Raw genomic sequence first — 72,089 nt, 5'->3', positions numbered from 1 at the left:
CAAATCTAGAATAAAAATCCCTAGTGTCTTCATCTTGTTTCTGTTTGCAGGCCGAAATAGCATCCCAATCTTCCTTTTTAGTAGTCAATAATCTCGGCAAAACCTGTATTAATAGCTCGGGTAGTTCTTTAGCTTTTTCCCCAAGACCAACACCTGGGCCTCGAAGTTTATCCTCGTCTTCTAATTCTGTCCAGCTGATCTTTTTCTCTCCCACCTCCCAATCTTTTTCTTTAAGCTTTTCATAAATGCCTGCTGGTAACAGTACTTTCAATAATTTAATCATATCAGCGTATGTGTACTCCCCCATGCGGAGCATGTCTTTTAATTCACGGTGGAACCCCCCTGGATCTTTATCATGACAGGGCAGTAATTTTTTCATTTCCAATAATTCCATTTTCGTCAAGGGTGTGTAAACATATACTCGTTGTAGCTCACCCCCTGTAGTTTTAACGGGATGAGCCTCTCGTAGGGGATTCTGTCTGTCTATGTGAAAAGTCTTTCTTTCTCGATGCGGGGCAGGAATCAAGTGCGGGGTCAGAAAAGTCAAGTACTTATGTCGTTGATCTAAAATGACATTAATTAATTCGGTACCTAGGCCTCTCCATCTTGCTAAGAGTAAATCGTCCAATAATTTATACAAGGGACCTGGATCAGAATGCTGACTCTCATACAATGTGATGAGATGTTGAATCATGTAAATACCAGCCAATCGCTGTTCTTCCGGAGGAAGGCTCAAAAATGTTTGCGCTACTATGTCATCCTTATATATGTTAGAATTACAGGCCCATTGAACTGCTGACCGGGCTAGTTCCTGTTCATGCATAGTGCAAAGTTCACTAATCCCTACTCGTTTTTTCAGTGCATGTTCAGTAACTTGGAATAAGTGTTCGAGGGAATATCTTTCAGGTATTGGAGAGAGAGAACATTTATTGTAATCTAGGCCTATGGATCTGTCAAACGGTCTTGCCCTACCTACATAATTCATTTTGTTCATTTCCTCTGTTACTGTATCGTCCTCATCTTTGATTTCGTCGTCCTCTTTCTCGGCTTGTTTCTCGGCTTGTTCTTTCTTGTGTACATCCAGAATTTCTTTACAAATTTTCCTGTACATGCTTTCTATTCTGTTCTGTGTATCATGTTTACAAATAGCTATATTGTCACTCCAAGTCATCATACCTTTAGTCACTTCCTTATCTGGCTGGTCTCGTTCCCTGATCAAACAATTAATCAAAAATTGTAAAAGCATGGCTTGAATCTCCACCTTTCTATTTGTCATGGCCTCATGTATACTTTCCGGTCCCTCCCCCGTTCTAATGAAGTGGTATATTCTGTCTAAATGTTCTTTCATGCCTGGTAAAGTGATCAAATAGTCTGCAACACGTCTTAAACGTATTGAGAATATGAGCATTACGCCCTCACCTGGTACTGGATCATATATACAATCGGAAAGTGATTGCCTAAGAGATGCTGGTGTCATTGGTTTTGGCGTGCGTTGCAGTGCTAATTCTCGTAGTGTTCGTTTTAGTGGTGGTGGGGTGTGCGGTGTGTGTGGTATGTCTCTAGTGGGCCCCCCTCCCGATGCCCCTAGACTTGAGTCGCCTTGGCTTGAGTCGTCTTTCTCTGTCAGGGCTGTTGCTAATGCGAGTTGATCTTGTGCTACGGGTGGTTGGCGAAAAGGATTGGTAGGGATATTGACAGGAGGATTGGTAGGGTTGGGAGGAGGAAGAGGAAAATCTTCGTTTACATACTCCAGAGCAGCGTCGTCTAAATAGGAGGAAAGAAAAATGTCCGCTGCTGTCTGTTTATGGCTATGGAGTTTAGTCGGGATCAGTGGTGGCGGCAAGTTACTAGGTACTTCCGGGGTCACTTTAGGTAGGCCCTCGGCGAGGATGGGATACATGCCTTTTATAAGGGCATTTCTTTGTCTATCAATCTGTTCTGTTTTAACCCGTTCACCTTCTTCCTTTAGCTCTTTTTCTTTGGCTTTTTCTGATGCTTCTCTACTTCTCTCTGCTTTATTTATTTCTTTCTCTGTTCTTCTATGCGTTTCTTTACACCACAACTCTATGGCATCTTTCTGGGATTGTCTAGCTTTCCTTTTCCACAGTGCTTCCTCTACTCTCATGATGCAATCAGCATCCCATGTCCCTGAGACAGGCCATCTATATTTCTCTTCCAGATCCTTCGTGTAATCTACCCATAAATCTAAATACAGTATGGCATCTAGGCCATGCTTCTGGTACATAAAATGCCCAGGAGCGTCCCTAGGTGGGACGGGAACTGCCTCTTCGAGTATCCCTTTCCTGGTCCCTATCTGACGTAATTTCGGAAACAGCAGCATGTTTGAACTAACTGGAACAAAAACACAATAAGCACAATAATAGACTGAGAACAATCATTCATACCACAACATTAAAGAAACAGATACTAACTAGTACATAGAAAAACACAGTCCTACAATAACCTCGTTTACTGTATGCACTGCTAGAACAGTACAGTCATACCGGTCTCATAAAGAGACATGTCTTTACCGCATCCACCTAAATGGACACGTCTTTACCGGATCTGTGTACCCAGACCCGTCTTTACCGGGCTCAAAATAAATGAACCCATCTCTATGCGTTCCCAATAACGGTAATCACCGGGAAGCAGAACTGAAGGCCTCGGAAACTCGACACTGGACTGGACTTCTACGGCATCTTGCTGCACATGCGCCTCGGAACAGGTGGGCCTCGGGATACCTCGGACCTTGCTCTCTCGGCTTGGGCTCTGGTCGGGATGGTCCGCAATCCTCACCGCCTCGTGTGGATGCCTGGTCGCAGTCTCCGTCTCCTCCGTGGGCCTGAGGGAGTTGGCAGGAAATCCCGCTGACGTGTACACTGGAAGTCTGTCACGACTACAGAAGGGGTCAGGGGCTGCGCCTACATCGCCGGCGCGTGGGGGAAAGGGACCGTCCCTATTCGGGCACCAAATTAATGTGGTAAATAAAACATTACCCAGACATAATTTCTATACATTAATAAGAAATAAGGATAACTCATAAAAATGAGAGGCAGAGTCCGTGTCCGAGTCAAAAGGGCTTTAATACAATGACTCGAGTCAGTGGAGAATCGGGTTCCATCACCACTAAGGTTCAGGAAGGGATATCTGACGTTTTATTCACTTAACACATTATATATAGTAGAGCCATACAATTGCAATGAATAGAGAAGGCGGACGCTCCAGGCGGAGCAAGTGAAAGAGAGAGATAAGAACACATGGGCGTGAAGGAAGGTGTGTAAAGAGGCGTACACGTGGGCGTTCACCTGATGAGTCATAGGTGTGTCATAGGTGGGTGGATGCCTAGAGGGGGTCTGCAGGGTCAGCAGGAACCTTTACCCTACATGTGCGCGTAAAACTGGTCATGCCGTGAATTGGACGTGTAACTGGGGAGAGCTGGGGGAGCTGACTTTAGCACTAGTAGAGGAGTCTGGATTCTGGAATGTCAGAACGACCTGCACCTTTGACATATCTGATATCTTGTGTTTGGAGGATGTATTGTCTGAAGTAAAGGTCTCTCGAGCAAAAGCCGTTCATCACTAAATGCTAGTGTGTGCATATATTGCTTTGTGCATTGCGTGAGGGCCATGGGCCTTCTATGGCAACGGGTTCAGTAAATCATGTACATGGAGACAGGAAGGCTAGGCCATGTGCTCTGCAGGCTGAATATGTTTACCCCTTTCACTAGACTGGAATGTGTTTTTCTTTGCAGAGCTGAACAGATAACTTACAGGAAAAATACCTACTTGGCAGGCAGGCCAGGCCGGGCACCTCTCGGCTGGGCAGGAAGTAAGGGAGAGGTCAGGGATGCATACCTAAACTGCAGCTTTCAGAGTCAGAAGAGGCTCGGAGCCTGAATTCAGGGCCTGGCTCGGCTGGGCCACAAAAAGGTGTTCTTCTCGACGTTTAAACGTGTACCATGTAAATGCATTGGCAACGTAGGCCTCAGTGCAGAATTAACGTCTCATTCATGGAAAGCCTAATAACTGGCATGTTAACATTAGACGGAAATGCAGGGACATTATTATTACAGGCACAGGAAGGGAATTACATGATAACATGGACATACATGGAGCGTAGGTACATGGATAGGGTGCGAGTGGGGGACACACTGGCCACATGAAATTTCTATTTCCTCACCATTGCTAATACCCACTTCATTGATCACTGGTTACATCCCAGTGCCATTGTTAATTCCCACTTTATTGATCACCAGTTACCTCCCAGTGCCACTGCTAATGCAACTTTGTTACTCACCAGTTACATCCCAATGCCAATGCCAATTTATTGATCACTGGTTACATCCCATTGCCATTGCCAATACCCACTTTATTGATCAGAGGTTACATTCCAGTGCCATTACTAATGCCACTTTATTGATCACCGGTTACATCACATTGCCATTGATAATACCCACTTTATTGATCACCGGTTATATCCAGTCCCATTGCTAATACCCACTTATTGATCATCAGTTACATCCCGAAGAAGTGTGGCTCACTGGTTAGAGGCGGCAGACCCGAGAGCAGAGGACGGCCCGGGACCAGGGTTCGATTCCCGGCACGGCAGGTTTCTGGACCAGGGTCAGTGGACTCGATAATTCTCTCGCCTCGGTGCCCACTCTGATCAGCGATCACACTCGGCAACTCTGGGCACTAGCTTGCCTCATCTTCACTAACGGCCCCACCAGACCGCCGGGGATGCCTGGTCTCACCCTGGAGATACCCTTTAAGGGACCATCTCTCAGGGAAGCCAGGAAGGGTTTCGCAGCGGTCGAAGCGCCTTGGGACCCTCCGGGTAAGTAGTGCGCTATATAAATGCCTATACAATACAATCCCAGTGCCATTGCTAATGCCACGTCATTGATCACGGTTACATCCCAGTGCCATTGCTAATGCCAATTTATTGACCACCTTTTACGTCTAAGTGCCATTGCTATTACCATCTTTATTGATCACCGGTTACATCCCAGTGCCATTTCTGATACCCACTTTATTGATCACCGGTTACATCCCAATGCCATTGCTAATGCCACTATATTGATCACTGGTTACATCCAAGTGCCATTGCAGATACCCACTTTATTGATCTCCTGTTACATCCAAGAACCATTTCTAATGCCTCTTTATTTATCAGTGGTTACATCCCAGTGCCATTGCTAATACCCACTTTATTGATCACCAGTATCATCCTAGGGCCATTGCTAATGCCACTTTATTGATCACCGGTTACATCCCAATGCCATTCTTAAGGCCAGTTTATTGATCAATGGTTACATCCCGGTGCCATTGCTAATACCCACTTCATTGATCACTGGTTACATCCCTTTGCCATTGCTAATTCCCACTTTTTCGATCACCAGTTACCTCCCAGTGCCACTGCTAATGCCACTTTGTTACTCACCCGTTACTTCTCAATGCCAATGCCAATTTATTGATCACTGGTTACATCCCATTGCCATTTCTGATACCCACTTTATTGATCACCGGTTACATCCCAGTGCCATTGCTAATGCCACCATTTGATCACTGGTTACATCCCAGTGCCAATGCAGATACCCACTTTATTGATCTCCTGTTACATCCAAGAACCATTGCTAATGCCAATTTATTTATCAGTGGTTACATCCCAGTGCCATTGCTAATACCCACTTTATTGATCACCAGTATCATCCTAGGGCCATTGCTAATGCCACTTTATTGATCACTGGTTACATCCCAATGCCATTGTTAAGGCCAGTTTATTGATCACCGGTTACATCCCGGTACCATTGCTAATACCCACTTCATTGATCACTGCTTACATCCCAGTGCCACTGCTAATGCCACTTTGTTACTCACCAGTTACATCCCAATGCCAATGCCAATTTATTGATCACTGGTTACATCCCTTTGCCATTGCCAATACCCACTTTATTGATCAGAGGTTACATCCCAGTGCCATTACTAATGCCACTTTATTGATCACCGCTTACATCACATTGCCATTATAATAACCACTTTATTGATCACCGGTTATATCCAGTCCCATTGCTAATACCCACTTATTGATCATCAGTTACATCCCAGTGCCATTGCTAATGCCACTTCATTGATCACGGTTACATCCCAGTGCCATTACTAATGCCACTTTATTGACCACCTTTTACGTGTCAGTGCCATTGCTATTACCAACTTTATTGATCACCGGTTACATCCCAGTGCCATTTCTGATACCCACTTTATTGATCACCGGTTACATCCCAGTGCCATTGCTAATGCCACTTTATTTATCAGTGGTTACATCCCAGTGCCATTTCTAATACCCACTTTATTGATCACCGGTTAAAACCCAGTGCCATTGCTAATACCCAATTTATTGATCACCAGTATCATCCTAGGGCCGTTGTTGATACCACTTTATTGATCACCTGTTACATCCCAATGCCATTGTTAAGGCCAGTTTATTGATCACCGGTTACATCCCGGTGCCATTGCTAATACTCACTTCATTGATCACCATTACATCCCAGTGCCATTGCTAATGCCAGTTTATTGATCACTTGTTACATCCCAGTGCCAATGCTAATACCCACATTATTATTCAATGGGTAAATCCAGGTGCCATTGCTAATACCCACATTATTATTCAATGGGTACATCCAGGTGCCATTGCTAATACCCACTTTATTTATAACCTGTTACGGCCAAGTGCCATTGCTAATACCCACCTTATTGATCACCGGTTACATCCAAGTGCCATTGCTAATACCCACTTTATTGATCACCGGTTACATCTCAGTGCCATTGCTAATGCCACTATATTGATCACTGGTTACATCCCAGTGCCATTGCAGATGCCCACTTTATTGACCTCCTGTTACATCCCAGTGCCATTGCTAATGCCACTATATTGATCACTGGTTACATCCCAGTGCCATTGCAGATGCCCACTTTATTGATCTCCTGTTACATCCAAGAACCATTGCTAATGCCAGTTTATTTATCAGTGGTTACATCCCAGTGCCATTGATAATACCCACTTTATTGATCACCAGTATCATCCTAGGGCCATTGCTAATGCCACTTTATTGATCACCGGTTACATCCCAATGCCATTGTTAAGGCCAGTTTATTGATCAATGGTTACATCACGGTGCCATTGCTAATACCCACTTCATTGATCACTGGTTACATCCCAGTGCCATTGCTAATTCCCACTTTTTCGAGCACCAGTCACTTCCCAGTGCCACTGCTAATGCCACTTTGTTACTCACCAGTTACATCCCAATGCCAATGCCAATTTATTGATCACTGTTTACATCCCTTTGCCATTGCCAATACCCACTTTATTGATCAGAGGTTACATCCCAGTGCCATTACTAATGCCACTTTATTGATCACCGGTTACATCACATTGCCATTGATAATACCCACTTTATTCATCACCGGTTATATCCAGTCCCATTGCTAATACCCACTTATTGATCATCAGTTACATCCCAGTGCCATTGCTAATGCCACTTCATTGATCACGGTTACATCCCAGTGCCATTACTAATGCAAATTTATTGACCACCTTTTACGTCTTAGTGCCATTGCTATTACCAACTTTATTGATCACCGGTTACATCCCAGTGCCATTTCTGATACCCACTTTATTGATCACCAGTTACATCCCAGTGCCATTGCAAATGCCACTATATTGATCACTGGTTACATCCCAGTGCCATTGCAGATACCCACTTTATTGATCTCCTGTTACATCCAAGAACCATTGCCAATGCCACTTTATTTATCAGTGGTTACATCCCAGTGCCATTGCTAATACCCACTTTATTGATCACCGGTTAAAACCCAGTGCCATTGCTAATACCCAATTTATTGATCACCAGTATCATCCTAGGGCCGTTGCTAATACCACTTTATTGATCACCTGTTACATCCCAATGCCATTGTTAAGGCCAGTTTATTGATCACCGGTTACATCCCGGTGCCATTGCTAATACTCACTTCATTGATCACCATTACATCCCAGTGCCATTGCTAATGCCAGTTTATTAATAGCTTGTTACATCCCAGTGCCATTGCTAATACCCACATTATTCTTCAATGGGTAAATCCAGGTGCCATTGCTAATACCCACTTTATTTCTAACCAGTTACGGCCCAGTGCCATTGTTAATACCCACCTTATTGATCACCGGTTACATCCCAGTGTCATTGCTAATGCCACTTTATTGATCATCGGTTACATCCTAGAGCCTTTGCTACTGCTACTTCATTGATCACCGGTTACAACCCAGTGCCATTGCTAATATCCACTTTATTGATCACTGGTTACATTCCTGTGCCATTGCTAATACCAACTTCGTTGATCACCAGTTACATCCCAGTACCATTGCTAATTCCCACTTTATTGATCACCAGTTACATCCCAGTGCCACTGCAAATGCCACTTTGTTGATCACCGGTAACATCCCAGTACCATTGCTAATTCCCACTTTATTGATCACCAGTTACATCCCAGTGCCACTGCTAATGCCACTTTATAGATCACTGGTTACATCCTATTGCCATTGCCAATACCCACTTTATTGATCACTTGTTACATCCCAGTGTCATTGCTAATGCCACTTTATTGATCATCGGTTACAACCTAGTGGGTTTGCTAGTTCTACTTTATTGATCACTGGTTACATCATTGTGCCATTGCTGATACCCACTTTATTTATGACCGGTTATATCTCAGAGCGATTGTGAATGCTACTTTATTGATCACTGGTTGCTTCCCAGTGCCAGTGCTAATAGCCCCTTTATTGATCACCGGTTACATCCCAGTGCCACAACTAATGCCACTTTGTTGTTCACCGGTTACATCCCAATGACAATGTCAATGCCACTTTATTGATCAACGGTTACATCCCATTACCATTGCCAATACCCACTTCATTGACAACCGGTTACATCCCAGGGCCATTACTAATGCCACATTATTGATCACTGGTTACATCGCATTACCATTGCTAATGTCACTTTATTGATCACCATTTACATCCCAGTGCTATTGCTATTACCCACTTTATTGATCACTGGTTACATCCCAGTGGCATTGCTGATACCCACTTTATTGATCACCGGTTACATCCCAGTGCCATTGCTAATACCACTATATTGATCACAGGTTACATCCCAGTGCCATTGCAGATACCCACTTTATTGATCTCCTGTTACATCCAAGAACAATTGCTATAACCACTTTATTTATCAGTGGTTACATCCCAGTGCCATTGCTAATACCCACTTTATTGATCACCGGTTACAACCCAGTGCCATTGCTAATACCCACTTTATTGATCACCAGTATCATCCTAGGGCCATTGCTAATGCCACTTTATTGATCACCGGTTACATCCCAATGCCATTGTTAAGGCCAGTTTATTGATCAACGGTTACATCACAGTGCCATTGCTAATACCCACTTCATTGATCACTGGTTACATCCCAGTGCCATTGCTAATTCTCACTTTATTGATCACCAGTTACCTTCCAGTGCCACTGCTAATGCCACTTTGTTGATCACCGGTTACATCCCAATGCCAATGCCACTTTATTGATCACTGATTACATTCCATTGCCAATACCCACTTTATTGATCAGAGGTAACATCCCAGTGCCATTACTAATGCCACTTTATTGATCACCGGTTACATCGCATTGCCATTGATATTACCCACGTTATTGATCACCGGTTATATCTAGTCCCATTGCTAATACCCACTTATTGATCACCGGTTACATCCCAGTGCCATTGCTAATGCCACTTCATTGATCACAGTTGCATCCCAGTGCCATTGCTAATGCCACTTTATTGACCGCCTTTTACATCTCAGTGCCATTGCTATTACCCACTTTATTGATCACCGGTTACATCCCAGTGCCATTTCTGATACCCACTTTATTGATCACCGTTTACATCCCAGTGCCATTGCTAATACCACTATATTGATCACTGGTTACATCCCAGTGCCATTGCAAATACCCACTTTAATGATCACCAGTATCATCCTAGGGCCATTGCTAATGCCACTTTATTGATCACCGGTTACATCCCAATGCCATTGTTAAGGCCAGTTGATTGATCAATGGTTACATCCCGGTGCCATTGCTAATACCCACTTCATTGATCACTGGTTACATCCCAGTGCCAATGCTAATTCCCACTTTTTCGATCCCCAGTTACTTTCCAGTGCCACTGCTAATCCCACTTTGTTACTCACCAGTTACATCCCAATGCCAATGCCAATTTATAGATCACTGGTTACATCCCATTGCCATTGCCAATACCCACTTTATTGATCAGAGGTTACATTCCAGTGCCATTACTAATGCCACTTTATTGATCACCGGTTACATCACTTTGCCATTGATAATACCCACTTTATTGATCACCAGTTATATCCAGTTCCATTGCTAATACCCACTTATTGATCATCGGTTACATCCCAGTGCCATTGCTAATGCCACTTCATTGATCACGGTTACATCCCCGTGCCATTGCTAATGCCAATTTATTGAACACCTTTTACGTCTCAGTGCCATTGCTATTACCAACTTTATTGATTACCGGTTACATCCCAGTGCCATTTCTGATACCCACTTTATTGATCACCAGTTACATCCCAGTGCCATTGCAAATGCCACTATATTGATCACTGGTTACATCCCAGTGCCAATGCAGATACCCACTTTATTGATCTCCTGTTACATCCAAGAACCATTGCTAATGGTATTTTATTTATCAGTGGTTACATCCCAGTGCCATTGTTAAGGCCAGTTTATTGATCACCGGTTACATCCCGGTGCCATTGCTAATACTCACTTCATTGATCACCATTACATCCCAGTGCCTTTGCTAATGCCAGTTTATTGATCACTTGTTACATCCCAGTGCCATTGCTAATACCCACATTTTATTCAATGGGTACATCCAGGTGCCATTGCAAGTACCCATATATTATTCAATGGGTACATCCAGGTGCCATGGCTAATACCCACTTTATTTATAACCAGTTACGGCCCAGTGCCATAGCTAATACCCACCTTATTGATCACCGGTTACATCCCAGTGCCATTGCTAATACCCATTTTATTGATCACCGGTTAAATCCCAGTGTCATTGCTAATGTCACTTTATTGATCATCGGTTACATCCTAGAGCCTTTGCTACTGCTACTTCATTGATCACTGTTTACAACCCAGTGCCATTGCTAATATCCACTTTATTGATCACTGGTTACATTCCTGTGCCATTGCTAATACCAACTTCGTTGATCACCAGTTACATCCCAGTGCCATTGCTAATTCCCACTTTATTGATCACCAGTTACATCCCAGTGCCACTGCTAATGTCACTTTGTAGATCACTGGTAACATCCCAATGCCAATGCCACTTTATTGATCACTGGTTACATCCTATTGCCATTGCCAATACCCACTTTATTGATCACCGGTTACATCCCAGTGTCATTGCTAATGCCACTTTATTGATCGCCGGTTACATCCTAGTGCGTTTGCTAGTTCTACTTTATTGATCACTGGTTACATCATTGTGACATTGATGATACCTATTTTATTGATCACCGGTTATATCCCAGTGCGATTGTGAATGCTACTTTATTGATCACTGGTTACTTCCCAGTGCCAGTGCTAATAGCCACTTTATTGATCACCGGTTACATCCCAGTGCCACAACTAATGCCACTTTGTTGTTCACTGGTTACATCCCAATGACAATGTCAATGCCACTTTATTGATCAACGGTTACATCCCCTTACCATTGCCAATACCCACTTTATTGACCACCGGTTACATCCCAGGGCCATTACTAATGCCACATTATTGATCACCGGTTACATCGCATTACCATTGCTAATGCCACTTTATTGGTCAACGGTTACATCCCATTGCCATTGCTAATATCCCCTTTATTGATCACCATTTACATCCCAGTGCTATTGCTATTACCCACTTTATTGATCACTGGTTACATCACAGTGCCATTGCTATGCCACTTTATTGATCACTGGTTACATCCCAGTGCCATTGCTCATTCCCACTTCATTGATCACCGGTAACATCCCAATGCCATTGCTAATTCCCACTTTATTGATCACCGGTTACATCCCAGTGCCATTGGTAATATCCACTTCATTGATTACCGGTTACATCCCAGTGTCATTGCTAATGCCACTTTATTGATTATCGGTTGCATCACAGTGCCCTTTCTAGTGCCATTTTATTGATCAGCGGTGACATCCCAGTGCCATTGCTAGTGCTACTTTATTGATCACTGGTTACATCCCAGTGCCATTGCTAATATCCACTTTATTGATCACTGTTTACATTCCAGTGCCATTGCTAATTCCCACATTATTGATCACCAGTTACATCCCAGTGCCACTGCTAATGCCACTTTGTTGATCACCAGTTACATCCCAATGCCAATGCCACTTTATTGATCACTGGTTACATCCTATTGCCATAGACAATATCCACTTTATCGATCACCGGTTACATCCCAGTGCCATTACTAATGCCACTTTATTGATCACCGGTTACATCACATTGCCATTGATAATACCCACTTTATTGATCACCGATTACATCCCAGTGTTATTGCTAATGCCACTTTATTGATCATCGGTTACATCCTAGTGCCTTTGCTAGTTTTACTTTATTGATCACTGTTTAAATCCCAGTACCATTGCTGATACCCACTTTATGGATCACCGGTTACATCCCACTTCGATTGCTAATGCCACTTTATTTATCACTGGTTACATCCCAGTGCCATTGTTAATGCCACTTTATTTAACAGTGGTTACATCCCAGTGCCATTGCTAATACCCACTTTATTGCTCACCGGTTACATCCAAGAGCGATTGCTAATACCCACTTTATTGATCACCGGTTACATCCCAGTTTCATTGCTAATGCACCTTTATTGATCATCGGTTACATCCTAGTGCCTTTGCTAATACCAAATATATCCCAGGGCCATTGCAGTTACCCACTTTATTGTTAACCAGTTACATTCCAGGACCATTGCTAATACCCACTTTATTGATCACCGGTTACATCCAAAGACACCATCCGCACGATGAACACCATCCACTCCGGATCGTCTACCGACCCATGCCCTCACCAGGTCTTCAACAAGGCCGACTCCGTCATCGTGCCCCAACTCCCGGACATCATCAACTGCTCCTTCAACACCGCCACCTTCCCAGAGAGCTGGAAACATGCCAAAGGCAGCGCACCCAAACCAACGGACCACGCACGCAACCTGTGCTTCATCCTGGACTCCTCCCTGTCGATGACCAGACAAGTCAACGCAGTCTCGTCTTCATGCTTCAACATCCTACGCATGCTCCGAAAGATATTTCGATGGATCCCCCCCTAAACCAGGAAGACGGTCACCCAGGCACTTGTCACCAGCCGACTGGATTACGGAAACACCCTCTACACCGGAACCACAGCCAAACTGCAGAAAAGACTCCAACGCATCCAGAACGCCTCCACACACCTCATCCTGGACATCCCCCACCACAGCCACATCTCCGGACACCTGAAAGACCTGCACTGGCTCCCCGTCAGCAAAAGAATCACGTTCTGCCTCCTCACCCACGCACACAAAGCCCTCTATGACCTAGGCCCCAGGTACCTCAACAACCACCTGACCTTCTACACTCCAACCCGCCAACGACGATCGACCAGCCACGCCCTCACCACTGTTCCACACATCTGAAGAGCAACCATGGGAGGGAGATCCTTCTCCTACCTGGCAGCCAAGACCTGGAATTCCCTCCCCATCCACCTTCGTCTTACCCAAGACCACCTCTCCTTCAGGAAGAAACTCAAGACCTGGCTGTTCAAGCAGTAGCGGACCCCCCCCAAGTGCCTTGAGAACCTCCGGGTGAGTAGCGCGCAATACACATTTATTGATTGATTGATTAATTGATCCCAGTGCGATTGCTAATGCCAGTTTATTGATCACTTGTTACATCCCAGTTTCATTGCTAATACCCACATTATTATTCACTGGTTACATCCCGGTGCCATGGCTAATACCCACCTTATTGATCACCGGTTACAACCCAGTGTCATTGCTAATGCCACTTTTTTTGATCACCGGTTACATCCCAGTGCCCTTGCTAATACCCACCTTATTGATCACCAGTTAGATCCCAGTGTCATTGCTAATGCCACTTTTTTTGATCACCGGTTACATCCCAGTGCCATTGCTAATACCCACTTTATTGATCACTGGTTACATCCCTGTGCCATTGCTAATACCCACTTTATTGATCACCAATTACATCCCTGTGCCATTGCAAATACCCACTTTATAGATCACCGGTTACATCTCAGTACCATTGTTAATGCCAGTTTATTTATCAGTGGTCACATCCCAGTGTCATTGATAATACCCACTTTATTAATCACCGGTAACATCCCAGGGCCATTGGTAATAGCACTTTATTGATCACTGGTTACATCCAAATGCCAATGTTACGGCCAGTTTATTGATCACCGGTTACATCTCACTGCCATTACCAGTGCTACTTTATTGATCACTGGTTACATCCCAGTGCCATCGCTAATATCCACTTTATTGATCACTGTAAGAATTGGGGGTTACCCAAATCTCCAAGGGGGTAGTATGGAACCAAGCGGGCAGGCCAAACTTCGGAGGACATGTAAAGCACTCACGCAGTACCCACAGTCAACACACCAGGCACACCACAAAAGATGCAGGGCACCAGTTTGAGTTGGAAAAAAGATAAGTAGTTTAGTAGTGTTTCCAACCTTCAAGGCAAAAATGCAAAACAGTAGTGTCACAACAGGACGCCAATTGGACACCTGTAAATCAGGGGCAGTCCCGGGGGCGGGCACCGGCATATGCACCGACTCGCACCTCCAACTCCCCTACAAGCTACCCCACTCACAGGGCTCCTTGGTTCTGTGTGGGTCACACGGGGCTTTCCAGGACTCTTTCAGGCCCCTACAGCACCATTGGAACTGCCTGGATCTCCACGGGAGCCCCGCAACCACTCAGCACCTCCACCCGGCTTCCTGCTTCACTCTGGCCTCGTCAATCCCGGGGCCCTCTACCACAGGACGCAGGGCTCCTTTTCAGGGGAGGGGGCAGGCATCGGCAATGTGTCTCGAGGCCCCCCCTTCCCGCAGTGTCACTCGGGCCCCTCCTCCTCTCAGGGGTCCGGGGGGTCATTACGCCTCTGGGTGGCCCAAGCGGGGCTCCCTCGTCCTCACAGGAACCCCGCAGTCTCTCTGCTCCTCCGGCCGCCTCAGGCTGGGAGGGCGGGCTGGCACCGACAGTGTGCCCTGGCCCAGCCTAACTCACCGGCCCCTGTCTCAGAGGTACAGACCGGCGGGGTGGCCTCCCGCTCCGGTCGCTTCTCCTGGGGCTCCCTCCTCTGCATGGGGGCCCGCAACAGCGCTTCACCGGGTCTCCCTCCTATCTCACTGGTACCCGGGGCTTAGACTCGGCTTCTTCCTGCCTTCCCGGCGGCCCGGGCCGGCAGCCAATCCCTGCGCCACGTTGGCGGGGACGGGCCGATGACGCGGCCAGGTGCCCCCTTCTTCACTTCGGCGGCCCTCTCCTGGCACCGGGTGCCGCCGCGTCGATACCCACCACAGCGTGGGAGGCCTCCCTGACAGCGCCGGGCCGCACTGGGGATTTGTGGCGGCAATAAGGGGTAGGCTCCCTTTATTTAAATATTTATATGGCGGACAGCTCGCCAAAAGGAGGGTAGGATCCTCCAGCGCTATTTCTCCTCACAGTCTCCTCAGGAAAGGCACAATTCACAGCGCACTGCTCCTCCCTCTGCTTACAACCTCAGCTCATTCCTCAGACCACGCAGAGGTGGCAGGAATTTAGCACTTCTCCAGCGCTTCACCACACAGCGCTTTGCAGGGCACAGTTCGAGTTTCTAGCGCTTCACAATTATAGCGCTTCCCCAGCTGTACAGTTCAGATCAGCGCTTAACTTCACCCAGCGCTTCTTCCCAATTATAGCGCTTGACAGGCAGTGCCTTAAAAGGGGGTGACAGTTCCTAGGGGCATACTCTTCCCCAGATGGCGCTTTGAAGGGGGCCACAGCTTCACAAGAGGGCAGACAGTCCCACAGAAGTCAGTCATTACCACCTAGGGGCAAAAGGAAGCTGTTGGGTGGGGGCGAGGATGGGGGAGCTTGGAGGCACTAATTTAAATCGGAGTGGGAGGGGTAAAAGGGCAAGGAACCTCCAAACTCATTCAAATAGTAATTGTGTCCTAGACCGGATAGATACCCTGATAGAAGAGTGTGAGGGTACCCTAGAGCTTGAGCCCATGACGCAAGTAACAAGTGACCCACCTCCAAATTGGCCGGCCCATGAAGATAAAACCCATACTTCTACCATCCCGGCAATGTTTCATAAAACACATGCAAGAAAAGCAGATAAAAGCACTAAGGAGAGAGAAATAACCAAAGAGGGTGTAGCCAACATAGATCATACTGTTACCATGGTGCAGTGCACAAATCGATTTCTCCTGTTACTTGATATTGTTAAAAATGGAGCAAAAGATGAAGGTGGGGCTCTAGCAACCCAGTTATCCCTGACCACTCTTGACCTGGGTACGGACAGGGGGCCAAACTCATCTAAGGAAAACCAAGACTTATTTCATCAAGTTATTTTGATGAGGCAATAAATGGGTATAATGAGAGGCCAGATTGTGGATCTAATAGCGCTGATAAAATCATTGATATCTGACCGATTGCAGTCAAAGGACACAAGGTAAGACAAAGATCTAGGACACTTATACACAGCATCTAGGGCCACACCACTGATCACTCCACCTTCCAACCAAATGCAGACTCCCGGGGCTACACTTAGTTTGGGTAGGTCCAAGGATGAGAGTAGAGTGACACCTTTAATGAAGTCTCGACCTATTACGAATCCTACTACGACAAAAGTCATCATGAGCCATAGTAAAAATAACTTTCCAACAGATTATTCAAGGGCACAGGTACATCAGAATGGCATTACCGTATCACATATTATCCAGCTAAGGGCAGTTGTGCAAAACAGGCACTTGGCTTGTTGCTCTATGGAAATGCAACGTTTATGAAAATTGTCATGGTGAATGTCCTAAAACTAGCTGCGAATAATAGACCAGAGAGTGAGGATTCCCTATTAAATAAATAAGTCCACTGAATACGGCATGTGAGAGGATGCCGGTCGGGGATTAGGGATGACATAGTTAGGGCCTTAGGTTGGTAGATTAACTAACACTGATGCCCCGTCACTGGCAGGTGAAAAAGTCCCCTTACTAATGTTTGCGGACAACACCTTGTTCCTTTTTAAAACACCTAGTGGGATTCAGAAAGGCATTTCAATCTTTGAAGAGTATTGTGCTGCATGGGGACTGGAGGTTAATGTCTCTACAACAAAAATGATGACCTTTAATCCACACAGGGCTTTTAAGTAAGGTATTAGGCTGAATAACATCATGCTTGACCAGTTAAGGAGTTCACATACCTAGGGTGTTAACATTCATGAGGGGCTAAAATGGTTACACCAAGTCGATCTAGCATCACTGAAACACTGAAATTTGGCAGGGGTACTGCAAAAAGAATACAATACTTCTTTTACAAAGATAATCAGCCCCACTTGGAAGCCGGCGAGAGGTACCGACGGACAGGTAGGCTCACACAAATTTCGGTAATACTTAATGCCTGGTCGGAACATCTGTAAACTAGGTTCCTTCCTCTGTCTTCAGAGCTTGGTAGACACTTAGGTGGGTCTCTACATCTCATATGTTGTACTCCACCTTTTACTGGGTTCCTGCCTAGTTAACCTATTCTGGACAAGCATCTGTCTGAACATGCAATCTGACAGGAGTGTGTCGTTTTTGAGAGCAACTGGGTATAGTTAAAAAACCTTTGGAAGTTTGCAAAAGCTTAGCAACACGGCGCAATTAATTCATTTTTGGGGTGGTTTCAGATTTCATTAATTCTTCCATTTTTAAAAGAGCAGGTCCTCATTTTTCCTGAGCGGGTGCCGGGTGAGGTGAGGTGACTTCCCACATAATGCTGGGTGAGTACGATAATTTTACAATATCATTCTGACCATCTGTCATATAAACAAGCAGAACAGTTGCCTTCTGCTTAACAATGAGACTTTCTGCTCTTGTTTAAATATGTGTTGTTTGTACTGTTGTCTTTGTGACTTGAGGATTAATGTAAACACATCTTTTGATACCACATATTGTGTGCACTATTTCTCCTATTTTCATAGGAAAGGACGATTAACTCAGTTTTCTACCAGTCTATATTGGGGACCCAAGTTCCTGGTAGGAATATTTTGATTTGATATTGCCTTGCTTCACTTTCACATGATCACTTACTCTGCAGTTGCTATTAAGACCACGGTCCTGTAGAAAGCTGGATAAAATTAATCCATATAGCTGAAACATGTTGACCACTCTGCACTGCGCCTATATATAGTCATATTTTCAGACTATTAGGCGTTATTTTAATCTTGACACTAGATTAGTGCCCATTAAACATATTTTCTGTTCTAGTAGTTATTTTTACCTTATCACTCACTTTTCACACAGCACTGCACACCATCAGCACCCACTTGAAATACACTGTGGCTAGAGGTCTACCTCGGAAATCCATCTCTGCACCATCACTTGATGGGTTGGGCGAGTTTTGGATCTACCATCCATATCCCACGTGATGATATTCCGCCACAATGGTGGTCTGATTGGAGTTTTCGGCCACATGTAATTTCTTGGTGTTTCATGATCCACTGTAGTTCTTAGTTGGGGAACATCACACATCTTCTCAGACCTTATATCTCTTGTTTATTGTTTTTGTTATGTTTTGGGTTATGAGATATTGACATACCCACATAGACCCCCCCACTCCTTCCTTTTTTCTAGAGCCTAATTCACTCCAGAAATCTGCTTTAAGTTTAAATGTCCCAGCTGTCTTTATCTTCTATCATATCATTGACTTTTTTCCTTGTTTCTGTCTTTCCCTCTATTGTTCACTCTTTAGCTCATTTTTAGACAACCTGTAAATGCCAAGGATCCCCTCCCTAGCCACAAACTCTAGGAGGGCCTAAATGTAACATTAATTGAAATAACTTGTATTCTTTAGGGTGTATTGAACTGCCCCTGAGGTTCTGCTTGTGGTTCAGCGAGGCTGCTGGCAACAGAGAAATAACTGAACTAGCAATGTCACCATATCCTCTCACTACAGTACTCTCTTAAATCATCGTCAGTGTGTCTCAGAAGGAAATGCACAAGCACTTACAGTGCATTCTTGGCAGGATTGTTTTGGTGCAGGAAGGATCACCTTTAGGTGAAAAACAATCTCTAGGAGCGTTTTCCTCTTTTTGTGCAGCAGAATGTAGCACATATGAAATAACAAAGAGAAATAAAAATATTTCTCCGCTATCTGCCTTGCTTTGCAAAGCATAGCATTTCTGTACTTTCACAGGTTGACAACTCTTACAAAATCTGAAAATGCAGCAAAATCCATGGCAGAATTCATGGGAAAGCCCGTGATCCAATCATGTAATGACTCCCAAGTTCAAATGTAACATAATGCAGCGCAAACAGCTACCTTGCTTTACATTTCTATGAAATAATCCATGCAATGCTATGGAAATCAGGCTGTAAGTGGCTTTGTAAATATTACTGAAGCCTTTGCATTGTACATGCATCACTTTAAATATTTTGGGGTTCATTTACAAACCCCGTGTACCACACGTACATCACTTTTCCCATGTTAAAAATCACGCAAAGGTGGCACATGACGCTTGTAAATAGGCCCCTTTTTCCCAAACATTTCAAACTTTCCATGTGTGCTCTAATGAACAACATGTTTAGATTATATCTAAGCAAAGAATTGTGTAGTGGAAAGATACACTCCCACTTAAAAACCCACTCGGTACATTACAGAGACTGCTTTGTACTATGGTGTGCAGCACAAGGCATACAAAAGTCCTCCAGCACAGACAGAGAGAAAAACACACTATATTAGTCAAAATCTTTCTCTTTGACCCAACACAGTTCATTAAATGTGTTTGTGTCAATGCTTTAGTGATCTCTAGATCTTTCTATTTGTTCTTATCTATTTATATTTCTCTCTGGCTGTCTATATGTGTCTGGGTCTAGCCATTTGTGTGATTTTACCAGTTTCTTTCTGTCTCATTCTGCCTCTGTTTTTTCTCGTGTCTCCCTAAGCACACTTTTGTGTTTATATTACTTAATTTGTCTACTTTCCAAACAACTGAAATTCTCTGATACATTAGATTTTTTCTGGAATAGTTTCTACCACTGAGTATTAGAACTTTCTTCTCTTCTCCTTATTGCTAAACAATTTCCACGTGAAGTGTGAATGGGCCCCGCTCTGAGACTAAAGCACCATACTTTCTTACATGTATTTCTCAATGTTTGAATGAAAAGCACAATTTTGCTCAGATCTCTACATTGTGTTTCTTTTCCCTGCAGATTGCCTACTTTGCGAGAAGTGCCTTGCTACCGGCACCACCCAATGCTCTGGTATCTTCAAGCAATGCCCTCCTGACGTCACTCACTGCGTCAAAGGGCTGGAGAACAACACTTTGGGTGAGTGTCATATGCCACATCTGTAACTCTGTCCTTAACATTCTGGCCAGTGCTTAATTAAAAAAAGTATAGGTGCGAGGGCCCAAGATATTTCTTAGGAGGACACTGCAGCTTGCATCATCTTTGTTCCTTGTCAGGCCTGCTAGATACTTATATCAATGGCACACCTATACGAATGAATGAATTAATTAATTGTGAGATTTCTTGTGCTCATGGCTACTCCCAGCATCATTCAGGAACTGAGTGGAATGTACTTAACTGTAGCTCCCTTCCCAAGCACGCTGTGGAGGTCCACATTTTATTAGAAGATGAAAAACCTGATGTTCTTTTTCTTACGGAAAAGATAAAGATATGGACTATGCCATAGTACAAACTCACCGACCCCATTACGACCGAGATGTTGGTCTGTAAGGATGAATTCAAATGTCGTATATCGAATAACCCCATCCCTAACTGTGAATGCTTGCTATTCTTGATTTGGGTATTTCCTGTCACCACCCTTTCGGGTACTTTACTTTACCGCCCCCCTGGCCCTACTGGTCCATTCTGTCAGGCCTTTATAGAAAGCGTAGGGAATCTGTCTAGCTCCCTATCTAATTGTACAGTGTTGGGAGATTTTAATATACAATTTGACAAAGTTCAACTCCCCCAAATAGTGGATCTTGTTGAGGGGCTAGTGACCTTTCAGTTCAGTCAAAAAGTTCCACGGCCAACACACAATAAAAGTCATCTATTAGATTCTATCTTCTCTAATATTCAATCTCTGACTGCTTCTCTACCTATTCCCTTACCCTGGTCCGATCATTTCCTGCTCCCATTCATACGTGTTAGGCAGGAAATAAGCCTCCCAGCTAAAAAAACAAATAAACTTATTCGGACCTGGTCTGCCCTTCCATGGAATGTGTGGTAGAATGAGTTTGGAAATTATAAGACCTATACCTCACCCTTATCCCACAACTGCCAATGACTCCTTTAACAGCTGGTTAGAGTCTTTGTTAAATAATATACTCCCTAAAAAGAGATACAGATAAAAACTGGAACCAAGAAAAAGCCTTGATATTCCCCGGTACTTCGGAAGCTTAAGAAAGAGTGTGAGGTACTGGAAAGGAAGGTGAAAAAAGATTTTTCATCCTGTAATAAAGCTGAATATAGAGAAGCTATTAAACTCTAAAAATTGGAAATAAAATCCATACAAAGCTGCTACTATAAGGAGAAAATAGTTTCAGCGATGAATTCCCTGTGTGAGATTTTTCAATTGCTAAATCCCTTTTGACCCCTCCTGCTCTCCCACAGACTATAGACAATCTCCAATCTCGGACAGTTCAAAATTGTGCAGCCCAGCATCTTTTAAATGTTCCCAAATGTTTTTCAGCTAAACCTGCTTTAGCTTCACTTCATTGGTTTCCCATCCAAGACAGGATTTAATTTAAGGCTATGTGCATCACACATAAGTCACTGGCAGGAAAAGGATATATGTTGATTTAGGCTATGATCCATCCCTGCTAGCCCAAAAGACTCCTAAGATCAGAGGGTAAATATCTTTTAATAGTTCCAAGAGTTAAACGCACAAGAAGTGGAGGCCGTATGTTTTTATATAGTGCTGCCAAACTGTGTAATCTCCTTCCCCTTCATAGGTGTTCATCTAACCATCACCACTTTCGAAAATAGCGCAAAACTTTTATTTTTCCCTGATATGTCATGATTCTGATCTAGTGTTCCTTAGCGCTGGGATGTCTTTGGGTAAACAGGCGCTTTATAAGTGTTTCCTCATTAGAGGGCAAAGGAAGAGGAAATTATACAGTGAAGAGCCTACATACCATTGCAGTCCTAAAAGTATGACAGTTGGCACTATAGTAGGTGAACCAAAGCTGTAAGAAGGGCCTGAGCAAGCACCCTGGCATTATTATAATTTTACAAATCCTATATTAAACACTTTTCATGAGTATTTTCAAAAATAGTCTAACCGAGCCACCATGTGGTGAGTTGTTATAAATATGTGATGCTGTTAAAAAATATGTCCGGGTGTCAAGCACCAGAAAACACCAGTACAAATTAAGAAATGATTCTGGCCATTTAGTGGTTGGTTGTAAGGTGCCTCTGTGACCTTCAGAATGCTCTTCCATTGTATCTACATGGCAGCAACTGATTGGGCAAAATTTGTAGGCTGTCATAGATTCCTACCTGGGTCCCTTGCTCGCTGTGCCAGAGGCCCCTAAGCTAAGCTATAACTCACTAAAGAGGCCTAATAATAGAGTAACAGGGTTGTGGTGCTTGTGAACCCTTCCGGAGAGTGTCTTGCCTTGTAGTTCAAGATGGATTGTTCTCATGGGTATCAGGTCCATACTGATTTGCATACGGCAGGCTTCTTTTATGTGGAATGGTACAGTTAGCGTATAATGTTGAGTTGGAAATCCACTGGGGCTATTGAAAGTGGTTTAGAAGTGTGGAAAAAGTTATAAAATATTAGAAAAAGAAATGAGTAATCATCACAGTGGTCGGGCCAAAGTGTGACACTCCACTTAAAAAAAAATTCAGGAGGGATAGTTCTATTTACTTACAAATGATAGTTGATGAATAAACACTGAAATAAAGCTATTTTACGCATTAAACCCTTACTTTTTTTTGGTTTGATTGTTTCACCCAGACTCAAGGTAACCATGTCTGCTCAGGAACTCATACTGAGATCTTTTTATTGTTTAAACAAAACTTGCATTTGTCCCAACAGGGGATTATGTTGCTGTAACTGCATTCAAGGACTGTCTGAATCCCTCCGAACAAGCAGCCTGTGGAAGAGGGTTCCACTTAAAAACCTCTTTGTTGTCTTTCCGGATAAGTAGATCATGCTGTGACTCTGACTTCTGCAATTTAGGGGAGGTGAGATGTATGTAAGAGAGTGTGTATGGACCCTGACATCTCTTACACAGCTAATGTGTAGGGGAGATGCAGTCTGTAACTCTAACATCTGTAACAGATAGTATGTGCAGTCTGTGACTGCTACAACTGTAACTCAGAGGGTCGTGCAGGGTGTGTTGTTTAACAGAGAGGGATGCAGGTCACTTACAGTCTTTCATTCTGCCATCTTTAGAATAGGGGATGCACAGGGTATGCACAGTCTGTGATTTCAACATTTATACCATTGGGGATGGGCAGGGGAGTTAGAGTCTATGCATTCAATATTTGTAATTGAGAGCTTGTGCAGTCTGGGCAGTCTGTGACTCCAACACCTATAAAAGAGGGGATGTTTAGATTATATACAGTCTATGACACTGACATCTGCAAAAGAGGGGGTGTGCACGGACATGCAGTCTGTGATTCTGATATATGTAAAGGAGGGGCTGTGTAGGGATGTGCAGTCTGTGATTCTGTCATCTGTAATGGAGAGACTGTGCAGGGACATGCATTCTATGATTCTGATATCTTTATAGAGGGGCAGTTCAGGGACATTCATCTGTGATTCCGATATATGTAAAGGAGGGGCTGTGCAGGGACATGCAGTCTATGATTCTGTTATCTGTAAAGGAAGGGCTTTGCAGTGACATGCAGTCTGTGATTCTGTCACATGCTTATGGTGATTTTAGTGGTCTTAGACAACCTTAAAAATCTCTCTAAGTAGTATTTGCAGAGAGTAGCCCTCAGTGCAGCAGGAGTGTAAAGCAGCTTGTTTTACTTGAAAATAATCAGTTTTGTATAGATTAAATGAAAAAGAAACCCACAGTGTATTTATAAATGTGTGGTTATCATAAGACACTCACTAACATGTTCGAATATCTCCTAGCCAGAGATATACACAATACTCACAATACTTTGTAATAGAAACAGGTAAGTAGAACAGAATACACCGTGATCAATGGAGGCCATGTGCAGTGTGGTAACACTACAGTGGGATTAAAAAAAGTCAATGGGTATGTCGCAGTTGAAATTTTAAAGAAGGACCCTTCCCAGTCGACCCTGAAGAAACCCCTTGGAAGACAGAAGGTTAGGGATCCACCCAACCTGTGGATAAATTAGTAACCAGTTTACCTGCACCAGGGAGACAGGGTTCATAGTTGTGAAGTGGCGTCGGAAACCATTGTCCAACTCAATGGGAGATTTCAGGAAAATGTTTCTGTTGGCATAGGTGAATGTGTCCAGTAGAACCCAAAGGGAGATTCAAGATGTGAAGAATCCTGCAAGCAGAGGGGATAGAGTCTATGCCACTCAGGAGCGACCCAGAGGCACAAAAGACGAATGCCCACAATGTCGTGGGTTGCAGGAGGGCTGGCGGTGACCTTGGAACTACAGCTGTGTGGGTGATGTGATACTGTGGAAGACATAAATGAGCTTTCCTACATCTTAGTTGAGGGGTAAGTGTTTAGTAGCAGCACAAACAAGCTTTGGCAACTCTAACCTGCTGGGAAGTTGAAAGATGTGCAATGTTTGTAACAGCAAGGTCGAGGAGACTCACCACAAGTAGGGCAGACCCCGAGCAATCAGGAAAGCCCAGAAGAATTCATAGGTGACCAGTAAAACAACCCACAGGCCGGTGGTACCGGAGTCACAGAGGACCTTGAGCCGTACACCAAAAGATGCAGACCCACGGTGCAAGTAATGTGGCGTGCACGCAAATTTTAGTCAGTGGACATGCTTGAGGTTGGAGATACTTGGAGCCCAAATATATTGGTGTAAAGAAGCCAACAAGCCTTTGCAACAGCAAGTTGATGCAGTGCACAGGGGTATCATTCATGCAGCTCAATGAGAAATACTTGCCTCCAACTTAGTGAGAGGACAGGGCAGGGATCAAGGGATTTGATAAATTACCACCTGTGTTGCAGGACCTTTGCACTCCTCTAGGGACCCATTCAGCACCATGTACTAATCCATTTACTGTGCCAAAACCCAAACACTTATAAATTCACCCAGGCACTCTCCTTGCAGTACTCTAATCATTCAGTCAGTATCCAAGTGCTCATGCAGCGAGCCAGGCCTTAGCACAAGGACTGCTTCAAACGCCTATCCACTATGCATGCAGTCCTCTAACCACCTACAGATTTGTATTTTACAACTTAAATTCCCTAGTTAGTATCCATACACTCCAGCAAACACCCTGTCACTTCCCTTGCACTCCTCTAGTGACCAATTCAGTACCATGTACTAATCCATTCACTGAGCCAAAACAAAACCACTTATAAATTCACCAACGCACTCTCCTAGCAATACTGTAATCATTCAGTCAGTACCCAAGTACTTATGCACAGAGCCAGTGATCCAGGCCTAAGTACATGGACTGCTTCAAATGCCTATCCACTATGCATACAGTACTCTAGCCACGTACACAATTGTCTTTCACACCTTCAATTCCGTAGGCAGTATACATACACTACAGCAAACACTCTGTCACTCCCCTTGCACTCCTCTAGTGACCCATTCAGCACCATGTACTTATCCATTCACTGCGCTAAAGCCCAACCAATTATAAATTCACCCAGGCAATCTCCTCGCCGTACTCTAATTATTCAGTCAGTACTCAAGTACTCATCCAGTGACACAGGCTTTAACACATTGACTGCTTCAAACCCCTATCCACTATGCATTCTGTCCTGTAACCACCTACACACTTGTCTTTCACACCTTCAATTCTCCAGTCAGTATCCATACGCTTCCAGCAAACACCCTGTCACTCCTCTTGTGGTCCTCTAGTGACCCATTCAACACCATGTACTAATCCATTCACTGCGCCAAAACCCAAACACTAATACATTCACCCAGGCACTCTCCTTGCAGTACTCTAATAATTCATGCAGTAGTCTAGTACTCATGCACTCAGCCAGACCTTAGCAGATGGACTGCTTCAAACGCCTATCCACTATGCCTGCAGTCCTCCAACTAAGCATGGACGTAAAATCCGTTCCACTCGCGGAATTTGCAGATTTTACGGCAAATTTGCAATCAGCGAACCCTTGGTCTTATGCTGTCTATGTAACCCTAAGCATATATAAGGCCCCAGTTGTCTGTACTCTTTAAACTGCCTCATTCAGTTGCTAAGACTTCTGTGTGATGTAGTCTCCCTCATCTGAGGTGAATAAATGCATTCTTTTTATATTTCAGCTCCTGTGCCAATTTCTTATTTGTTGGTTTAAAAGGACCAGGTATCGATGAGACCCCGGAGAAGGTGTCTATGTTCTACAAATAGCGCTCCAACGTGGACCTCATCAGAGAAGTGGCTATCTAAGAGAATGATCTTGTCAGGAGATAGAAATCTACTGAGGAGGACAGGACAGGACTCTACTAAGGAAGTACTCTGTGCACGGAGATTGTGGGGATTCTCTGTCTCTGCAGCCCAGTATATTTCTAATCTTCCTGATTTTGATTCTCCACATGATGTTTACCACTCCTGACTGAGAACCTTTTTGACGTGAGTATTCTAAACAAAAATGACAGTTAGGTAATTCAGAACTTGGCAGGTAGAATTTGGACACCATTTGATTGGTAAGGTAGTTTAGTAACACTTACTGTGGCTTTTGATTTGAATGATTAGCCAATATTTGTATTTGTATGTATGTAATATATAAATTGCAATTTATGTAAGCACGTACTGAGGAGACTTTTCTATGTTTTGAATTGATTTGAACGGCACACAGTACAAGAGTGCCTCAAGTGCTACTTTGATTATAATACTTGCATATGTTGAAATATTTTTTGCCATGCCTGTTTCAAGCACACATCGAAGAATGTGATGCTTTTTGGAGGTACCATAGTAAGATGTGAAGTGAATTAGCCAGCTCCCCTAGAGAGAAATAGTTTTAGTTATAAAAACACATTTCTTCCTTGGTGATTCTGTATCCCCATGGAATTCAAATATGGACATAAAACAAACAAGGATCCTTTTCTGCGCACTTTATAAATGGAGATACGCAGAGCGATTTTTTGGTGTTCTGCCAGCCAAAGCTAGTGAATTGAGTGTATTTTGGCTACTTGAAAATGAAACAGTCTTTTGGGATGTTTCTTGCAGTCTTTTGGAATACTATTAAGAAGCTCTTCTTGTAAATATGACTTACAACTAGTGTATACAAATAATTTGGTTTAAGTACAGTCTGTGGTCTGTCATTTGTTTCTGTCCCTTGTGTTGATTTGTGAGTTAATGTGTGTTTAAATGTCTGTGGTTTTCCCATTAGTGATACTTCTGTAAGTAAATAGCGACTGCTCTCTTTGTGTAAGGATTGCTAGCCTTAAGCAAGCTGTATTATGTGTCCTGAGTGCATGACCCCTTCTGTTTATGTCTTGAAAAAGTTCAATGTGCTTGTTTGTGCAATCAACTATGCACATGTACAAACTGCCAATGCTGCAAAGATAAAATTAGAATTTACATTGAATAAGAATAAAATGGACCTCAAAAACGAACTTGTGTATTTTACAATAAATAAACAATTATAAAATGTTACAACACTTTCCTTAGATACATTGTGTTAGATATAAACAGCCAAACACATCATCTGAGCACATTTTTGCTGAGCTAAAACACATATTATAGAACATGCATTGAAATGCCTCAGTTTTAAATAGACTGTCACCTTGCTTACATTTGAATGCTAAAAAAGGCTTTCCAACAGCTGTGTTTTACTGCCACTGAGGATCAGCTGTCGTTTTTGTAGGCCACGGAGAGACAGGGACGTTGATTCAGCTAGGATTTGCAGTGCAAACATGGGGTGAATAGGCTTTGCTTGGGGTGACCACTTTCGAAACAAGGGTTACTTCAGAGATGCTAGCATCAGGCCTCTGAATCATGGTCCCAAAGTGAATGCAAGCTTTCTCCTTTGTTTGTTGGTCAAGAGATACCTGGGTACACTGGATGCAATGTGTGCCCCAACCAATGAGCAGTGCACCAGCAGAGCAATACAGGAGTTAGGGAAGGACTTGAGTTTAGGGTACAGGTGATGTGTCTCTGGTGCCTTTTAGATTGAAGTGAAGAAAACTGGTGCACTGCCTGAGACACTGGACAGGATCACTAAGAGCATTTGCCCTGGTAGGTGACTGCCCTATCCTGAAAGAAGAGACTTTTTCCTTGAAACTGGGCTGTGATTCTTGAGTTGCGAGTTATGCAGCTCCACCGTGGAAACAACAAGAGCCTGTATGTGAGGCTCAAACGGACACAGGGAGAAGACTCCCTTCTGGCTTGGTTGTACAACGGCTTCAAATTCCCCAAGGACTTATTTTTTTTGTCTATAATGTACCCCTTTAGTCTTGCCATTTTTGAGGAGGAGTAGCCCTTTGCAGCTCTTCGTTCTAATTTCTATGGCCCTGTGTTCTCCTTCTTGTCCCTTGGAGCCAGGATTGTTTTTGTAATAATCTGTTTAGTTGCTTTAATATTTGCATTAGTTATATTTATTATGCACGAAAAACATTTTTCTGGGTAATTGAAAAATTTGACTTTGCCCTTTCCTTGAATGTATTAAATTGATGTTCTAGCCCTCACAAAAAGAAAATGGAAAATCAATTGAAAAGGTTTTTATTAGATAAGTGCTGTTAGCTATTCTGAAATTTAAATGAATGGTCACTTAAATGCATAGGAGCCCTGAATATGTTTTTACTAGACGGTTTTAGGATTTTATTTTACTTAGGACTAGAAAAATTATAATTCTCTTCATAATATTGGTTATTACTCTCTCCTGCTATCTGTATGTTAATTATGACCCAATACACCGTTCTCTTTGTATTTATGCTTATACCTCATATATACCCGTTTAATGACATGTTTAGAATGGAAAATGCCCACCTAGCAATAATTTAGGACAGTGATAAAATTTATGAAAATTAATTTGCAAACATTTTCTATGTTCCTACGGGATCATAGGAATGTCTTTAGCTCATGCTAAAAGGACTATCTGTTAAATGTTGCAGGGATTTGTTAGCATGAGATGAAAGCCATTTTGTATTTCTGCAGCCCTTTTAGGTAGCCATGTGCTCGCCATGTGCTGTTTCCCTCTTGTGAGCTTTCACATGCTCAGAAGGGCCTAGCTAGTAGAATGCACCTGCTTCTCTAGTATAACTGTCAGGTTATTTTTGCTGCTGTATGGAGAAGTAACTCTCCTCCCACTTTGTTGAGCAAGCAGATTTTGGGGACCCTATTAGACATTTTGCACGCTTATATGAGCCAGGACTTCCCCTTGGTCTTATGCTGACTACGTAACCCTAAGCATATATAATCCCCCAGTTTACTGTTCTCTTTGGACTGCCTCATTCAGTTGCTAAGACTTCTGTGTCACATAGTCTCCTTCATATGATGTGATTAAATGCATTCTTTTTATATTTCAGCTTATGTGCCAATTTCTTCTTTGTTGGTTTAAAAGGACCAGGTTTCAGTGAGACCCCTGAGAAGGTTGGTATGTTCTTCACTGGCACCTTAGGAGCATTTCAGTAGTAGCTGCCACTTCTGTATTGCGAATGGTGTCCCTGGATATGGTCCCATCTGTCTAGTTGTCATTTGCAGTCAATGGAGCATGGAGACCTACTTAACATATCCTCCTGTATTCCTTTTATGCCAACTACACAGCCATTTTGCTGGACTACATTACATGGGACCACCTGCCCAACAGACCTCTACTTCCATGTCACGGTTGCTCCCCTTCCTCTGGACCGCACCTTGGCCTCGATCCCTTCCTCATTAGGCAGGGCCAGACCTAGTTGACCTCAGAGGGTCGGCACCTACCACTCACAAGGGATCGCGGGCATCCTGCCTCTGAACCTCTCCCTTCTCTCCAAGTGATCTGTCAAGGGCTTCCAAGGGGCCCGCTCACCACCTGATGTCAACGTTGAGTAGCCTACCCTCACTCCACATGTGTTTGAGTCTGCATTGGGACACCAAAAGAGAGGCTCCTTCAAGCACCAGTAGAAAGCTGACATTCACCCAGAGCCTATCTCCTTCCCCTCACTACTGTCTGAATGTCTTTGAGCAGCTGCCAGTGGAGACACTGAGGTCATTAGCTGCTGCCTTAAAAGAGAAACTAGACAAGAAGAGGAAGTGACGAACTACTGCATCCCTTCTCCACATAACAAGGCCATTTGTGGAAGGTGAAATCAATACTTCATAATGGTGCCTTCTAATGTTTGCTGGCTGAGGTCATGAGCCTACTTTGTCCATGCCCACAAATCTCTTGATCTGTTGTGGAACGGTGGATGTGCAAATGGGTGAGTTAAAAAAAAACTCACCACTTTGGCAGATTCACTTTTTACTTGATTTTATTTCAATAATTATAGAGCGCAGCAGTCACTCTAAAGAGGTAAACCTGGCACTATAAGGAAGAAACAAAATGGATCAGATAAGCATGAGAAGTGTTCCCTTTATACGAGTGAAGAACAGAATGCATCCGTGGGCCAGAAAATACAGGTTCTCAGTGCTTTACTAAATGGGGTTTTTGTTTCCGTCACCCGTAATTGTGCGAGCATGAGGTTCAGTGCTTTAGTTCCCAAAACTGCAACAGATGTTCCTTCTTTAGTTTTGTTCCTAAAGGTGGGAGGTTTAGGAAAATTCACTGTGGAGGATCTGAGTCTGCTAGCAGTAATATAATGAGGAACTAGGTATTTACATCCTGAGTCTCTAATGGCTCTAAAAGTGATAACCAGGAGCTTGAATAAAATTATATTTGGGATGGGCAGCAAATGTAGAGTTTTGAGGGCTGTATTGGCCGAGGACCCAGGTGACATTTTCAGCACCAACTGGGCCACTGCATTATATATAACCTGTAGCTTTTTTATTACTTTTTTGTTAGCTCCTGTAAAAAAGCTTTTGTAGTAGTCTAATCAAGATAGGATAACTGCTACAACTATGGTCTTCCTTGCAGCACAGGCAATACAATTATAAGGTTACAGCACATTCCTGCCCCTGCAATAGCTTGTGGCTGAAACAAGAGGGAGCAACATCAACTTTTACCCCCAATTTCTTGGCGATCACTACTGTATTAGGTGGAGCAGGAGCATCTTCTGCCCACCATTGGTTTGGGTGGAAGGGGTTGTCCTTCCCTACCAAAAGGATCTCAGTTGTATCTGTATTGCATTCAAGATAATTGAGTCTCATACACAGGATGGCCTCTGTCATACATTACTTGCAATTAAGCTCTGTTTTAGTTGTGTTTTTGTCTAGGGCCAGGATAAATTGTGTATCATCTGCATATGAGGTTTTGTCAGTGTTAAAAGAAGATATTATTTAGATTGGATAAGCTTTATAGATGTTAAATAAAAGAGCGTTGAGAACAGAGCCCTGTGGAATTGGCCTAGGGTAACTGTCTACAGTTGGTAAGAATGGATTTCATCCAGACCAAGGTGGTAGGCAAAATGTTTTGTTTGATTCTGGATAGATTAAAGTCATGTGAAATGATATCAAGTGAGCCGATAATTCAAAGAGAATCTGTATCACATCGTTTCCTTCATCTAGAGGTAATTTCAGTGCATCTACAACTTCCAGTAGTACAGACTCAATTGAGTGTTTAGGACAGAACCCAGATTGGCTGGGGTGTAATATCCTGGCTTTCTCAAGGAAGTCACTGAGCTGTCTGTTAAAAAGTCTTTCTGTTATTTTGCCAAGGATGGGTAGTAGTGATATAGGATGAAGATTGGAGAATGTGGATAGGTCTATGTTCTGTTTATTTTAAGTGGCTTCCATTCAGCAGGAATTATTGCTGCAGTTAGCGATTAATAATTATGCTGTTAATTACTGGATTAGCAATGTCTACCAAAGTGAAGAAGCACTGGGGCATGCGTCAAAGGGGGCACCCGATTACACGCAATGGTGGCTTGACTTGAGTGATCCAGTGAGATTTTCTCAGAGGGCTGGAAGGATGGTCATTCGAAGGTAGGACCAGGGTTTACATCTAGTGGCTGTGTGTGTGAAGCTTTACATTCCTTTTGAATGTTAAGAATTATTTGTTCAAAGATGATCGAAATCTGGTCACATAACATTTTTGATGTCCTTAACTAACATTTTTGGGTTAGTAAAGGATTTTTCCACCTTGAAAATCATTCTCTGATCATGTCAAGCATATAAGATTTTTATTGAGAAACACTCTTTTTTTCCTAGCTTAATTTGCAGATGGTCATTTTTCTGCTTCATGTGAAGAGGTTCGGTTCATCTGCACTGTATGCCCTTCTTCATCTACATTCTTGTTATTTGCACTAGTATGAGCATATACCATGGTGCTGAAATTGTGTGTTTTGGTTTATTTGTAGCTTGCTCTACAGGAGTTAGTTCATCACTAGACCCTGTTATCAATGTGTTAAAGCGTCAAGTGTCATCCAAGGTGTTACCTGATACAGTGGGTAGGGAGGCTTTTGGCAAATGAGGCAATGCTGGGTTAGCTAGCATCCTAGAGCATTTACAGCTTGGTAATAGGGTTAGTTTTGATTAGAGGGATAGTTTAAATGTGAAAGGTTAATGTTGGATTGAATTAGCATACCAGTGACCAGACTTGGGTCACTGGGGTGGTGACTGTTAGAGAAATTAAATTTGTACCAAAACCATTGACGGTGTGCCAGGCCTGGTGGGTAGGGACGGAGAGCAATTGGTGATGTCCAAGAATTTCTAATGTTTCAATAAGGTTATTTACTCCAGGATTGATTTTTTTTTTTTTTCTTTTTTAGTCCTCATAAGTGCAATATTTAAAGTAAGGAGTTGTCGGGGCCCCTTTCTCTCATTGAATCTTACCCTTCACTGTCCTAACATAGGGTGTGTGTAACTGGACAGTTCCCCTGGAGCGTCAATTAAGAGAGAGGAGGGTCCCCTTGTTTCCAATACTTTGTAGAAGGATTGAGTACGGGGGGGTGGAGCTAGCCATTATGGCTACTCATGCAGGCCTTCTCCTGCGTTTCCATTGCTTACACATAATCATTGGACTTATGTAAACGTTTGTCGTACCAATCACACAGCCAGTTTTACATCTTGGATACCTCCATGATTTAATTTGCACCTTGCTGGTAATTTTCCCAGATTTCCCAGAACTTGAGTTTTTTTCTGGGGGCCTTTCTTTTATCAAGTCTATAAATTCTTAGTATGGAAGTTAACCAATCACTATGAGTTGGAGGAGCAGAGCTTACCCAATTTATACAAATTTCTCTCCTTGCAAGCAGAATTAATAAAAAAAGGAGATTTTCCTGGAGAGTAGATAGCTTGTCAAATGCATTTGAGCTCCTTACCCCAAAGATAATTAAGTCAGTACTTACATTTAGATGTCTTCCTAACACCCCATCCAAAGTTTTACCCACATCATTCCAGAAGCCGTCGAGAAGGGGGCACTGCCGAAACATGTGTAGATCGTCGGCTCTTTCCAGCCCACATTTGGGGCAGGCCTTCACCGTTGACCCAGCAAACTTCGATAACTTTTTAGGAGTCCAGTAGGCTCTATGAGAGGTGAAAAGATGGTTTCTCTTTAAGGCAGCTGAAGACAAGATTGTCCAGCATTTACTCATAGATACTTGCCATTGGTTGTTTAACTCCGGCGTCGGCAGATCTTTCCCCCATACTCTCTCCGGATTCCTGAAATCTTCCTCTCCTCCCAGAATCAAGGCCCAATACCAAAGTGCGATTTCTTTATGAATAGTGTCTGTTTTCTGCATTTCGCTTTCCAGGGAAGAATTCCCAGTTCTAGATTCTTTTAATGATTTCGACCAACCTGAGAGTTGATAGAACTTGAATTTAGAAAGTGTGCCCAAAGTCTTGGAGGATAGGGTATTCCATTCCAAAAGGTTGTTTCCAGACATCAGTTGACCCCACGTGGTTAGACCAGCTGCTTTTATAGGGAGAGCTAGTTTATCTTTAAGGCACTCAGGGGTGCCAGGAGAGTCCCAGATGGGGGCCAGGTCGCTGTAATAGGGAATGTTTAGAGTGCATCTTATGCTAAACCACAGTTTGGCCGCGGATTTCAACATCTTTAGTTTAATTTTTTTAAAGAACTTCGGATGTCCAAATTTATATAGAAAGTGGCTGGTTTTACGGGTCATAGTCTGGAAATACAAAGGGTAGCAATCAAAAACACATAGGAGCTTTCTATTAGATTTAAATTGAAAAGCTCTACAATAATCATAGAGATCAGGGCTGGCAATGCCCCCCTGGATTCTTTTCCTTCTTAACTTGTTCCAGGCAATTCTGGGATTTTTTGAAGACCATATGAAGCTTGTGATCTCGCTCTGGATTTTTTTTAGAGTTATTTTATTAAATTCAAGGGGGATAGCACCAAAGATGAATGTAAACTTTGGCAGGATTGACATTTTAATTAAGTTCGATTTGCCTTGAAACGACAAAGGGAGACCCCCCCAAACTTTCAATAATCTTTTAACGTCCTTGTCTATTCTTTGGAGATTCATATGGGTGACTTTGTCTAAGTCTTTGACTAGGTCTATACCAAGATATCTGATTTTATCTTTGTTATGGGGGCTAATAAAGTTGTCGTTCCAGGTCATGGTTTCAGTCTTGTCTTGATTGACTTGATAGCCAGAAATACTCCCGAACCTGGTCAATGACTCCTCAGCTATAGTTAGAGTCCCCCTAAGATTATCTGTAAAGATCATAAGATCATCTGCGTAAAGCGCGATTTTTTTAGACCAGTCTTGAAAAGTAAAAGGAGAGATTAAGGGGTCTGATCTAAGACGTTCCGCCATCGGTTCTATAAAGAAATTAAAAAGGAGAGGCGAAAGGGGGCATCCCTGCCTAGTTCCTCTCTTTATCTGGATGTTTGGGGTCAGACTGCCATTTATTAGGATTTGGGCTCTCGGAGAAGTATATATTTTAGAGACCGCGTTTAGTATGTTTCCCCCTAAATTAAACCTTTCCAAAACTCTGTTTAGGTATACCCAGTTAACTCTGTCAAACGCCTTTGCGGCGTCGATGGTAATTATCGATAGAGGGGTTTTCTCATTGGAAGCAATATCTATGGTGGCAAACAACTCATGCGCTAAATCTTGTAGTTGTCTTCCCGGAATGAAACCCTTCTGATCGTTGTTTATTAAGAGCCCTGCTATTTTTCCCAGTCTCTTCGCCATAATCTGCGTGAAAATTTTATAGTCGCAATTAAGGATCGAGATAGGACGATATGACTCACATTTTCTTGGATTTTTGCCCTGTTTTAAAAGGATGGTAATTATGGCTTCATTCCAAGAATCGGGAAGATTAGCTTTATCTACGAATATTTTATTCAGCAGTGATGTTATAGGTGGGATCAAGACCTCTCTTAATTTTGAGTAAAATTCATTGGGAAGGGCGTCTGGCCCAGCTGCTTTACCATTCTTAAGGTTTTTTAATACTTCCTCCACTTCCTGAGTTGAGATTTCCGCATTTAGTTCCTTTCTCAATTCAGGCATTAAACTGGGAAGATTTAGGGGGTCTAGGAAGTGATCTATTTCTTCCAAATTAGGATGGCAATCTTCATTATATAGATCAGAAAAAAAGGAGATGAATTCTTGTTTTATTACTATATCATCGGTCCCATTCTCTACAATGTTTCTAGGGTCGACACAAACGACTTTATTCCTAGTTTGTTCTGTCTTCGTTTTCCAGGCAAGAAGTTTGCCACATCCTTCTCCATATTCATAGTGAGCTAGTTTGCTCGCTTCCCATTTTTCTCTCACTTTATTTTCAAAAATTTCAGCTAGATTTTCTTTTTGGTTCATTCTGATCGCCTCTAGGTGTTCTTTAAGAGCGGAAGATGTAGCTGCATCTATTTGTATATCCAGATTTTTAATCTTATCTTCCAAGATTGAAATCGATTGTTTTAGGCCCTTCGATTTATGCACCGCCAAGTTACGAATATAGCCTCTTATTACAGCTTTATACGCATCCCAAGTGATCTGAGCAGAAGTACCTTCTTTATTTTCCTCAAAGAAAGTGTTAGTCCGTGATTTTAACTGGTCAATAATCTGGGGATCTAAGAGGATTGTACGGTCCAGAGTCCATCTAATGATGTCATTATTCGGCTCTAGTTTCATGGTGATCTGGACTGCTGAGTGATCTGAGAGATGGGCGGGGATGTGTTCTCCACAAGAAAAAAGTCAATTCTTGATTGAACTCCAAGTTTTTTGTTTTTAAAAGTAAAGTTGTTCTGATTGTCCCCTTTTAATTTCCAGATATCAACTAACCTCAAATCTCTTTTATAAACCCCCAGCCAGTCTCTCATTTTCGGCAAAGTTGTTTGTCTTCTTATGGGGAGTCGGTCTGTTTTTGGGTCAAGGATTATATTAAAGTCACCCCCTAAAACTATTGGGGCAGGAACAGAGAGTAAGTGAGAATATAGTGATTGTAGGGGGACCGGATCATCCGAGTTAGGGCCGTAATACCCCACCACTGTTAGAGCGTTGTTTCGAATCCTTACTTTAGCCAGGGCCCATCTCCCCTTTGGGTCCGCTTCGAAAGCTTCCACTTTGACATTCAGAGATTTTTTAAAAAGAATGGCAATGCCTTTGATAACACACTCCTGGTTGGTGCAGACATATGAATCAACCCAGTGAAGTTTTTTCACGATGTCTTCCCACTCTTTTTTTAATAAGTGAGTTTCTTGAAGTATTATTATCTCGCTGTCTACCGTTTTTAAGTATTCTAGTATTCTCCTTCTTCTACTCTTGATTCTTAGTCCATTGACGTTCCAGGAAATAATTTTAACTTGAGAATTATCTTTATTCATTTTATGTGGTTTTTTTTTTTTTTGTTTTTATCTTTTGGGCGCTCCGAGTTCTCCTTTTGTTCATTCTGTTACTGCTGAGGACTATTTTTTCTTTTTTTTCCCTAGTTTGCTCCCGTATCCCGTGCATATTTTTTATATTTTTTTGTTTCATTAAATCAATAGTGTATCTATAAAAACGAGGTATATTAAAAGAGTCCCCCCCGCCCCTGGGGAATCCTCCCTTTCTTCTTCTTTGGGCTTACTAAAGCCCTCTTTGAGCTCCGTGCTTGACAAACGTGAAAAGAAACATGAGGCGCCAACTAGTTCCTCATCTGATCTCGCAGTTGTTCTAAGAAATTCTCGGCTTCCTTGATGTCTTTTATGTTATGCATTTTGTTTCTCCACATTATCCGTAGAGATGCAGGAAATTTCATCTGGACTGAAGCGCCCAGAGCTTTCAGCTCCGGCATCAACTGCCCCAGCTCCCACTGCCTGTCTTGGGTAGCCTTGGAGATATCTGATCTGATCCTAAAGGACCAATCGTCTTTGTTGTGAGAACCACTTTTTATTGCTTCACTTAGTAGTCTTTCCTTAATGGAGTATGTTCGAAAGTTAATCAGAATTTTTCTCGGGTTCTTCCTCTCCTTACTTCTACCAAAGGGGTCTCTGTGAACCCGCTGTATGTCCTCCTCCAGTCCTAGGTCTTTGCACCAAGGGAAATACTCCTCTAGAAGTGCGATAATACATTTTTTGATGTCCGTATTTTCTCTGCCTTCCGGAACATTTAAGACTCTCAGGTTATTACGTCTGGAATGGTTTTCTAGCGTCTCCAGCTTATCTGCAAAGATTTTATCAGCTTCTCTTAGCTTTCTTATTTCCTTTTGGTTGGAATCCACTCTCCTGCATAGTGAGACAACCTCCGCCTCCACTGCCGTGACTCTGTCTCCAAGGGCATTTAGTTTTGTGTCTAAGAGATCACAGGCTACCTGTATCTTGCCTTGATTTCCCTCCGAGATCTCAAATCTGGACCTCATTTCAACCATCATTTTCTCTAAAAAGACTTCAGTGGGGGATTTTGTCGGGAGCTCAGAGTGAGACTTGTCTAAGGTTGAAATAAGGGTCTCTGATTGAGACTCAGTCTGAATGGAAGGAGGGACTTGGGAGATTCGAGGTTCATCATCCGTTAAAGACGGAGGCAGAGTAGACATCGTCAGGGCGGCTAAGGTTTGGGGGGGGCTATATTTGATACAAGGGGGGGCTCCGACCCTGGGCTCAGCTCCACTAGACACTTGAATGAAGTTAAGCTCACAGTCACTCTTTCTCTTTTCTTCCTGTTTCTGTTCTTGAATTTTAAAGAAGGATCTCAATGAGGAGTCACTTTGATTTTAGGGGGGTCAACCCCCTCTCGTAGGTCAGTAGGACCCCCGGGTTTTTTGAGTGTCTTCCCACCCTTGGCCTGTACTTTACAGGCTTTCCTGGTTTTCTTTTTAGTACTTCGAGGAGGAGGGGGAACTAGGGGTTTTGTACTTATGACAGGGTTGGATTTTAGAAATTGCCTGTTCCTTAGACAGTATGTTGATCTTCCTGAGCAATCAGAGGTCTGCCCCGTCACCTCCGGGACCCCCGGGATACCAGAAGATTTTTCTACAGCACCACGACCCCCCTCTTTGATTGAAGCACAGGGGGGCGCCCCGGTACCAATATCAGAAGAGCAATCCCACCTATGTATCTTTTCAACGCTCTCACTTTCACATTTGCTGTTTGCTGTCTGTGCCTTATCGGGACTTTTTGCGCTGCACCCCGCCTTCAGAATCCCCCCCTCGCTTACCCAGATCATATGTTGTGAAGAAGAGGTCTCTGTGTCCTTCCCCTCCGTGTCTGCAATCAGGAATGAATTCACAGGAAGCTCCAAGTCGCGCCCCACTGCAGTCTGACCAAGCCTTACTACTGCGCATCCAAGCCCGGGACTCTTGCAGAAACCAGCAGCATTAGCATAGGGTGTGCTGCCTCCACCTCCCTTGCCCCGGAAGAAGACGGTGATTCTCCTTGCAGCCCTCCGGCAGTTTTTTGTAGCCTCAGAGGCCGCCTCCCACCGCCTCAGGAGAGACTGGAACACACGAGCTCGGCTGCAGCAGCGGTGCCCGGCTCACACGCGAGACAGGTAAAGAAAACAGCGTCTCTGCTCGGCTACCCCCGGTCCCAATAATCATATCCGAGAGAGCTGAGGGAAGGAGGAAGGAGAGAGAAATCCGAGATGTAAGATGCGTTTTAGACGTGATGAGACGTGGTGAGGCTGACTAGAGTCCAAATCATCCGAGTCCGAGTGCGGAAATAGTTGCTGCTGAGTTTAAAGTCAAACAGGCATGTTAGCAGTTAGCGGTTTGGGTGCGTTTTTTTAGGCAAGTTTTCAATTCGTCAATGCGCCGATAGTTTTCTGAAGGATGAGGCTGAAACTGCTTACATTTTTCTCAGGTCTGTAAGTTGAAACGCGCCATAGTTTTAGGAGGTCAGCACGGAGCTCCCGACCGGACTCACAGACCGGCCGCCATCTTTCCCCTCCGCTGGTGTTCTCTTTTAGAGAACCTTACTCCAGGATTGATGCAGCATCCTAAATTGAGATTAAAATTGTCCAGAAGAGTACAATTTATATACCGGAGCATAAAGTGGCATCGCACCACCTAATGTTTCCAGGAATTCTTAACTGGGGCCATCGGGTCAGTAGATAAGACCTCCTGCAAAATAGAAGGATCCATTAGTTTTGTAACACAAACCCAAGCTTTCTGGTCCTTTCAGAGAAGAGAGGTGAAAAATTATATATTGCAAAGACACACAATGTTTCATTTCTATCAGGTAAGTGGGATGAATAACTAATGTGATGTTAGGGTTACACCATTCCTTAAACCATGTCACAGTAATTAATAGATAATCAAATTGTAACTAAGTCAGTTATCATCTCATTGATGTCTTGGTCATGTTTACAAAGAGAGCAGGCAGGTATCAAACAGCTAGTCTGAAAAATTCTCAGTTTGGTCTATATTTAAGACACATCAGTGTGCCTTTGATTTTATGTGGTACCAAATCACAATTACATTTCCTTGCCATCTTAAGTCCTTTGAGAATGTCAGAAGGCATAAAGATACCTGGGGGAGATCGGGCAGCTTGGCTGGTGCTGGTTGCATTCCGGGGGTGGTCGAGTGCAGATGGGCTTGCTTTTGACATGCTTTTGGCACACTAGCGGTGCACCCTCTGCAAACATCTGCTGCTCATCCTCAGTGGTAGGCCCATTAAATACTGGTGCCTACCATCCATGAGAGTGCTGCAGCACAAAGATGGCATCTCAGAGTGAGCCTCCCTCTTCCAGGGATGGAAAAAAATGCAAAATGCGAGATGGAATGAAGGAAGCGCCTCCAACATGTGAACTCTGTGTAATGTGTGGGCAATAAATAGCTGAGATTCAAACTCAAGGTCAGCAGTACATCTTCATAGTCATTTTCCCAAACAATGGTAAAATTGTGAAAGCTCTTTTTCAAAGTACTAAGTCAATATTTAAAACCAAGAATCATGCAGTAGAGTTTAGAGCCACCATATACACTAACATTATGAAGGGGGGTAGAACCCAAGCAGTCACGGGGACCTGGGCATCAAGTAGTAAATGTATGGAGGGGTCCCCGTGGGAGGGAAATTATTTCTGCACAAACAATAAAAAATTCAAAAAGAACTAAGATGGTACTCAAAGGACAAGGATGTTGTCATTTATTTAACAACAACATATTAAACAATTTAAAGCAATCTTTGTGATCATTTATAGATGAACACGAGAAATCGAAAGTTTGAAAGGGCCCCAAGGGGGGAAGGGGGGAGGGGGGTGCTCAAAGGTTGTGTAAAAGGTTGTAGAAATAGTACACAGATTTAAACATACTGTACATATACACAATCAACAAGGAATTGTAATTTATTCCAAAAGGCAAAACAGCCTACATCAATTAAGGCAAGTCTTGAGCAAGTTTATCAAAAAGAATGGGGCATTCCACGGTCACGTGTACAAATCAATCAAGTACTGGAAGGGTGCCGGATGTCCCAAGGTAAAGAGATGTCGACGTTTCAACCCCTATTTCTAGGATCAATTTAGTCCTTTGCCGGGGTCTTCATCAGGACCATTGTGGTAGGGGAAGAAACGAGGAGGGGCCGTCCTATCTGAAAAGATGAAAACCCATGTCAGGGGATGGAGTGTCAATTAATAAGAAACCAAACAGTCTTAGTACTGTGCACCAAGGAGGTGACTTAGTTAAAAATAAAATGAGGCCATGGAGTCCGGGTCGTGGGACCTCTAGACAAGGGGACCAGAAGCTGGATATGCAATTAATCCATAAACACGCTTGTGAAATTAATTTGTCTAGTACAATACATCAGGGGCACATTAGCCAGGGATTAATGGTGTCCGCTCAGGATGGGGACCCATTAGCAGTACGTGTAGAGGTGCAAGGCTCAGATGAGCCCTAGATCGCATGTGGGCAATTAAATCAAATGGGGTTCCGATTGCGTTATTTTAGTGCAAGGGCACGGCAACTAAATAAGGAAAACTGTGAGCAATTACCTGCGGTGGAAAAAACCACACTCTGGAAAATTCAAATGTGTGGGCTGCCTGTTTCCAATAATTATACTGCTGGGCACATCTAAATAAAACCGTGAATTTCGCTTAAGTTAGAGTAACCACAAAGGGAACTTATTGGTTAAACCAGTGCGTAAAAAAGGGAGGGGTTTACCTCAGTAAATTGAGCTGCACTGTAGCAGGAAGGCTTAGGCGCTGTGCTATATTCAATTAACTGTAAATGAAAAAATGAAAGTATATATAGACACAGTATTTAAGACATAGGCGCAACGCGGAAGTCTGACTCCACAGTCACGTATGTCCGTACCTTAATCGGGTCCGTGCAGAGCCTAACGGACTGGGGAGCTGAATGATGGTTTTTTCAGATCGGCGCTGTGTAATCACCATCGGAACCTGAAATAATCATTAACGCTCGTAAGTTACTCGGTATTGTATCCTCCGTCAGTCAGGAAAAGCGGGACCAAAGGGTTCTCCACTTACTCTCAAAACAGGGAGCGGGTCAGCAGAGCGTCTTGCTGCAATCCTGTCCACCACTAAGCGAAGCAGCTGGGCTTCTCGCGTTGAAACACTAACTCCGCAAACCACTACGCGGAGTTTGGGGGCGGGGCTAGCGGTGTGACGTGGGTCGAAAGAGGTAATAGAGGAAAGACTCAGGTGTGATCGGAACACTCAGTGGCTTATGAGTGGAAGACAGCCCTTTTGCAAAGGATTAACATATTGTGAGTCACACATATAATTAAAGAAATCATGAGCGAATAAAGATAAAATTACCCAATTAGAATGGGAGATTATCAGAGAATTAGGACTCGTGCACAACCCATGCAAGGGAGTGAAGGCGAGTAGTCACCAGGATCATTCCATTCAGAAGTGGTCAAATAAGTAAGAATAAATGGGAAAAAAACAAGATCACATTATAAGAGCACTCCATGTTAACACTCGCCATTTGGGTGAATAAAGATGAAATTACACATTTAGAATGGGAAATTATCAGAGAATTGGGACGCACACAGCCCATGCAAGGGAGTGAAAGCGAGTTCTATTTAGAAGGTGTAGGAGTTAGTGAGAAGAAATAAGATCACATTCAATGAACACTCCATGTTAGCACTTGATATGCTATATACCCTTTTAGGAAATAACTCGTGCACCAGTCTCGCAGGATAGTGTAAACGAGTTACATGCGTATATTAAATATGGGGATATCTGAATGGGGATATCTGGGAAAGTATCAGTATGGCTTATATGTGGCAATGAGTTGGTTATTCATCTCAGGGCGGTCAGCTGTGCAAAGCTGCCGTCCTGTTCATTTAGGCCATTTTTGATGGAGTCCAGGAGGGACATCCATTTGCATTCTCGTACATTTAGCACCACAGCTAGGTTTCCGCCTCTTCTCCCTAAGGATACTTTCTCGATTACAAGCCACCGTAGATCTTTCACGGTGTGTCCAGCGGTCTGCCAATGGTCTACCAGGGGGGCGCCTGGAACCTTGCAACGCAATCTGCTGCAATGTGCAGAGATCCGAGATTTAATTTTCTGCTGAGTTTGCCCCACATATACTTTACTACATGGGCATATTATTATATAAATCACACTTTCGGTGTTACAGTTAGTGTGATGTTTTAATCTAAAAGTCTGTTGTCCATGGGTGAAGGTCTTGGTCTGGATAGTTGTCTCGCAGGCGATACAGGTCCCGCATCTAAAGTGGCCTATCACAGGTGGGAGCTTACCAGACTTTTAGATTGCAGCAGATTGCGTTGCAAGGTTCCAGGCGCCCCCCTGGTAGACCATTGGCAGACCGCTGGACACACCGTGAAAGATCTACGGTGGCTTGTAATCGAGAAAGTATCCTTAGGGAGAAGAGGCGGAAACCTAGCTGTGGTGCTAAATGTACGAGAATGCAAATGGATGTCCCTCCTGGACTCCATCAAAAATGGCCTAAATGAACAGGACGGCAGCTTTGCACAGCTGGCCGCCCTGAGATGAATAACCAACTCATTGCCACATATAAGCCATACTGATACTTTCCCAGATATCCCCATTCAGATATCCCCATATTTAATATACGCATGTAACTCGTTTACACTATCCTGCGAGACTGGTGCACGAGTTATTTCCTAAAAGGGTATATAGCATATCAAGTGCTAACATGGAGTGTTCATTGAATGTGATCTTATTTCTTCTCACTAACTCCTACACCTTCTAAATAGAACTCGCTTTCACTCCCTTGCATGGGCTGTGTGCGAGTCCCAATTCTCTGATAATTTCCCATTCTAAATGTGTAATTTCATCTTTATTCACCCAAATGGCGAGTGTTAACATGGAGTGCTCTTATAATGTGATCTTGTTTTTTTCCCATTTATTCTTACTTATTTGACCACTTCTGAATGGAATGATCCTGGTGACTACTCGCCTTCACTCCCTTGCATGGGTTGTGCACGAGTCCTAATTCTCTGATAATCTCCCATTCTAATTGGGTAATTTTATCTTTATTCGCTCATGATTTCTTTAATTATATGTGTGACTCACAATATGTTAATCCTTTGCAAAAGGGCTGTCTTCCACTCATAAGACACTGAGTGTTCCGATCACACCTGAGTCTTTCCTCTATTACCTCTTTCGACCCACGTCACACCGCTAGCCCCGCCCCCAAACTCCGCGTAGTGGTTTGCGGAGTTAGTGTTTCAACGCGAGAAGCCCAGCTGCTTCGCTTAGTGGTGGACAGGATTGCAGCAAGACGCTCTGCTGACCCGCTCCCTGTTTTGAGAGTAAGTGGAGAACCCTTTGGTCCCGCTTTTCCTGACTGACGGAGGATACAATACCGAGTAACTTACGAGCGTTAATGATTATTTCAGGTTCCGATGGTGATTACACAGCGCCGATCTGAAAAAAACATCATTCAGCTCCCCAGTCCGTTAGGCTCTGCACGGACCCGATTAAGGTACGGACATACGTGACTGTGGAGTCAGACTTCCGCGTTGCGCCTATGTCTTAAATACTGTGTCTATATATACTTTCATTTTTTCATTTACAGTTAATTGAATATAGCACAGCGCCTAAGCCTTCCTGCTACAGTGCAGCTCAATTTACTGAGGTAAACCCCTCCCTTTTTTACGCACTGGTTTAACCAATAAGTTCCCTTTGTGGTTACTCTAACTTGAGCGAAATTCACGGTTTTATTTAGATGTGCCCAGCAGTATAATTATTGGAAACAGGCAGCCCACACATTTGAATTTTCCAGAGTGTGGTTTTTTCCACCGCAGGTAATTGCTCACAGTTTTCCTTATTTAGTTGCCGTGCCCTTGCACTAAAATAACGCAATCGGAACCCCATTTGATTTAATTGCCCACATGCGATCTAGGGCTCATCTGAGCCTTGCACCTCTACACGTACTGCTAATGGGTCCCCATCCTGAGCGGACACCATTAATCCCTGGCTAATGTGCCCCTGATGTATTGTACTAGACAAATTAATTTCACAAGCGTGTTTATGGATTAATTGCATATCCAGCTTCTGGTCCCCTTGTCTAGAGGTCCCACGACCCGGACTCCATGGCCTCATTTTATTTTTAACTAAGTCACCTCCTTGGTGCACAGTACTAAGACTGTTTGGTTTCTTATTAATTGACACTCCATCCCCTGACATGGGTTTTCATCTTTTCAGATAGGACGGCCCCTCCTCGTTTCTTCCCCTACCACAATGGTCCTGATGAAGACCCCGGCAAAGGACTAAATTGATCCTAGAAATAGGGGTCGAAACGTCGACATCTCTTTACCTTGGGACATCCGGCACCCTTCCAGTACTTGATTGATTTGTACACGTGACCGTGGAATGCCCCACTCTTTTTGATAAACTTGCTCAAGACTTGCCTTAATTGATGTAGGCTGTTTTGCCTTTTGGAATAAATTACAATTCCTTGTTGATTGTGTATATATACAGTATGTTTAAATCTGTGTACTATTTCTACAACCTTTTACACAACCTTTGAGCACCCCCCTCCCCCCTTCCCCCCTTGGGGCCCTTTCAAACTTTCGATTTCTCGTGTTCATCTATAAATGATCACAAACATTGCTTTAAATTGTTTAATATGTTGTTGTTAAATAAATGACAACATCCTTGTCCTTTGAGTACCATCTTAGTTCTTTTTGAATTTTTTATTGTTTGTGCAGAAATAATTTCCCTCCCACGGGGACCCCTCTATACATTTACTACCATATACACTAAGGCATGCAGCCTAATCTTAGCATTTTCCGCTAAGGGTACCCTTAAACCCCAAGAGTACACTGCATGCTGGAACACGGCTGATATGCAGTTGTATTGTTGCCTCAAGTCTCTCAGACAGGGAGATACAGGACCTCATTTACAAAGAATTGTCATAGAACAGTGGTGCAAGTCATTCTGCTGCTCTTTCCTATGCCAATTCATAAGGGAAGGAATCCACAGTATTTACACAATATGGCACATTCCACTCCTTTCAGCTAGTGTTGGCGAACTATTAGTAATCGAGCACCAACACAGGCAGCCTTGCACCATGGTACAAGCATGGCGAAGTTGTTGGCAAGATAGTTTTTATGCAGGAAGAGGCACCTTCCTACACAAAAACTTTCACAAGAGGCCTTTTTACTCATTCTATGTTTGCTATAGAAGGCTGCACACGTTGAAAGGGTGGAAAACACTCTGGAAAAGCATTTTTGGTGCTGCACCAGGGGCATTGTCAAATTCCATGGGTATTGAGCGGGAACACCCACAGCAACATGCATGGCTCATTGATGTAAAGTAAGACAAGGCAGTGCTTTGAGCTGCCTTACCTAACTCTATATCGATAAGGTAATGCAAAGCCACACCTCATAGATATGATTGGGAGGCCTGGGCCACCAGAGAGTCATGAAAAGATATGCTGCAACAGTGTTGGCACCTTGTAAATGAGTGACACAATGTACAGGTCTAGGTAGATACCAAAATACACACTATTCTACAGCAGTCAATGGAAAATAATTTCTATGCTGGGCAAAAATGAAGTGATACAACTGTGCCTAATGAGTTGAACATAACATTTATGTTATTTTCATACAAAGTGTGGTGTTTACTGCTACTGTTGCTAGGGTGGGATCATTTAACCATGACTAAGCACCCCATTTCAGAAGACATAAGGCTTCTCAGTTTCTGTTCTGTGTATTTTCAGTGCCTGCTGTGGATGACACCCCGAATGGCTATAACTGTGACGAGTGTTTTACCGACCAGTCCTCAGGCTGCACACCGACTGGAGAAGTTCAGTGCACTGGGGAGCAGAACACTTGCACCATCAACTCCGGAAGAGCACCTGGACCTAGTGAGATAAACTGATTTTCATAATTATGTGTTATTTTTTCCAATGTACCAATCTTCTTAGTTTCTGGTCCTTTCTTTCAAACTAAATGCTGTTCACGCTAATTAATTTTCAATTCTTGTCATAGAATTCATCTGATTGTCTTCAGTGAGCTCAGTTCCATCAAATTCAAAGTAGAAATCTTGTCCCTTTAACCAAACATTCCCTGATGAGGTGGTATTTGTAAAATGCAAACCTAGACAAGAAAGAAATAGAGTTTTGTGCAGCGTCAGATGCAAACTAACCCAAGACTAAGACTTAGAGCGACCACAGTGTTTGCCACACGGAATCTAAGACAGTTGGCGCTAAATTTACAGTTAGATTGCATTGCCCTTGCATTATGCATGGTGTTGCAAGGGCAAAGGAATCTTTAAGTCAGATTCACCAAGCAACACAGGTCCACCTTGCATTGCTTGGAAAATCCGCAGTAATGTGAGGGGATGCAAGTCACTGGCTTGCATTACTCTGCCCTAGGAAGGCGTTTCCTGTGTGGAGCATGAATGTTACCATGCATCCCCCCATGCATTTTGTTGCATTCCCATATTTGCCAAGTCTGGTAAACCAGTGAATGCTTCAAAAGTCTACAGCTTTCCGTTGGTGAAGAATGCAGCACCACATGTGCTGCATTCTTCAGCACACTTACAAAGAGGATAACACCTTCAAAGGTGTTTCCTCATTCGCAAAAACAATACTGTCTCCATTGCAGACACCCTTGCACCATGAAGCAAGGGTAACTACTCCTGCTCTAGACTGCACTGAGAGAGAGCAGGTATTCACTATATTTTTATAAGTTGTCTTGATGAGTTCCGCTGCATCAACGTTTGATAAATCTGACCCTTGGAATGTGTGTATCTCAGTATCCAGATTGCTGCTGCCCTGTATAACAACCAGGTTGTCAGGCTAATTTTAGCCTGTTAAAAACGATGCACACACCTGCACTCACCTGCGAAAGCATTTAAGTGATATGGCTACCCCTTCCTAAGAGTAACACCCACGAACCACAGCAGTCAGCTTTGCTCCTCCGTCGCGAGTGTCAAGCAGATCTCAAGTTAAGTAAGCCATTTTATATATGCCAAATGCTCATTTCCTACTGCCAGAAGTCCACCAATTGCTCCAGTCTTATGGAGAGAAATCCTCTCCCAATATGATATAGGATTTGCGGAGTTCAGTGCTGGGGCTGTTGAGGTGGGAGAGAATGGCGGACATGTCAGTTTTAGGAGCATAGACATAACCCACGCTGAACACCATAGTGTCAGTCCACAGCTTTGCAAACACATATTGACTCTCATCATCTGACCAGCTTTCTAGAAAATTACATGGAAGGGATTTGTGAATGAGAATAGCCACATTTTTTGGAGCTGGGCATGGTGCCACTGAGTACCGTAGGTTCATGACTGGTTGATGTCCTGCAGCTTTAGAGAACTCGTCCCACCAGTCCAATGAATTTCTATGCCTATCTTGCTGATAGCTGGGTCTCCTGAAAAGGGCTAATGTCAGTGCTCAGATATTTTACAGTTTAACATGAGTGCAGCACATTAACTTTGAGTGTGATGAAAGTAAGGGGGTAGTGGGCTATGGTAGTGGCCATTAGCAAACTAAGTTGGTGAAGTATACAGAAGGACGAAGGAAGGCAAGTGCATTTTGGTAGTGGACTGCTGTGATGGTGTCACAATACTAATGAGTAGGAGGTGGGGAAGGGAATGTGCAGGGACAAGGACATGAGGAGAAAGGAGGGACAGTAAAGTTTTTTGTGAGGTCCTGTGGATGCACAGCCGTCCTGAATGTCTCAACGCTGCCCTGACTTGCCACTGACCTGCCGCCTTCTAATAGTATCCATTCTTTTTGTCAATGATGCGGTCCTTATGGCCCGCAGTCAAATTGGATTACAGAGGGCTCTTTCCTTTTACTCCTCCTTTAAAGATAGGCTTGGCATAAGATTAAACACCAAGAAAAGTTTTATTATGTCCTGCGGTTCAATTAAGAACACTTAAAGAAAATTCCAGGCAGGGGGAAGTGAAGTTGGAACTACTAATTAATTTAACTATTTGGGAGTTCTTTTCGAGTGGACAGGTTCCTGGGCATCAGCTGTTTAGTCAAGGAACCTTTTATACATTAGTCTATAGCAGCCCTTTTTCATTTTTCTAAAAAACTGGGGAAAAGGCCCTTGGAAATTATGTTGAGGATTTACCGTGCTAAATGCGTGAGTATAGCCCTTTATGGGGCAAGAATTTGGGGCTTTCAAGACTGTACCCCAATTCAGCGTACTGAAAATGCATTTTTGAGGTCTTTTTTTAGGTCTTTATTGAGCGTCCCAAACAGCGCACCTGTATTTAACTGCCATTCTGAGCTGGGAGTTACGTACATTTCTGACTTGATTAGGGCCCAGACAGTTCTCCTATGGCACAGAATCTGGACCAAGGAGAATGCTACATAAATAGGGAAATAATGAGGGATGCTATGAAGCTAGACAATACCCGTAAAATTCCATGGTTAAAATATGTTGAAGATTTTATGTATGACGTCGGCCACCCCGAATATTTTTATGTGCCTGAATCCCTACAGGTTATCAAACGTAAAGAGTTTAAAGGGATCATCATGGCACACTTAGAAGATAATAGGCTAGCCCTTGCCTTGAACAAACCAACTATGATTAACCATCAGCAGATTATAATTACATGCAGCATCCAACCTTATTTGCAATACGTATCGAGCAGATATAAAAGATATCTGCTGACCAGATTCAGCTTTGGAACTCTTCATCATCTAGTTTCATACCCAAACATCAATGATTGGTCAAGAAAATTATGCCACTGTCTGTGTGATAACATATCGCAACAAAGCACGATTCATGTGATGCTATTTTGTAAATTTTATTTTATTGAGAGGCAGAGGTGGTTAAAACCTTTACTAAAAAGGAGTGGATGGAGACAATGTCGGCTTGCCTTCATTTACTTGCAGATGTTGGATAGCTTCTATTGTATTAGTTCTATGTCAGGGTTTTTAAAGAATGTGATGAAAAACAGAATGGTAAATAATTATTGAATTTCGGTGACTTGTTGCTTGTTAGCATGAATTTTATGATGGCAAGTAATGTCTGAAACTATAATCATAATATGGCAGACTGCTGTATATAGATGTTTTTAGATGAATTTGTTTTTATATGTATATGCTTTTATGATTTTATTACCTGAAATCGAAAAAAGCTTGTTTGATTGATTGATTGGTGCAGGTGAAGCAGAGCCTGAACCCCAACATTATCTAAAGGCATGTGGGGGAGGTAGGCAGATGAGGGGGATTTGCCACAGGAAGGCTAAGCCAATAAGGATGCAGAACAAAGTACAAAACGGTGGTTGAGATATGATTAGTAAATGTATGTTCAGGTGGTGTTACAGTAACTGTTTCTTGTGTTTTGATACCCCTCTGGGAGATATACGATGGCATGGGGTACTCATGATTGTCATGCGCTTAAGAGATAAGTGTAGTCAGTGTGCCATGACTGGGGGAGAGAGGAGACACAATGATACAGTGGGTACCAAGGGGGCCTTGGCACATTAGTTTATTTGCAACTCCAGGCCAACAAGACCGATGACAGAAGAGAAACTGTCAATGTATGATGATGTATATAAGCCATTTGAAAAGATGGGCAAAAGGAGGAGGGCTTCCAACCCGAGGTAGGAGAACAAGTGCAACAACAGAGACATGACCAAGTACAGCAACTTCACCAGAACCATGACCATAAACACTATCACAAAGAGGAGCATTAACATCAGCATCAACATTAACATCAACATTGTGGTCACTCCATAAACCAACATCCCAGGTGCGGGCATACGTCTAGAAACACCTTGCTTTTAGTGCTGGTCTCTGATGAAAGGTCCACTGTGATGTGCAAACTGTATAATAAGAAGAGGTTTGGGCATGACGGCGAAAACAGACTAACAGCAGAGGAAGTCTGGTGGAGCATACATTAGAGGAATAAGTAGTATAAGATGAATATTATGTGCCCTTTCAATTTCCAGTTGGGATAAAATCCAAGAGGAACGTGTTGGTGTCATTGCGTTCTCGACATTCTGGTTTTCCATAATAGCAGGTGGGGCGACCATTCTTCAAGATCAACTTATATTTGTGGGATTGTTGTCCAGTTCCAGGTGCCCAAATCAGTCATCTGCGTTGACTCGAAAAAATCTTATGCTGTCCTATATGGTCTTTACTTCTTCATAAGATCTGTTATCTTCTGGCCTATAAAAGACATCTGTAGGAGGTAAGTTTCTTGAGGATTGCGTCTAGGGGTTTTTCCAGTGATGATCATGATGCAGAGGTCAACTTCTTCCCCCTCCCCTACTACACCCTTGAAGAGTAGCTAGTGAGAGGATTTATATTGGAATATTGTGTTAGGAGCTGGATTCAGTAAAAGATGCACGGAAGGAAAGGCCCAGGTGCACAGTGATGTGAGCCAGTTGAGAGATAGCAATCACCGCCCATTTCAGGTGGGGTTAGACAGTGTAGCTGCCCAGCAGGCCACCACTGTAAGAAATTGTGAAATGTCTGGGCCAATACTAACAAGTAAAGGTGCATAATCTGGGGTCCTGACACTCTAGGCGTTTGGCCTATAAAAGAAGTCAGGCAGGGAAGAGATCAACAATGGGCTAAGCTGAATCAATTCCATGAGCAAGGGATCCAGTCATTGGTGATAGTGTCCAAGGTCCAACAGTCCAACTCTCTCTGGAAGGTGTGGGGCAAACCTGTAGACCAGGACTGAGGTAGTGGAGAGGGTCTTTTGAAGAGATGCCCAAGAAAATGGTGGGGGGTGGGCCACAGTGGCTGAGAAAGTTGTCAGAGCCTGTGATATGGCTCAAAGCATGAACAGATGTCCGCAAGGCATGTTCCTACTTGGGGGGGTCAGCAGGGGCGGCTGAGTGTAGAAGAAGGGACCATGTTGTTTTCTGAGTCATCCGGTGACACACAGAGTGGAGCAATTACTACACAATCTACAACTGTAGAGCAACTGAGTCCCTCCGAATCAATATAAATCCAGGGAGATGCTTTTCATAATAGTTTTTGCTGTCCTGCCTGTTGGGGAAAGAGATGATAAAAAAGTAGATGGAAAATAATATAATTATTTCTAACCCGGCAATATCTACCTTTCAGATGTGACTAGATGTCCAAGGGGATACACCACACAGTGTCAATACTTCTCACAATAATGGGAAGCCACAGTCTATAGTAAGTGGCAGGTGGTCAAGATGGAGATTATACGGCATTACTAATACCAGTGGTCCACTTTTGTGAGCCCAGCGAGCTGCATACTCCCCATGGCAGGTTCTGTAATTCACCACGGGACATTGACTCAACAGACAGCCAGCAACAATACCAAGAAAATAACCAATACCTACATTGTCATCATGTGTGTGTTCTCAGCTGTTTTAGAGGATGGGTTCTCCCAGTTGATTCCATAAATGTAGGGAAGGCTGTGTGACTTCTCTAGTGTGCAAAGTCCAGTAAGTCTGCACCAAATTTAATGTTGGAGCCACAGGGACCTCAGGAGTGTGTTGTTCTTGCTGTGCCCCCGCAGAAAGAAAGATGGTTCATATGTATTTTCACTTTAAAACACAGGCAGCCTAGAGGATAGCAGTATGATGAACCAAAAGGATGATTTTTTTTTGTGAACTCACACTGACAGGCTCATTACCATGGTGAGGTAGCATAAACACATATACAAATATAGGAGTTGTATTTTCTCTCATGAATGAGGTACAGATCATTACAACATTTTGCACAAAAACAAGTGAGCATACTTTGGTTTTGGAAATCAGATGAATTAACATATAAAGAGATCAAGATTAAGTTTGAAAGAAAAAAGGCAAACAAAGATTTAAAAAACATTAAACAAATAGAATGATTCCTTAGATAATCTCCCTAAAATAAGGACGGTGTTTGCTATTTATTGTTGACAATGTTTGGTTGAAATTATTATCTATTCGTCAGGCCGACAGTGCCCTATTCCCTGCAGTGCTCTTAATTCCTACCATACACACATGTATAAACCTTCTGTGACAGTTTTCTAGAATGACCAGTGTGTGTATTAGTGGCCAATCTGAGATCTTTGGAACTTTGGACCAGGATGGGCATGATTTATTTCCTAGATGGAGAACTTTTTTATGCAGCAGTATTGCTAAAATGTGATTATTGTGTGTTTTTTCCACAGGTGGATCTTTGCAACTGTATAGCCTGAAAGGATGTGCTACTCCAGATTATTGTGAATTATCCTTCCAAGTGGCGCCCCCACTCTATATTGATGAATCATGGTGTGTACCTGCCAAGAAGCTGTGAGACTATTATTCACACCTCTGATGCCGGCCCACGCCACCTCAGTAATAGTCAGTAGAAATATTCCTGAAGCTCTACCAGTACCTGACATGAAGAGGAACACCGTAAGAAGGAAGCAGAAGAACTCATGTCAGCCTACCTGGGACACTAAATACAAGGAAGCCCTGTGCATAGCACTGTTTATGCCACCATGTTGTTGATGTACCACCGGCCTTTATATTCAGCCATATATATCACCTGTGCGCCTCCGAGGGAATACTCTCCTTGGTGCATTGAGCGACTAAAGCCCTGGCACTGCAATCACCCAAAAATACTGGCTTGGGATCAGATAAGATGCTCCTTCTGATGGGATACTAGTGCTGACTTAATTTGTAACCATGCAGGAAACTGAATTCAACTCTTACCTCTCCAATTGAAATAATATCACCTGAATTATGATGGTTTTCTTAATGCATATCCTGCCAATAAATATAAATGCAGATTACATATCAACTCCCTGGGATAAGATGTGATACACAAAGAGTTTAACACACAGCTGCATGCTCAAACACTGGCTGATTTTGAATTTCTGACTCCTTTAGATTATAACTTCCTTTCCACCACGATATTGATAATCAGGCACTGGCGAATGTTCTTGAGTTCATTATGATAAGACTTATCACAGGAAGTTGCAATCACATTTTTCATTTAAAAGAAGTACGACTGCAGGAAAAACAGTAATTTGCTTGTAACTAATGGAAAGTTTCAGATAGACTGAATCCGTAAATAGCAGCAAATATTATCCAATAGCATTAAATATTAAAATCAGTCATAATAAGGAGTTAGCAGCAGCAATAAACATTTTATCAGCAATACAAATACAATATATTTACAGAAACCGTTAAAATGCATTGATATTAAAACTGCATGCCCCTTCTCTTTGCTAAATTACTAGATCCTCATCAACTGCAACAGGAAGTGCTGACGCTGCAGGATCAAAACTTAGATCTACAGGCACATGCAAAAGATCTAGAAAAAACGCTCGCCGAGGAATAATATTTGCATTTGTGCTGTTCCTTGGAAAGCACAAGGAGATAATTAGTGATCCTACGTCTTTGCCCTCTATCAACATGTCTGAAAGATGACAGTCGGCAAGAAATCCAGATGGACCGAGTTAATCATGTTGGCATGCATTTAGGAGAGAAAGCACTCCCGCGTGATATCTTTGTGTGTGTGCATGACTTTCAGCTCAAAGAGCAGATCCTACACAAAGCCTGAACAGTACAGTTCCAAGTTTCAGTTCCAAGGGCACTCTCCAGGTCTCTTCCAGGACCTTGCAGCCTCCACTCTGGCTGAGCTGATGAAATTTTGTGTGGTCACCTCCTATCTGCGTGACAATGGAATCCCGTATTCATGGGGCCCCACTTCCACATAATGTTTAAACACCAGGGAATGCTACGACAAATTTGCTCACTGCAGGAGGCACTGGACTTGTTGAGGTTAGACAACGCTGAAGAAAGAACAAAGGGAGACAACCCCACAGTGACCCCCCCATTGGCAGGACATCTGGAAGACGTCGACCTCTTTGAAGCCAAATCGGGAGGAGGTGGCAAAGAAATGCAAGACTGTGCTATCTTCCCTCTGCCAGTCCCTAGAATGATTGTGTTCTCCTTGCACATTGCAACATAGACCATAGGGCATGGATGTCATAGAGGGCAGCTGGAGGAGCACATGGGATGACCACCTTTCCTGATCTAACGGACTGCCTCTGGCAGTTCTTGGTTCTCTAGGTATCCTGCACTGTGGTTTTCCTCAGGGCCATGTTACCTTTATGGTATGCCTCCCAGACAAACTTTTGTCTATTGTTACTCCTTGGGGTTGAGTTTATGTGGATTGTTTACTTTTATGTATCTGTTGCCTTTCCTTTAGGGGTCCCCTGACCAGAATCTGCACTCTCTCCCTCCACTTGCGGACCCACACTCCCTCTCACCCACATAACGTGCTTCGCACCCTTCATCCTCAATTGGTCCTCCCAGGCTAACTCCCACCCGTTATGACTAGACACCTAACAATCATGAGCCTCAATATGAGGGGCCTCAACTACCCTTCAGAACATGAAGTGATTCTCTCCCGACTGGAACACATGGATGGAAATATCTGTCTCCTCCAAGAGACCCTTCTGCTTTCCAAAGATTCTCCCCGTATGCGCATGTGTTGCTTTTCCCGTCCGTTTTGGTACTTTCATTCAACAAAGAAAAATGGGGTAGCTATCCTGCTTGGGGATAAATTTAAGGGTAAGGTACTGTCTACATTGTATGAGCTCAAAGTTAGGTTCCTACGCTTTGGATTTAATGGGTGTTCGAAAGTGTGTTATTGGTAGGGGCAAATGTAGGTCTGCCACTGGCAATAAGGCCACTAACACATGATAGTACTCAGGATAGCTCTTAGAAAATTAATCCTATGCTCAACCCTCGGTAACGTGGTAGCAAGCAGACAGGCTTAACTTCAAAGACAGGTATGTAAAGCATTTAAAAACAAAATTTCCATTAAGAATTAAGACACAACATATAATAAAAATCCAATATCAATTTACGACAATAGGAAATATTTGTATCTTTAAAATGGACAAAAAACGAAAAATATCCAATGTAGGGAACCAGAGATATGAATATATAGAGATTTAATAAAATATAGCACTTAGAGATGATAACACCATATTGTGATACCTGCTCGCAATAGACCGGGGCAAAGTCAAAGTTTCAGGATGGGCGCAATGGAGCCCTCAGCGGCTACAGCCCTCTGCATGTGTCTGTCTCAGTTTCTACCTTCACACTTCAAAAGTTTACTAGAGCTTTTTCTCTCAAGGCCACTTGAAGCTCCCAGCCAGTCCAGATCTGGTTAGTGTTTCGCGGGCTTGACTTGTGATGAGGTCCCAGTCAGCTTCCCTGGAGAAGACTTAGAAAATATTTCAAGATTGCTTCAGCAGGACAACCCAGGAACCCAGGCCCACACGCGATGAAAGGCAGGCGGCTTGGCTCTCGCGGTTACTCCTGGTCGACTTTCCTACGAGGAATTAGAAACTGTTCTGAAGCTTTTTCTTGAAATGCTCCTCATGTAGCTGGAGCCGGTCAGGTTTCACCAGCTTCATATTTTCTTTAGTCTCAGTCAATCCCTGGAAGTCGATGCTATTGAGCTTTTAGCTGGATGAACCTGGTTGGCCGGGTCACGGTTGACGGCAGGCAGACTGGCTGGCCAGGTTGAGTTGGTTCCTCGATGGAGTCAGGAAGCTCCAAGAGGGTCCTCAAAAGATGAGTACATCACTTCCCACAATCCATTGGTACGAAACCCTTACAAATCCACTGAGGGGTCTTCAAGGTGTAGATTTATTTGGTGATGCACCAGTTGAGCTTCTTTTAACCTGTAGCTTTCAGGGAGTCCAGTATTTAGTTCATTTAAAGCAAGATAATCCACAGGGCAGTAGTTTCAGATGGAGTATTCTTCAGAGTTCAGGCCTTAGAGTGCCTTGCAGAGCACCATTTTTAAAGCAGGGCACTTCTTGCTTCATTCAGTTTCAAGCAGCAGATCTGGACGGTTCTGCCACTCTCAGATACTTTCAACATTCTCTGGGTCAAGCAGCAGGTCACTTCTGACCAATGAGAGCAGGGTAACTCCTCATAGTTATTACCAAATATGGTAGAGTATGGACTTATTTTGTCCCAGAGTGCATCAAATCTTCCAAATTCATAATGGCTGATTTTCCTGCAAGGAGGTAAGAGCTGGCTAAAAACACACCCCGGGATGGCTTATTTACATACACTCTCTCCCCACCATCTGCACATACCTTCCTTAAGCCTAACTCTGACTCTGGTTCAAGAGTGTAAAAGTGTAACTGACACCCAGGCGTCCCCTCTGCCTTTGAAGACCATGGTTTACGACTCCTCCCCCTAGCCTGGCATTCCTATTGAACAACACATTGCCCTGCCATCAGACCCAGTTAACCCAAGGGGCTCTTTATCGCCTCTTCAAAGCAGCCTGGCTAATCCACTTAACACTGACCAATCAGGGCAGACCACTGGAAGGCTGAATTTGGAATTACAAACAAGAAAGTCTTGTAACTTCTTGTATGAAGACTTTAGGAGAAATCCAACAAGATGATATTGTTTGATTTACTACTACCATTCTGGGAAGTCTTTGAATGGTCAGGCTAGTCCTCTCCTATCAATAGTTAATAATCAATATCTTCCTACCATGTTAAGCTATGGGCCACGAGATTTGCAAAGGGGAAAATAACTTGGGCCAGTTTTCTAGCACCAGGGCATATAAAAACATATTTTATAAGTATTTCCATAATTACTACAGGAGCCTTTAGGGGTTCTGATTCTGCATAAATATTGCAGATCCTCCTTAACCAGTGCTCCAAGCAATAAAAATGTCGAATTTGAGCAGAACTTTAACACAATGTGGGGAGTGAAATGTGAATTTTCTCTTTACCCAGGCATATAAAAATTCATTTTATAAGGGTGTACCTTATGGATAACTGACCCTCCACATCTGGGAACCTAAGGTTAATATGCCAACACATTGTAGGTTATCCATTTTTAAGTGCCCCTACCACCAAAGTAAATTTTGGGCACATTTTACTTTTAAAAAACAGTCCTGGCACCTTGGGCTGTTTTTAAACTGACCCCAGGCTTCAGCAGTGCCTACATGCAAGTGCAGAAAAATCTGCTGGCCTCTTAAAAGCCATGCCACAGCATACTGGGGACTCCTAGGCAGTTTCATTCCCCTGCCCTATTATTTACTAGGGGCTTATGGGGTAGGTCATACCAAATACAGGGGTACCCCACCTTACCATAGTGTGCCCTAGAGTATGTTAGGTGTTTTAACTGTATTCTAATGTGTTCCTTTCAGCTTTGCATTGGCCCTGGGCCTGGTTAGACTAAGCCCAGGATCAGTCAAAATCAGTTACCATCAGCACCAGTCAGCAAAAAGTATGGGGGTATCCAGGGCACAAGATGACTTTGTAACATAGCCCTCCCCCAAACGAATGGTAATGGTTACTAACCTACACCTTGGTAGTTCTCATCAGCTAAATGCAAAAGCCTGGAAAGTCCACCTGCATTTGCATGGGCAAACCCAGGTATGTGTTCCACTGTAACGTTCTTTCCCTGCAGAAAAATGGACCACCTTAACAGAGGTCTAAACTTTTTCAGGGGCCACACCACAGCAAAAACCTCTCTATCAATGGCACTCCACCTCTGCTCTCTTTGAAGAAGCCTCCTGCTAATAAAGACAACTGGCTGATAAAGACCCTCTTCATTAAGCTGTAACAATACTGCCACAATCCCTTGCTCTGAAGCATCTGTTCGAACTACAAATTCCTTTTTGTAGTCAGGGGCCAGTAACACTGGTGCAGAACACATAGCAGCTTTCAGACCGTCAAAAGCCTTATGACACTCTGGGGTCCAAATCACCTTCTTGGGCCTCTTTTTAGAAGTGAGTTCTGTTAGGGGCCCCACAATTTTGAACACACCTTCTATATTACCCTGTCAGTCCAAGGAATACCCTGACCTCCGTCTAGGTAACAGGAACTGTCCAATCCAAAATAGTTCAAATTTTTACTTAGAAATGTTGTACATGGCCCCCACCTACCAGGTAGACCAGGTACAGCACAGAACTCTCCCCTCTGTTGTACTTGCTTGCCTTAATAGTTAGGCCTGTGTTCTGAAAGGGCTGAAGCACTTACCTAGGTGGTTTAAGTGATACCCCAGGTAGAACTGTATACAGCTATATATTATCCAGGTAAGCTGCACTGAACTGTTCCAACCCAGACAAGCCCCTTTTCACCAACCTTTGAAAGGTGGCAGGTGCATTCCTTAAACCAAAGGGCATTACCTTGAACTGATAATGTCCTTCTGGTGTGGAGAATGCTGACATCTCCTTTGCTCCATCGGTGAGGGCAATCTGCCAGTAACCTGAAGTCAAATCAAACGTACTCAGGTACTTAGCAGCCCCTAACCTATTAAGGAGCTCATCAGCTCTAGGTATAGGGTGAGCGTCAGTCTTTGTGACTGCATTCAATCGTCTGTAGTCCAGGCAGAACCTTAACTCCTTCGGTCCCCCTTGAGGATTAGGTTTGGTACCAGTACCACTGGACTGGCCTATGGACTCTCAGATGGTTTCATTTCTCCAGTTCCAGCCTCTTAGCAACCTCAGCTTTAATGTTGGCTCTGATATGTTCAGCAAACCTGTACAGTTTATTTTTGACAGGTAAGATGTCACCAATGTCAATGTGGTGACCGCACCACTGAGTGATGCCTGGGGTCAAAGAGAAAAGGCCATCAAACTGCTCCAGAACCCGCTTATAGTCTCCATTGCTACTAGTCCACTGACCCTTCTTGCACATTAGTGGAGAGAAGTTTGGGCACAGGCTCAGTTTCCTCCACACCCTCATCAGTGACCAGTAACATAGTCATGTCTGCCCTGTCGTGGTGGGGTTTCAATCTATTCACATACAGGACCCTCTGAGAGTTCCTGGGTGTGCCAAGGTCAACCAAATAAGTAACCTCACCCTTCTTTTCAAAGACTGGTAAGGGCCCACCCCACTTTTGATCATACCAGTGCTTCATGAGCTGCTGGCTGACCTCCAGTTTCCTGTTTGCCTTGAACATGTACTCTGCCATTCTAGATCTCAGGCCTAGCACATAGTCAAACACATTGCCCTTAGCTTCTTTAAGAGGTTTATCTGAAGACTCTCTGAGAAGGCTCAATGGACCACTCACAGGGTGTCCAAACAACAACTTAAAGGGACTGAAACCAACCCTTTTCTGTGGCACCTCCCTGTAGGCAAACAGTAGGCATGAGAGGAGAACATTCCATCACATTCTGAGTTTCCCTGACAAACCATTTATAATGCCCTTCATGGTTTTGTTGAATCTCTCAACAAGACCCTTTGATTGTGGGTGATATGGGTGGTGAACTTGTAGTTGTCACAACACTCATCCAACATAGCAGTCAGGTAGCTGGACATGAAGATCATGCCCTTATCTGATACCACCTCTGTTGGAAAACCCACTCTGGTGTTGTATGTTGAATTCGGATTCCGTATGAATATTTCCTGATTCATGCCCTTATATAGGTACATTTTACATTGCCCATATATAGGCATAGATATCCAGTCCTTATTAAGGCAAAGCCCATGCTACCCAAATACAGGCATGGCAACTTCCATCCGTTCATCTACCTCACAACGATTTCTTGGAACACCAGACTCTTGAACTGTTAGGGACTTCGCCTTGCCTGGATATTGATATGTTTAAGAACCCATTTATTATGCATGAACAACTATTCATTAGGGGTTCATTCATGATGTTCATATGCACGACTTTACGTCAATACTGACATTCCTAAACACCTTCAGGGTATAAGTATACCTTCACTTGCTATGGCAAAGCATAGTGTGGTTTGGTGCAGTTTGATTACCTACTTGCACGACACAGCTCACTACAGCAAGTGCTGAAGGAAGCCAAATCTCCAGCTGACGCACTGACCAGAAGCTGTCATCCTCCTGCCGAGAATCCCACTACAGTGTTTCGGACTCCCCTTGCGCGGTGTTGGAAAATCGAGTCCCGAGACTTTACCAATATCTCTCATTCTAAGGTATGGAGCTGATTAGAACCTAGAAAAACCTTTGGCAATTCTTGCCAAAACTAAACCTATGCTAAAGACAACAACTACTTCTTCGCTCCTACTAGACCTAGATTAGGTACACCGGGGTAGGCATATTTTAGAACCACCAGTTGAGTATTTTAGCCTGTGTCATTTATGTATGTATGTTTATATACGTCATAGCAACAGACAATGCTATTACAGTATTATATTATAATACTGTGTACGCTGTGCGCATTATACTTTGTATTCTGTCTAACATTTGTAGCAGTGCATATCGCTTGCATGAGAAAGAAGACTGTTCAAATAACCCTTTTTATTGAAACGCCCGTCTCTCTACTTCGAGGCACCTCTGTAGAAACAAAGCATGCACGATTGACTGAGTGAAATAGTTATCTATTGTTTCCATGACTCTTAAGATATCATTCGGATTCCAGGGGAAACAAAGTTGTCATGTTTGTGCAGTTGTCAGAGATTAATCCCTTTTTGTTTACTCAAAAAAGTTTCGAGTGACCTCTGAGCTAGCTGGCACACACAATTAAGTTTAGTATACTCGATAGAGTCATACTGACCTTAGTCCTATGTCAAATCTATAGTGTATAATATTCCAATGCACGAGCCTATTAGGAATATAGGAACTATACTACATGGCGCCCAATGTTTGATAAGGTACTAATTTACTGCTAGATATTGGAGTAATTCAGTCGTGCTTTTCTCAGAGACCCGTTTTCCCATAAAACTCCAATAGACGTCTGGAGTGGATAAAAGGATAATATCATCCATAGCTGAGTAGGACGAAACATCCTATGTATTAGCTTTTTGGTTTGTTCAACGTTGAACGATACAGTGTTCCAAATTATTGTGCACTTTATCTTTGTTCCCTTGAAACTTGCTCTGCAGTTTTCATTAATCAAAAATGTCCTTAAACAGGGATAACAATACCAATACCGGTGGAGCTGCGGCTGATCTAGCCGATGCAGCTTTTAACTTCACAGGTTTCCAAGAAACAGATGACACAGGAGTTCTTACGGTAAGAATTTTTTCACCCTGCTCCTCTGTCCTTGCGTCCGATTGAGGTTTACCATTGTATAATTTATACCGATGGTTCGGCGCAACTGGCAACAAGATCTAAGATTGCTTATTCATCAGCCTGCGCAATAGTGGTTGGTACCATAGTGAATGGAGAATTCAAGTCTGATGTCTTGCACACTCAGTTATTAGGGGATTGAACCGCCCAATTGGCAGACTTGCGAGCTCTAGTGCTTGCTCTAAAGTATGCTGATCACCGTGTGACTACTCTTATTGTAAGTGACTCTTACTACTGTGTTCAATCTTTAATGAAATTTTATTGTGATTCCAAAAGTAGCTCAATCAAACACAACATGCTTTGGGTTAGAGTTGCAGAACTTAAAGAGCGCCTGCCTCTAGTAAAGGTAATGTAATTCATTCTCTTGGTTACCGTAGAAAATACACTGTTCGCAACGGTCTTGCTGATGTAGCAGTAAAGACAGCAGTGGCAACATATTTAGTAGCAGCAGTTACAAGATTGATGATGACATCTTGGCAGTATTGCTGCAACAGAGAAGGGAAGGGAATGATTACCCTAGGGGATTACCTTCTAAATACTCTTAACATTTAAGTCCTGATAAAGTTCACTATGTGAGAATTAATGACATTGGTGACAGATTCTCAACAGGGACGCAGGCTTTCCTTGATAACAGACGCTCACGAGGGCATGGTCTCAGCTCATGGTGGCGTTTCAGCGCCTGTCTCTATCTTGCAGCAACGTTAATTGTGGCACGGGTTGTATAAACAGACTTGCGATTATGTCCTTACTTGTGATATTTGCCAGCAGATTAAAGCTTTGACTGCTGCGCGGCCACCACAAACACAGTCATATATATCTAATAAACCACTTGGGTGTGCTTATTTAGATCACTGCGGTCCTTTCTCTTCAGATATTGGGTATAAGGTCATCTTAGTTGCATTGGATTTGTGTACACACTTTTTATGGGTCTGGCCACAATGCAGCGCTGATGCTTGAACTGTCCTCAGGGATTTCCATGTCTTTGTGGGAATTTTTGCATGTGGCACCCTCCATTCCGACCAAGGCCAGGCATTCGCCTCTAAGGCGTACAAAGAAGCCATGAGCTCTTTGAGGGTGCAGGTCAAATTTTCATCTCCTGAGAACAATTCAGTTCTGGAGCAAATGAACCATGACTTGAAGCAATCCTTGACAGCGAGGGTTGTAGGTACTGGCAGGAACATTTGTATAGCATACTACGTAAACCTACTAATCTCCCTAGAAGGTCTCTGGGTGGGCGGACCTCATACAAATTTCTCTTTGGCAAAAAGTTGTTTGTCCCGGACCTTGAGGGTCTAGACATGGCGGTGTCAGCCGCACCCTTAGATGTAGATGATCATTGTACTGTATTACAGAACCTCCGAGAGATTTGAGACAGACTTGCAAAGGAACACTTGCGCTCCACAACTGATGCTACACTGCAGATTCCGGTAGCTGGCTGGCTATCTTGAGTCAGTGACCTGGTCTGTGAGAAGGGGGAAAACAGGAAGGAGTTTGGCCCCTTTTATCGTGCACCTGTTTCAGTGCTTGTTGTGCAGGGTACAAGAACAGTCATTTTACCTCCACTTCCGGGTCGCAAGGAAAACAGGTGCATCTCTATTGAAAATGCCAAATTAAAAAGAGTGGCTAATTCTTCTTACTCTGACTTCAGCGGTCTCTTTTCACAGCAATGCTGAGAAATTATTTTGTGGGCCCTGCAAGCCACAACAGGCCTGATATTGCCATTGAGATGTCTACAGTTACTAATCCATTATTGCATCCACAGGCTGGTGATCCACCTGAAGATACTGACTATACCTATCCCACAGATGTGTCATTGTCTGGTGTGCAGACAGCTGCACTTGATCAGTCACGTTTTTCATTTGACTCAAACTCTGCAACATCAAGAGCCCCATTCAAAATTTCTATTTTTTCCTGTTTAGTTCAAAATAAATGTTTTAATTGCCCTTGGACTTACATTTGGCTATTGCTTTTCTCAATTTTTTTATTCATGTCGATTGGATTTGTGGTTATATTTTTTTGTCTTGTAAATGTACATTATCTTACAGAAAGATCTTCAATTCAATCAATTGATGGAACTTTGGCACCCCAATCCTCATCACACATCATGAAGTAGGACCTGACTTTTGTTAATATCTTAGCCTGGCCTGTATTAGATGGGATTGTTTGGGATGCTGTAAAATTTCAGATAATGGCCCCACAGAGGTGATAAATGCAATGTACTTCGTGTTTCAATGGGGTAGGTAGTTAAACAAAATATACGCTCTGATGTTTGGGATGTCCAGGCCGTCGAGACCATTTTTTCTGATTTGAAATATTATGCTGCATTTGATGCTGAAGGCTTGTATTTAGATTCTGCTAATTATGCAGACCTATTCAGCTATCAGCACTATGGCAATCATTTCCTGCATTAAGCAAATACATTTAGAAATGTGGTTAATTGTACACAATAGGAATATTGTCCAGATCCCATTGAAGGTAGTTCTTAAACTCTATTGAGCAAATTTACATATTTAATTGATTTTAGTCAAACTAATCCAGAAGCATTTTATTTCAAAATTACTGCAAAGTTGTCTTCCAAAGTTAGACTCACCCACACTAAATTACTATATTCCACGTCATTTATGGATCAATTATCTATATGGGGCAATGAGCTGTGAAAAGATTCTATTGATCTTAAATCTGTTTGGGGTTCAAAAAGCTGGCAGGTGCAAGGAACAGGAGATCTCGCATATCTCATCCCTAACCACATGTTGTTTTTGAACTTGATCATTTTGTTAAAGTCCCTGCAGGATCAAGCAAATTTGGAAAAAGTGTTTCCTGTCGGTGATAATAGCAATAATGCTTTTCTTCCCAAATTTACACATTAGATAATATTGTGTCATCTGTTGTTGATTTTGTACAGCATGAATTTTCTGTTTTATACTATGGTCAAAATCAATTGAGTTCTGTAATGCTGTTTACATGGACTTTATAAATTTTAAAATCTGGAAAAGTTCCTTAGGAATACACAAATATCTCTTCTCTATTTTTACAGATTAATTTGACTGAAAAACAGCAATTCTTGTCCATGAAGGATGAAACATATTCGTTATTGCATAATGAAAAATTGGTACCTTTACCACTTTCAGTGGCTGAATCGAATTCTGTTGTTTTGCTTATCCATTGGCTGATAACATTACTGTTTCCCTTGTTTAAATTCAGTTGTTGTATGGAACACTATGCCATAGACAGATATGAACCATTGGGTAGTGCATATCTCCATGTAGTTTGGTCACTTCCATTCACATATAGGTGCCTGAGAGAGGGTAAAGTGGTTGGTTTAAATGGCGAGGGATGCACTTCTACACCTGATCACTCATTGCTTTGCTCGAACATACAATTGCACGGCTCTTGTAACACGAGGACCCCAAATTTAGATTGCATTTTAAAAAAAAGTAACAGTTGTAACACCAACTTTTATGTTGCTAGCTAATGGTAGTTATTTACTTTTAAATAATGAAGAGTGCATGCGGTAGGCTGGCAGGAATACCGTACATTGAGTCTGTCTTCCAATGTGTAATTTTCTGTAAAAATGTGCTTTTCCCGCCCCCTCAACGGAGATTAGACATATCCATCTGGCCTTTGCTTCCGACCTTGAAAGCAGAGTACAACAAGATGAGCAGAATAAGGGCTCTATTGTCCCAGAGAGAAGTCGCCATTACTTCTTCCTGTGAACAATTTGTCTTTCACGTGACAAACACCCGCACTGAGGTGCACGCGCTTTTAAATACTGATCTCCCACTTCATTTTGGTGCTTTGATTCACACTATATTTAATGCCTCGTCAACAAAAGGCCTGTGAGCTATGGCCTTGTGACTTCATTCCAAACAATTGTTGGTGTAATTCCGGCCTTTTTTTCCAGCATCTTCGGCGGTTTACCATTAATTGTCACCTTAGGTGCCGGTGTACTGCTGTTGATTCTCCTGCTAAAAAATGTCTGCACAATCTGTGTCAAAAGACAGCCTGACCCAGCTGCTCCAGCGGAAGCTTGAATATTATGGAACGCTACCCCTAGCCACTTTGAGTGCAGGGTATGGATTATCTTTCCAATTCTCATACTTCACTTGCGTGCAACCTGTTTTCCATTACCTGGAATGCAGATTCGAATGGGCTTTGAATTAATGCCTCACCAATACGGCGTCTCCTGCTCTGAATAATGATCGACTAATGGGTCCATTAGTGGCCCATGAGTTGGACTGTTCTGGTATCAGGATTATGGCCCTTGAAGCTGCGCACAGTGTTTTAGGTAATTGGGACATATGTGCAGCAGCCCATGACTTCCTGGTACAAAGTTATGTTGAAGTACACGCAACTTGTCCTCTGATGGTGGAACATGTATGTTCATTCGCCTTATTATATTGGATGGCTGAAATGTTTGCTGATAATAACAATGACTTCCTCTTGGAGGCTGTTCTAATGTACTGTGCCTGTAAGCTGATGGATTGAATTGGCAAATGTCCTTGTAGATGCATACAGTACTTGACAAATTTTTTTCCATCTCCATGCTTGGCAGTATACTGCCCCTTTTTCGTTTCATTTTCTCCCTTGCTGCTTTCATCTGTTCACTTCCAATTATCCAATTTGGCAAATTGTGAACGGTGTTCTGACTCACTCGAACTTGAACTCTGTGTTCCTAAATTACTTCCCTTCTTGTACGTGGTCCGATCAGGATAGGGTATTGTGAAGGCAGAGACTTGCTTGCACACATTGCTATGTCAGCATAAGCTATTATAAGTTTAAACGACATTTTGCAACTTTTCAGCTTTTGCACACAAACTTCATGTAACTGATGTTGTAAGTTAAACTGCTTGAATTTCTTCACATGAGAACGGCATGTTTTTCACATCCCTAGACTTACATTGTGACCTTAGTCTGCACACTGCATGCAAAAGCCTTCAAGGTCACCATAACAACGTAAAAAAATGGGGTTACCCAATGAAGTCAAAGACAGTAAAACATTTGTTATGTAACAAATAACGATTCAGTACAAAACACAAAGCAACAGAAGGTTGCTAGGGATCTACAGAAGGAGAGTTGTCCGTTGGAGTGCTTTATTGTGTATAACAGCCAGCCGACACGTGTTTCATCGCTATTGCGAATCCTCAGGGCTAATAAGGCTGTATTGAAACCAATAGGTTGCACAGCTGGTGATAATTCCGACCCAGCCGGGCCCGTGACCATCAAAGATGAAAATTCAAGAAACTGGTCTCCACACCCAATGAGAGGTAAACGTGAGGAGAAACTTCATATGTCCTTAAAAATTTTTAAAATCCGAGTGGTTCCATAGCTGTTCTCTAAAACCAAAAAGACGAGTGTATAGTCAGACACCCAATTGGCCTGCAGTCAGGTACGACTTCATTCTGTAGAGAGGACGCCAAAACTCTTTAAAACCGAGTGCGGTACCAAGCATGTACTCTCTCCGGGCCGTGTTCCCACTCAAAATGGATCCATACCAGATTAGAGCAATATAACTTAACTTATTGAATTAAATAAGACCAAACCAACACAAATACGATAACTAGAACTAGAGAGATTACACTATAAATAATAAACTGGAAAATAGAACTTAGAAGCAATATGGTTTGAAATGGGATAACTGGTCATGCTGAACCAGGACAAAAGTTCAGGCCAACTGCAATGGAACGCAGGCCTGATACAGGGACCTACTTGGGCCCTCTGAGCAAAAGTACCTTTTTTGTAGCAACGTCGAGGATGATGCGGCAATGCACTTGTTCTGAAGGCGATGCATCGGTTCCACTCCATGCAACAAGAGAATTCCCCAGGTGCAAGATACACTGTTTCCAATAAAGATGGGTGGGTTCACTGGAGAAGAAACATAGGCCTTACTTCCAAGTGTCCAGGACTGGTTTGGCACCACTTGGCAAGACAAACTTACATATGGCAGAGTCCTGGTACAGATGCAGGTAAGTTCAGCTCTTTGTGAGGGGACAGAACAAAGCCAATTTAGGTGTAAGCATCAGCTATTCCCTCCTATTCTGCCTAGGATGGTCCATCACGTCACACCCAAGTTCCCTTTGTGTGTGGTTGTCTAGAGGGAAAGTCCCAAGATTAGCTGACACTCACTAAATGAATCCCAATGTTTTCCGATGGGAGAGATAGGGCCTAGCAGTAGAGAAAAATGAATTTGAGAGTTTTTCACTGCCAACACACATACAACTTAAATAGGCATGAGCTGCTTTTTCACAAAATTGCTCCCTGCTTTATGTGTTACCTATCTTAGGCAGTTTGAAGTTAAACACACAGGCGTTGCAGTGGCATTCCTGAGCCATAATTAAAGACTACTTTGTGGGTGGCACAATCAGTGAGACAGGCCCACTTGTAGCATTTAATGTACAGGCTCCAGGGGGTTACGAGTACATTTAATCTCCCAATTGGAGATGAGCCAAAATTACCATTTTCAGGGGAGGGAGTACATGCACTTCAGCAAATGGCTAACATTGGGAAGGGGACAGAGTCATCAAGGCACCAACAACGAGATCAGAATACTGAAGAAGATAGGGGGGAGACCAGGTCTAACTGCCACCATGTGTAGTGTGTAGTGCAAGAGTTTACAATTAAGTGTCAAGTACTAGAAACCAGACACTACAATTAAGTACTGCTGGTGCGTCAGCAGACATGCTGCCTTGACCTTCCAATCACCAGTAGAAACACTATCACTCATACGAGTTGTACCTCTATATAAATGTCCTTTTTATTTGACAATACTGCATGAGTAAAAATGCATCAAACACGGACTCTCAGCACATTCACCATATCACACTTCACTACCAAGCACAGGCACTCTACAACTCTACTGACACCCAACTTGTGCAGACAACATCACAAAGGTACTGCACTGCATCATCAAGCACAGGCAAACTAAACCGACACCCAGCTTGTACAAAGTAGCTCAAAGGTCCCCCACTGCATCGCCAATCACAGACATTTCACCCCGACACATCCACCCAGCTCATGCAAGCAACACATACAAGGACCACAGTATACCATCAAGGATAGACAAATCATACTGACACCCAGCGGGTGCACCCTATCACACTAAGAACCCAATCCAAAGCAGCTCTCAGAGGCACATAACAACACCCTTGGCCATGCAACCTTCTGCAAAAAGCAAATACCTTCTAATTGATGAAAAGTTTATTAAACTTTTACACTTTTCCCTATATTTTCCCATAGAGAGATCCATGGGTGTGAATCCATAGTGAATACTCATTCATAGTTTATTGTACATGATTACTTAAAATCTTTACAAATTCCCCCCCCCACAAAATATGTCTTTACATACACAAGTAAAACCAGGTAACATTGATGGGATCCCTTTGATTATTAGCTAAAGTGCAAGTGCTAAACCATCAGCATATAATAATATGAATGCTTTACAGAGATATTTACTGAATACATCTTTTTCATTGCTAATACAGTAATATAGTGTTTTGACCTCACGAATAGTGTTTTAAAAAAACCAAGCTGGATAATTAGAAAGCCCTGATTAACAGTAGTGGGTTCCTAGAAAAAAGTGCAAATATACAGTAAAGTGTAAGGTGTGTTTTAAAAGCAAACTTCTGAGGTCCTGCTAATTAACTCCTCCCATTCTGGTGATGGAACCACTCCGTCACCAGCCACGGATGCGCTGTCCTGATGACGGAGCGGTACCGTCATGGCTCGGTCGGCGCGCTTGTGCGGCACAATTCCGCACCTGCGCTGGACGTTCTGTTGAGCGGGTGGGCTGTGACGGAATCGCTCCGTCATCAGCACAGCGCACCCGAGGCTTGTGACGGAGCAGTTCTGTCACGAGCATGGTAGCGCCCCGTGGCCCCTCTACTCCACTAGTGCTGCAGCAGAATTGCTGCTGCAGCAAACGGGTTAACTTGTCTCTAAATGAACTTTAAATTCAGTCCGTTTGTCACATGAATGAATCTGCTAGGTCCCTGCCGTCAATGATCATCATTCTTTTTTTCCCTCCAGATTAGCTTGCTGTAAAACTTTCCTTACTTCTGCCAGGTATTTTATTCCCCAGCAGGCCAATATTATAGAGGAATCTTCCAACCAACGTATCACGGCTTGACTGCATGTGCGAATATTTAATTAATTGAAAATAGGTTTTAAATGCTATCTCCTCAGATCAATAACTATTACTGGACATGCACATAGCAGATGAGTTAAATATTCCTTTTAAAAATCACATAATCGACAATGTGCTGCTTGGTGGGTGTTTTTCCAAGATGGCTGTAGGTTTTTGAAGCGTGCAAGCCCATCTGATAGTCTGCAAAGCTCTTTTTTAACTGCAAGCTAAAATGAGCTGTTGAATAAGCTTGCGGATTTAGAGATTTGTAAGAATTAAACACAGTCTATCCATACCAACATTTGGAAATTGCTTTTTTATCTTCCAAAAAAGATTTAATTTTTGCCGCGTCATTGACAGCTTTACTAATGCTAGCTCTATCTGCCATGTTACACCATACTGTTCGTATTTCCAGCTCAGCCAGTGATGTTTTCAAGTTACTTCCCCATGAGTTTGGTGTTTCTTGATCCATCTGATTTTTTATTTATTCCCAGCATAGACTGTTCATTGTGTCTTAAACAGAGGAGTGGAAATTATGGCATAGTTTAACAAAGCCAGGTATACCCCAGAATTTCTGATTCTGGAGGCCAAATTCCATCCGGACCTGAGCTGCAGAAACAGACTTTGGCAGATTGAAAGAGCCTTAAAAACCTTTGTCTGCTGTTTGTTTAACAGATCAGCCTCCTTGCCGCACCAGGTGACCAGACTGTATGACATTGTAGGCAGGATTTGTACTGCCATCACTTTTAAGAGGTGGTTATGGTTCAGGCAGTCTCTTCTTTTATACAGTAATATTTATGCAAAAATTAACGATTGCGCTTTGGCTGTTTTGGACAATTTTTGTTCCATGTATTTTGCCTAGCCCTGTTATTATGCCAAGATATCTGTAGGACGATTGCTCTCCCACCACCCCTTTGACAAGCCATTTAACCCCATGCGTGCATCAGATGGCCACCGGCAGTCCGACATCACGGTGTGCGTGTGCGAAGGATGGCCGGGGGCCGTCCGAACCACGCCCACGCCATAAATCACACGCACTGTTGCGAAATTTCTGCCACGGTTAAAGGGTTAAACTACATTTTTTTAGTGTCCACTAGGCAGACAACTTTGGTTTTCTCTTTGTTTAGTTCCAAGTTCTGCTGGTCCAAATAAGTTACTAGGTTGTTTATCGCTCTTTGTAATCTGTAAAAAGTCAATTGGCTCGTTTGACAGATTCAGCGGGTGACAACGGCTGCTTGCTTGTGTTTACTGATCTCTATGAGAAACAGGTTAAATACGCTTGGTGCTAAGAAGCAGCCTTGTTTGAGACCTTGCTGCATATGGATAATCAAGGTCGCACTGAATCCGTCACCAAATTTCACTCTTGCCCAGCTATCACTATATAAGGCAATTATTACATTCAGTAATTTACTCAGCAATCCCCATGCATTTAGTTTTTCCCAGTGATGGTTTTTACTCAATCGTTTGAAAACTAATTTTAAATTAACAAAACATGCTTAAAGACATGTTTTCTTTTTTACTGCTTTTTCAGTTAAAAGCACCAAAATGGTCACATTTGTTATTGTGCCCATCCCTTGCCTAAAACCTGTTTGAAACTTGGGAA

General features: G+C 43.0%; 1 protein-coding gene across 1 annotated transcript; it reads left to right on the top strand.

Moving 5' to 3' along the window:
- Positions 1 to 16,429: 16,429 nt before the first annotated feature.
- LOC147725199 (uncharacterized) lies at positions 16,430 to 53,636 on the top strand. Its single transcript, XM_086918196.1, has 5 exons — positions 16,430 to 16,715; positions 20,579 to 20,725; positions 23,451 to 23,606; positions 47,124 to 47,270; positions 53,512 to 53,636. Exons 1-5 carry the CDS (start codon positions 16,430 to 16,432, stop codon positions 53,634 to 53,636), a joined length of 861 nt encoding a protein of 286 aa, XP_086774322.1.
- Positions 53,637 to 72,089: the final 18,453 nt, after the last annotated feature.

The sequence above is a fragment of the Lissotriton vulgaris genome, chromosome 4_1 (genome assembly GCF_964263255.1).
Source record: "Lissotriton vulgaris chromosome 4_1, aLisVul1.2, whole genome shotgun sequence".
NCBI classification, from domain to species: Eukaryota; Metazoa; Chordata; class Amphibia; order Caudata; family Salamandridae; genus Lissotriton; species Lissotriton vulgaris.
This window is presented reverse-complemented; position numbering and strand designations above follow the sequence as displayed.

What these genes read in the sequence shown, in the direction of transcription:
- LOC147725199 (XM_086918196.1), top strand. Translation starts at nt 16,430, where the DNA reads ATGACGCAAGTAACAAGTGACCCACCTCCAAATTGGCCGGCCCATGAA. An exon ending in CCTGACCACTCTTGACCTGG is followed by an intron (nt 16,716 to 20,578) that starts GTACGGACAGGG and finishes AATTTTGCTCAG; the next exon opens with ATCTCTACATTGTGTTTCTT. An exon ending in GCTGGAGAACAACACTTTGG is followed by an intron (nt 20,726 to 23,450) that starts GTGAGTGTCATA and finishes TTGTCCCAACAG; the next exon opens with GGGATTATGTTGCTGTAACT.